This window comes from Vigna umbellata, chromosome 5, assembly GCF_029865625.1.
Source record: "Vigna umbellata cultivar VRB3 chromosome 5, Vumbellata_1.0, whole genome shotgun sequence".
NCBI lineage: Eukaryota > Viridiplantae > Streptophyta > Magnoliopsida > Fabales > Fabaceae > Vigna > Vigna umbellata.
This window is the reverse complement of record NC_142169.1, coordinates 25,837,213-25,909,301: the sequence shown is the minus strand read 5'-3', so window position 1 is coordinate 25,909,301 and position 72,089 is coordinate 25,837,213. Positions and strand designations below refer to the sequence as shown.

Here is a 72,089-nt window from a genome sequence, read left to right as displayed (position 1 = left end):
CAAACTTTTATACAATTATTTTGACACAATTTAGTGAAAAAAAACCAACATATCTATCCTTATCCAAAAGTTTCACATGTTGGAACAAAGATTTGACATGCTAACAATAGATTTGATTGAACCGCTCTTGCCACTAGTAGTTTGCACAAACTCATTGATGTCAAAAAAAATTTTTGTCATTAGTTATTATTGTCTTGTACATCAACTTTGTTGTTAGCAACTTTCACATCATTGTTTTCAACAACTCACCAATACTCAAGGGGAATCCATCACCAATACCACATCGACCAAGCTAGATCCCATTACACATATCAACAAAGTCATTGCACAAAAAAGGATCAACAACACTAACCTATTTGTAAGAAATGTGACACGTAATGTTGACTCTGCTCAACATATGTCGAACTGTTAATCTTCCTCCTAAGATTAGAATTGCAACTTTGATACAACGATTAAGAATCATGCAATTGAAAATAATCTTTTCAAATGGAAGCACACCTATAAATTAAAAAAAAAACACACACACAAGAAATTTAGCATAGTTCTACACCTCTAGGCTTACATTTACAAATACTCAAAAAAGTATTATCACTCCACATATAATTTTTATAACAAAAACTACCAAATTCCCACCTATACCCAAGATACATATTGATGTGTGGTTATTCATCTCAAATCAAGTCTTCATTTTTATAATAACTTTCTTATGTTCTATTTTTATATTACTAAATGTAAGACTTTTATGAAAATCCACTAAAATGTGAATAAATATGGTTTATAAACATTATAATACAACTTACACATAGATAATCTTTTGAAGTCTGAACAATAAGATTACCTAATGAAAACATAAAAAACCCTATCATCTTATAACCATTCCATTTAAGTTGAATAACATCTCCATGCTTTTATATTACCTTTGTGCAGAAAACACTTCATTGCTTGAACAAGTTATTCATGTCTTGATTCTATAAGACTTCATTATTATTTTGTAGGCAAAGTGTTGATTGTTTATCATATAAATTATTATCAAACTTGATATAGAGTTAGGTTCAGTTGATGTATTATATATCTTGATTTTGTTTCTAATGAAATCAAGTTCAGTTTAATCTCAATTATCATTTAAGTTTTAGTTTTATCGTTAATGTAGTAAAATTTGATACAATATTCATTACCAACATAACTTTATAGTAAAAATGATTTCCATTAATACATATATAGGACATTTGATCCAATACCACACTATCCCTTATATATGTATAATTACAAGATTATATCAAAGTGCAACCATTGTTATAAGTGTTGAGATTATACTAAAATAGTATGATTAACGTGAGATTACAATAAGACACTAAAATTGATTAAATCGATCATAATCGAATGTTGTGATGACATATGAATTTAACATTTATATTTTTATTAATTAAATATCTTTAATTAAAATTCTAGACTTCAATATTTATTAATTTCATTAACTATTTTTGCTTGACCATTCTTATTACAGTTACTTAAATTAGGATTATATAACTAGTTAACATCTATTGTTCATTAAAATTTTAGTTGTAACACTAGTTTATTTAATTGAAATAAATTTTGTAAAAACAAATTTATTTATTATCCTCAATAACATGGGTTGACATTGACATACCCAATATGAAACAGTAAGATTATGTAATGATACAACTGACCAGAAGAGAGCCCTTCCAATAGTAAACGATAAGACTGCCATTAAAGCTTACCGACAGATTATTTATTTGTACTTGCCACGATGACACGCGGTATTTTTCAAAAATCAAGCACCAAATTACGTTTAGTCGCTGAAATTCAAGAATAATTGACAGCCGAAATTCGCTGCAAAATCAGGCCCACGATGCTGGTTGGTGCGACGTCGCATCAACATCAAATACCCCAAAAAAAAAAACAAAAATCTTTTACACACACACACAAATATATTATTATCATATTTTGTAAAAAAAACTTATACTCATATAAGAATTTACAACAAATTGTAATTTTGTTTCATTTTATATGTGATTTTGGTTTATAAAATTTTAATTTTAGTGAAATCTTATATTTTATATTAAAATGTATTTTAATTAATTATTTTTTTATGGCATACTACATTAATATAATATATTTAGAGTTTAATTGAACCAAAATAATTAATTACATGAAAAATATATAGACTAAATATTAAACCGAATTGTGGACTTTTCAAAATCACATGTACAAGAATAAAAGCAAAGTCTATTTAACTAAGAATAGCAAATGATTGTAGATTTTTACAACCTTTTCATGGGTGGATGGTTGAAGTTGATCTACTTTAAAAATAAATAAATAAAAGAGAAGATGATGCTGAATATCCTAGGAAAAAGTTTAAGTTGGGTGAAAAAGATCTTACAATTTGTGGAATCTTTTAACCATTAACATGTTTTAATTATAATTATAAATTAATGGAATGATTTTTTGTCACATATAAAAAAAATATAGTTTGAATTTTTTTCTCAACAAAAGTCAAACAAAATCTTATTTTAAATATCTTAAACTGTATACGAAGATATATAGAAGAGGTGGTACTTCTTATTTAAATATCTTTAATACTTGTATTACATTCGAAAAGAAATCATCAAATAAATAATATGTTAGAATCGTAATATTTTAAAAAGAGAATTTTATGTTTAATTTAATTTTATAAAAATAATTCATAAAATAAAATTTGTACTTATTTAAATAAATTTAATATATAACTTGTATAAGTTTTAAATAATTTTAATATCATCTTAAAAATTATACTTTAAATATAAATAAATTTTTACTAAAATAATTTATAAAATGATATTTATATTTATTTATATATGAAAAAACTAGTTTATCTTTAATTTATGTGAACTTTTTAATTATAAATTTTCTTCATATATATGTATGTATGTATATGTATATGAAGTGTTTGTTTGTAAGTTTTAAGAAACACGTTTGATCGAGAATGAAATCGGTACGAAAGTTATGGTGAAGTACATTGTTCATGCATTTGATCTGAAAACTGGTTGGAATAAGAAATTGTGATTGGACTAATAAGTAGTTATATATTTCACTTAATGTAAAGTGATTTGCAGAGATATTTGATGGTGGTTGTTGTTGATCACCAACTACCGACATGAATGGGTTTGAAGGCTAAGAAAAGTATATATGAATTAGTAATGAAGTTGGGAATTTTTGTAGGTTAATTAATAGAGGTTCATCATTAATGAGTGATTTGACCATGGTCTTTGGAGGTACATATATTATTGTATTAAAATCTTCCTCTCTCTCTCTCTCTCAATTCATGTGGCAATAATGTAGATAGATGAAGGAAGAGCTATGACACAGACTGATACCGATTACAATATCCGTGATCCCTAAGTTAGGAATTACAACTGCTCCACTTTCACGGACATGCATGCAATGCAGTGTCAAAATTTTCCTAAACTGCTATAATATTTTTCCTAATTTTTCAAAATCAATCAATTTTTCAAAATATTAAGCTATGATTCATATCAATACATTAATAAATGGTCACTTGTAATTTTATATAATATATATATTATTTCTCAATTAGATATAAAATTAACAATAAAATATCATACTTGTCAGAATTGAGTATTTAAGATTTTGTCAAACCTATCCCCATTTGTGGTCTATTTTTGTATTTATAAATTATTCTATGGACCTAACAATATCACAGGTCCAAAAAAAACTTACTTTTAAATTCGCTGAGTTACTTATTTATAAATTTCGTATCAATTATCAATATTTTTAATTAATATTTTAACTGTTCTATTATTTGCTTTCAGATATTTGTCAAAATTATTGACTCAATAATGCCTTGAGTGCTGACCCAATTATGACCTAACATTAACAACATAGACCCAACATCAATGTCTTAAGTGTTGGCCTCACGTTTATCTGGCTGACTATCATTGTCGTAGATGATGAACCGAACGGTCTTAACCTCTAACCGTTCGGTTCATGCCCTACACCACACAATACTTGTTGAGTATTATATGAAGAGAAATCTCATATAGATGGAACTTATCTTAAAAAATTTCACATGAAAATTTATTTCGGGACCTATTTTTTTTGTTATAAAATAAGTTCATTATTTGTTTAGGAACACATTTCAAAATATATATTTTTTCTTTCTTTTACTTTAATATTTAAGAGAAAAATTAAAAGAATGCTAATTTTTCATTAAAGTTCCTATATTTGTTTTTACTATTTTTAAGATAGATGTTGTCGTTATTTTCTCTTTAGAACTAAAAAGAAGGATATATAGTTTTTTGCTTTTTTAGTGAAATTCCATTCTTTGCCTGTTATGTTTTGTTTTTTTTATTTTCATCATTTATTTTAGTTGAGTCCTTGTGTTATTATCCTGATAACATAATAAAAAAAGTACACGTGGATATTAATGATGCGGGTGAATATTTTTGATTTATTGTTTTAATACAAAATAAAATCATATAAAATAATTCTTTAACATATAAATTAAGATACAAATTTATTTAAAATATAGTTTAAACAAAATTACATAACAAAATATTAATAAAAATAAATTTAATTTTTTTCAAGAGATAAATTTAAATAAGCAGCGGAATTTAAAAAAAATAATCTTTTTTAGTAAAAATAAATCACCCATAATCATATATATTTTACAATGAATAACATTTAATATAATTATAAATAAATCTAATAAAATTTTAATTGCAAATTTTAGTCTTTCAACATGTTAAAATTAAACACAACACGAAACTTTAGTCGCTATAAGAATACATGATATTAGGGACTAAAAGATACATCGACCTCCACTGCAATGCAATGATGTAAAAAATATATTAGTAATTTTGCCTCGACTAGTTGACACTGGTTTATCCTCATTAGCGTTAACTAAAAGATGCTAACTCGATATTAATTTATAAAAATAAAAATAATATAAAATTATATTAGTAATTTTGCTAGAGTTAGTCGATACTGGTTTATCTCCATTAGCGTCATCAACCATACAAAATTTCAGTTAAAATTAAAAAAAAAAAAATTAAAGTTGTGGTTAACTCACGCGACTTCTCCTCTTACGCCTTTAATATGACTATACTTTGAAATCGTGTGTTATCCAAGCATAATAATTTTAGTAGACAACTTTTTTAAGATATTCTAAGAATTGACTATCTGAAATTAACATTTTATTCATAAATTGAGAAATAATTCAAATTACCTACAATAATGCTAGCATATTCCACTAGTATATCGAAAATTTAGATACTAAATAGTAAAAAAAAATAAAAATCAAAGACTCTTATTTCTTTAATTTTTACTTTATTCGTGAACATTCATAATTTATCTAATGATATTTTATGCACTCGAATTTTGCAACTGACATTTAGTTCTTAATTGGCTACCATTGTGGAATTTTTTATTTAATTATTGCCAATAAATTATTATATATGGGGAAATTTCGGTTAAAATTATTCCTCGAGACATACAAAAGTTCGTGAATATTCCCCAATATAGCAATTTGTTAGTAATGTTGTCACAGCATAATTACTTACAATTTTGCTGGTAATGACCATCTGTAGACAAACTTTTCATGTTATATATATATGGGCGAGTTTTAATTATCAGTAAAATTATTTTTACAGTAAGAAAATTTTAAATAATAATTAATTTTAAATATAAAAATAATTAGTCATTATAATGACAAATTTAGATATTAATTTATAAATTAAAAATATTACTATTTAAAATACTTTCTATTACAGTATCTAAAATAGTTTTTTTTATATAATTATAAAAGATAATAGTTAAGATTAAAAATGGTCAAATTAATAAAAAAATGATTAAATTTAAATAAATAGTCGCTTAAAAAGATAAAATATTGAAAAAAATAATCATTTTAATTTTGAAAAAAAAATATTCAAAGAGTAAAATTGAAAAACAAATGTGAAAAAAAATCCTTTTATATGTAGATATATCTTTATTGTAAAAAACAATAATAATAATTAATTTTTAAATTAGATTCTAAATATTAATTATCAAGACTTTAACTTTCAATTGATTGTTTGTGAACTATAATTGAAGTCTTTATTTTAATAATAGTTTGGGAGTTTTACAATTTAACCTTAAAAAGCATCTTGGTAAATTAAAAAATTATGAATTATTCATTTTAAAGTATCTTGAAAGGAAATAGACATTGAATTATGGTTGAAATAGAAAAAATGAAAATTAACTAGAGTTGGGGAAGAAAGCAAGATGGTGTTGGGAAGGAAGACAGCATCAGCTTACCAACCAGTGGGAGTGTTGCTATGATTGACTCGTATCCATTTCTCATTGGCTATCAACACTTTTTCACAAACACCTTATAGTCAATAATCATCACTATCAATCAATTAGAGCTTAATATTATGAAGCCTCCACAATTATTTGATAGATACTCAACTAAAACAAAACCCTATTTCGTATACATGCCATGGATATATTCATTTCTAAACTTCTGCTGCTCAATCACCAACTGCATGCATGGATTATTACACTTTTATATATGTAAGTCTCTTTAGTCTCTTTATTTAAAACTAAAAAAACATATATGTTCAATGATAAAAAAAAATAATGAAATTATAATTATAAAAATATATATAAATAACTTTTTTTAAAAAAAAATTTATAAAAAATGATTAAATAGAAAAATGATTAAATTTAAAAAGAAAAAGTTACTTGAAGGATAATATTGAATAAAATATGTAATATATATATATAATGATAATAATAATAATAATAATGATATATAATAATAATAATAATAATAATAATGATGATGATAATGGTATAGGTGAGACATTATATCCATCTTCGACTCAAAGGAGGAAGCGAATTAGTTAAAATATGTACAAATTGGCTTGAACACAGTGAAAAAAAGCATAATTTAAGAATAAAATTTTGATATAAATTCATATATAATTTTGAAGATATTAAAATTCATATACTTTATCTCTAATCGAACTTTATTATTTTCGAACAAAAGTAATGTATTAAAGTTAAATTTTAAGTGCATACGATTATATTATTTTAATTTAATGTTAAAAGTAAATTATTTTATTAAAAATAAGAATAATATTAAAAAACATAATCTATTAAAAATAAATCATAAAATTAGATTATGTCATTACCTTTTTATATAAAATAATGAATTAATCGCTTAGTTAACTAAATTTCGAATCAAAATAATTTAATTATTTTATTTTAAAATATGTTCAATCTAAAATATTTTTTAATATTAATTTTCTTCATTAATATTTTATTTATTGGCCTCATAAAACTTAAAAGAGTTAATGCTGAAGCTTTTCATTTGTTTTGAACTCCAACAAAAGAAATTGGCGTTGCTGGAATACAGCATAGTATAATCTATTAAAGAAATACAAATAGGATGATGATCTCACTCGTTCAATTATTAAGAAACAAATTCTTTTAATTTTTATTTTTAATACATATCAAATCAATTCATTTGCTTTTGTTGGGATATTATTTAAACAAATTCTAGAGTATAAAATCAATGTTGATTTTTTATTTTAATATAAAAGATGAAAATTTTAAAAGCAGGTGAATTGAAGAAAACATCTCTTTAATTTAAAAACAAAAATTATGTAAATTTAGCTAGTGCCATTTAATTTTACATTGGTGGTCTTAAATGTATTTCCATAACTAAATGCACTTAAAAAGTATAAGAAGTAAATACCCTACGCGATGCTAATAAAAATATTTTTCTATCATGATAAAAAAAATGCAGCTAAAAATATTATTCATAGTAACGAGAATATATATAAAATGGATAATAATACTTTGACAATATTTTAACATTATATACATGTTATTTTATAATTGGTCTAAAATTATTTCATAATTAATAATAATTATCATAAATATTAACATAGATTCACATAATAACACGTAAATGATATTAAAATATTATTATAAAATATTACCAGAATATCATTATTCCTGTAAAATTGTGTAGACCAAATGTTTCAAACAGTCGTTAGTGGCTCACGAACAAAAGTAACAGTAGAAGTAAGTCATTAGTGGCTCACGAACAAAAGTAACAGTAGAAGTAAGTTAAGATGGCTTAAACAGGTGTTATAGCCTCAACAACAACATAAAGTGTGTTACAACTATTATCCATATATACATTCATGCCACCGATAGCTACACCTAAATTTGTCCTCTATGGGAAGACAAAGGTCACATCAATGATCTTTCCAGCACATTGCTTTAGGAATTTTGTATTATCAATTAATTAAATTTTTTATTTCATCCTTTAATATTAGTCGTATTTTAGTTATTGTTTTTTCTAATTTAATTTTTTACTTTTCAAAACATCAAATTTACTTTTTTATTTTTATTTTTTAAAGACATCCAATTTGGTTTTTTTATCTCGGTAGTCTTTTAATTTTTAACCAATCATGTTTGATTTCTCTTCTTAATTTACTACTATAATTTCATTACGAAATTATCAAAATGAAATCATTTAAAAAAAATTGAGGTTGAGCGAATTCTGCCAAGTTAACATGATTTCATAACGAAAAAGTTGTGTTATGCGGGAGCAATTTCACTTTAAGTTAAAAGAAATTGTGTTTATTCAAGATGATTTTCCTTAAAATGTTGAAGTCATTATAGTTTAAAATAATTTTTATTAAGCATAATAATAATTTTATGAACAAAAAGCAATGCTTATCATGTTGACATGGTTTTTATTTTTTAATGAAATATACTTAAGTCGCGGGACAATTTTTGTGTTTAACATAATGTTTAGAAATTGTATAATGTCGTGATAACTTCATTATTATAAAATATATTGAAATAATAGACAAATTGTGTGTTTTATTGAGTGTACTAAAGTCATATGGCGACTTTTGTATTGTTCAAATCGTGTTTAACATGACTTTATTGTGTTTCACTTAATGTAATTGTTTTATACTTCGTATTTTGTTAGTTTATATAAAATACAATTGAGAAAATAAAAATATTTTTTATTATGTAATTAAATTGATATAATGAAATAAGAAATAAATATTAAATAGAGGAAAAAATAATAATTTTTTAATTTAATAAATATTATTAATTAGGAATTAGTGCACTTTATTTACTTTACTTTGAAAAGTGTATTGTATATGATTGTTAATCTTTCAATCACACCAATATTCATGACCGAGTATATGTCGGACTACTAAGTCAATCCGTACTTGACTCATTCTTATTCGGTCATCACAACATTACATTACATAAGACACTTAATCTTAATGGCCCATGGTTAACTGCGATTAGTCAGAAGCTGACAGATATTTGGAAAACACATTTGACATGTCAAAAATATTGAACGAAATTGAGTTAAAAATACTTTATCCATTCATTTTTAAACTTTGAAAACCAAATGTATCAAAGTTTAGGACACAGTGTTATGATATTGACAACGGTATCAAATTGCACAATTAATAAAGTAAAATTGTAGATATTTTCTTTCTAAGAGACTTATGTAACACTCGACAACTCTCTCTTTTCACAACTAAATTAGACAATTAAATTCATAAAAGTACATAGAATTTGTTTTTTTTTATCAAACAGTTGGTGCACAACATAAATTTAGCATAGAGTATTTACAATTGTCAAGACTATATTTCATTCACTCCATTCTCATGCATTTACAAACATTTCAATTTCAATTTCATTTTAAAATCAACTCACAAATATCCTTAAAGACTTTGAGCCTATGATAACACATCAAAGTATAATCCTTTGGATAATGAACCAATGAAATTATACATTAAATTTCAAAGTCTTAAGATTACTAAGAAAAAAAAATTTATCTTTAGATAGAATTTCCGTTAGGTACTTACTTTTACTTCTAGGTTAAAAAAACATTTTGCAACACACAAACACGACAATCAAGCCATGAGTTCAATCCACAACAAACATTCATTAATAAGTTTAAGAGTTTTAAGATTATTAAGAGAGAAAAAAATGTTATCTTTAGATAGTATAAGGCTTCTACACCAGTCGTTTTAAAAATTATGCTTCAATTTTTTAATCGATGTATATTCAAACAAGATAAAAAAATACATAACTTTAGGCTTTGGTTCGTAACCAAAGTCTATATTTATTACTTTATGTTTTAGTTTTTTTTTAATCGAAACCTATATATATATATATATATATATATATATATATATTTTTTTTTTTTTCCTGAAATGAATCTCACATTGATTCATAAAATGAGGATTTTTATTCAGTAATATACTTTTTTAAGTTTATTTTTTATTAATGAGAGATTATATACTTTTTTATGGAAATATGAAGTTATAGAAGGTGAGAGAAGTTTGAGTTTACCATTAAAGAGTTATAAGAACGGTTTAGTTTAAAAAAAAGTAAAATCTTTTGAATAAAATTGTATATAAAACTGATTTTAAACAAATATTATTATGTGACTGCATTTTCTTTTTGGAACTATGGTTAGTTTTGAATAAGGTGGCGGCTTGGTTCTCGTTGTCAAACTAGTTGCTTAGCAAATGATTAACATCCTTAACCTTTTCCTGTGGTTCCAAAATTTTAATTGATTAAGTAAGATGAGATGTATTAATACAAGCGTAAATTGTTATTATTGTATAATAATATCTGTACGATTATACAGTTTCCTTCAAGAAATATGATGGCTATGGTGTTTCTTAATTATACTTATGGTCGTACGTGATTGACGATGCTTATGCTTGTAGAAATCAATTTCCTACGTTTTCAAGCTATCACAAGAATCTTTCGATGTGCTTTCCTTTTATTTTATTTTTTCCCTTCTATAATTATTTTTTATCATATACCAAATTATTAAACAGAAAATGACATAAAGTCTTAAAAAGTGGGACACGAATCATTTATCCATTTCAGAGAGCTATCAATATCCCATGCTCAAATAATCGGTTTTTGTTTTGTAGGCGCATTCGTGAATTTCACATGAAAATGATAAATTTCCTCAAAATCTTGTTAAAAAACTAATAAACGACACGCTACATTACCTTTGTTGACAAACAAGAATACCTACAGATTCGCACCCTTTTGTAGATCATACTATTAAAGATTAAATCACACCATCACAATGATTAAATTCATATGCTTATGAGTAAAATTAATCAATTTTATATTAATCACAATGTTTTAAAGATTTAACTTATATTATTTATTGTGGAACCGATAAAAGATACTTTAACACACTTTCTACAATTAGCTTAAATGAAGAGAAATTTTGTTTCTGATTCATGAAATTGCTTGTGGAAAGATGAAACTGCAATCTGCTATTTTTCATGGATAGTTTTCTTCTAAAAGAAAGCAAGTTACTTTCAGAAGATAAAGTAAGGTAAAAGTAATGGCGAGTCATGAATTCTCGATCAAATCAGGAAAAAATACCAAGATTTTCAAAAAGCGTCAAATGTAAAGTGAACACCAACATATTTCTCTTTTTAAAAGTGGGTTTTGGAATTGGAGTGCCAAAAATCCCATTTTTATGCTTAAAGTTGTCGTTCCAGGCTATCTCTTTAATGCACGCATTCAACTCTAACTCATCCATAGTTTTTCTTTTCCCTACTTTTTTTAGGATAAGTTATTGCTTCATACTTAAATTTGTAAATTGTTTATTATCCAAATTTATTCTAATAATATAAAGACTAACGAGTGTTAACGATGGCACGAAAATTCATACAGACACAAGCATATCTAGTCTTTTTGTCATTGTGTATGATTCAATTTTTTTATAGAAGCTAGATTCCAACTGTTCACATTCATTTCCTTATCCCTTCTCCCATTCTTCATTCTAAAACTTACTATGTATAAACTCCACTTTTATATATATATCATATACTCCAATTTCGGATTTAGTTGCCAAAAAAAAATCTCTTTCTCAATTGGGATCTTTCTTCTAATATGAAGCTGATCTGAGAATCATTCAGTGTAAAAATATAGCTTCAACGGAATATTCGATCTATATAATGTTGATTTTCAACATTTGAATACGATTTTTGAGAAATAAAAAAAAAAGTAGAAGAGAATCGTAGAGAGAGGAAGGGGATTTTTGAGCTATGCCTCCATTAAACTTTTATTAATCATACAAGAAACTAGAAAAGATGAAACAGTAATAAACCAACATTATTTTGTTTTATCACACGAATCTTTGGAAAAAGTAATTTAGATGTTAAAATAGGCTGCAAAAAACATAACACTGTTTAAGAAGTGACCATGAAAACGATATCCCACATGAAAGAAAATAGTAGGGCATTGAAAATGGAAGAACGCCACGTGGGCTCATGCTTACTTGGCATGAATGGATTGATTATTAATTGTTTGTGAGGTAGACAAAAAAAAAACCCTAAACTTAACAATAATACTAATACTAATACTGATACTAATAATACTAATAATAATAATCATTCATACCCCACATCAAATTGGATTGAGTGAATGATCTAGAAATAATGCAAATTATTAGAAAATGAAAGATGATTTAGTTGAGTTAATATAAGGGCTAGGTGGTTAGATTGTAAGCTTTGTTTAAAGAGTAATTAGCTAGGTAGGTAGATATAAAAGCCTAATGTAATGTAGCTTATGGAAGTGAAATTAACTATATTAGTTAGCTTGTTATGCCAAAAAGACTTAAAACACACACCATGGATGAAATTATTGGTCCTAAAGAGAGGAGAAGGAGGAATATTAAGCCGTCACTCATTCTCCAACATCATCATCCTTAACCCAACAAATGTTCCATCACAAATCCCTAACCTTCACAATCATTCGTATAATCTTTTCCTTTGGCAGAGATACTCATAATTTTATTCTATAAACAATAATCTTCATCACGCCCTCCCAAAATCACGTTTACATTCAATATCAAGCACTCTTATTACATGTGTCTCCAAAACCCGTTGATTTAGGGTTTTCATTTCAAACAAAATATATCATCAACAAAACATACTGTTATAATTTAAATGTTCCCCACCAATACCTCTCCCTTTCATCAGTCATTTTCACTCTGCATTGCACACAAGGATCCAGTGAGACAAAAAAAATCTTGATTTAGCCAAGGTTTATAGATTAATCTACTGTTGCTGCCTATGGGGTATAGTAACACTTATAGACCTTCGTTAGTTTTGTTTAATCAGCGTATTAATTATATTAATTATGCATTAGCCATAACAATTATTTGATGGCCCCAGTGGCGAGTCCCACTTACAAGAATATCACTGTTTCTCCGACAGGGTCATATAAACGAATAATGACCAAGTTCTTATTTCATCAAAAACTGTCTCATCGTCCTTGCCACATATATAACTTCACAACGCGACCACATTGATCAGTTCCCCCTTTCTTGCAATGGCGAAAGAGGCCCCTCATCTGAATGTGCCAAAGTAACCGATTTCACAAGTAATTCTTATATTAATGTAAGATTCTAAGTCCTTTTTCACCACTTTTGTCACACTCATAAACACGAACTTTTTCTTGAATTTAACTTACATAAATAATGACATCGATATAGTTAAAGATACATACATAATTCAAAAATGAAAAAAAGACAAAGGTCTGCACATATTCTAAAGAACATACACAACTTTGACCTGTTTATATATAAACAAAATGTGTAAATAAAAGGGTTTGGTGTGATTAAATGGAATACGTAAATATGAACAGTGATACTCATAATTGTTGTGTGTGGTCAAATAGTGGAAGAAAGATCAGAGGAATCTCGATGATGTCATCGTCATCATCTGTCACGTACGCTTCTAATTATTATATAACTCAGATGATACATGTTTTTGACAAACATTCATTTTGTCCTCATCTACATTATTATTATCATTAACTAATAAAAAAACTAACGTTTTAAAAATATATAAAAATAATCACTTTTTGATAGTAGAAGGTAATTATTTATTTATGTTATATTTATTGATTTGCCCAAATCTTTTTTACACAAAAAATATACTTTTATTATTTAATACACTTATTTTTGTATTCTAACATGTAAAACATATATACATATTTGTTTAGTTACTTCAGAAATGTTATGCTATCTGATTATGATTAAATTCAGCATGTCAGTAATTTGTTTATTGGTACATTCTTCAAATGTTAATTTATACACGAGTAGTACAATTTTTTAATCATATATTTCATTTAGAGTTGATATCTTATTTTAATAAAAAAAATATCATTTTAGATTGACAACAATTAAAATTTCACTTTTTAACCTAAACATATCTTTAAAAAAAAATAATCCAAACATAACATTAAAAACAGTTAAAATAACCTTGAGTCCTTGACCCATATGTAAGTGAAAATACACAATTATTCTTATATTAATTATATAATATACTTATTTTTTTAATTAAATATTCTAATTATATTTATTTGTAGATATATTTATTAAAATTTGTAAGGAAATACTTATACAAATTCATGCATATCGACAATAATTAATATATAAATAAAAGAATAAATCATTAGGATGTTTCAATTTATGTACAAAAACATCAATAAATCTTTAAATATTATATCTCATTTCCAAAACACAGGAAACATAAAATTAAAGTCACCCCTAATACACAAAAGTTAAAAAGTAAAGTAATTTATGACTTCTGTTGATCCAAATTAATAAAAAAAATCTATTTATAAATATATTTTGCACCACGAGTTACTCCTACACAAATTAATACAAACAAACTTATTTACACGTTGATTAGATTTGACAAATTATAAGTAATACGCAATAACATATTTATACTACAATAGTCTGAGGTGTAATTTTTTTCTTTAAAGCATCACTTCTAATAAAGTGAATAAAAGATAATTTCGTTTTCAATATTACTTCTTCAATAAATACAAAAATACAATCACTTTCATTATAAAGAGATTGTCTAAAGAATTTAACAACAAAATAACAAATGTAAAAAGATCATTTACTGTCATATAATACACTTTAGTTTAAAGAAAAACAAAGTCATTCAAAATGCAATAACATTTTTGAAATTATTTGCACAACTATAGATTTTATTTATTTAAAGAACTAAAACTTATTCTTTTGCATAAGAATAAATTTTTAAAAAAGTTATTTTCTTGTCACAACAATGGTTGTAGTCTCCGTTACAATTGAAAAAAATTTACACTCTCTTTTCTCTATTGTTGATCTCCTCTCAACACAACTTTTCTCCTAGTGAAGCATCTTGTTCTCCTCTCCTCTCCATTTTAATTTTTGGTCGTCATAAATCATCTCTTGTTGTTTGGAGGTTCGTTTTCCTTTTTCTTGTATTTATTTTGCTTTGTTTTAATGTTTGTTGTTGGAAGTCCCACATCGACTAGAGATAAGACCAATTCATACTTTATAAGTGGGTGCAAACCTCATCCTACAAGCTGGTTTTGTGGGGTTGAGTTAAGCTTAAACTCACTTTCTGTTTGAAATGAAGAGACACACATTTTGATTTCGTAAAAGCTTCGTCAAGGTCTTGTCTTGATCTATTACTCATATCTTTTCCTTTGATTATTTAGGAATTGTTTATTATGCATTCAATGGTTTGAAACACTATTATTTTAATATTTAAATTGTTTTAAATTTTTTTATATCACATATAAACTTTGGTTAAGAACCAAAGCCTAAATCCTTCATTTTTTTGTCTCAGCTTAATATATTTTGGTTATAGAGCCAAAATAAAACCCTAAAAATAATTGGTCTCAATTTTTTTTTATGTACTAGTGTTAATAAAGGGTGTCAAATACATCTTCATTAAGGATATTTTTTTGGTATATGCTCATTAAATATAAATTTCACCTTGCAAATATGAAATCCATTTGAGATATGTGTACAAAGCACACTAACGTTACAAGGCTTAATTATAATTAAGAATTGGGTCCTCCTTGACAAGGGTAGGGGACCCCAGCTAAAAGACAATTAATGAGGTTACACCACACACACTCGCATCATTCCAAACTATCATTCTGTGATCCAAAACAGAACAGATGGGACTTAAAACTTCATCATTGGCATTAATTTCTACATCCAGCTACATCAATTATTTCCTCCGTTTTATATATAGAGTTGTCCATTTTAAACTGCACCCAGAAATTTATCAAATGCTCACGTGTGCTCCCCTGTTCAATCTTCGGACTTCCATTAATTTAATGCAAAGCAATCTCATATCTGGATATTTCTAAATTAATAAACTACCTCCCAGCTCTCTCATTGCCACTACTGTGGAGCTTTTCATTTGTTTCCTAACCTACCATGGGGAACAAACACGAGTAAAATCAAAAAGTGCATCACAGAGAAGGACTTGGCACAGGCATAAAAGAGTGCATGAAATTGGAAAAAAAGACCAAAAACGTGATGTTAGGACCATCTACAAGAAATAACCTAGATTCATTGTATGTACCTTAAAAAACTCTACTATTTCATTTGTTAAGATGCCCATGCCTCATCTAAAAGCCAAAGTCATCAAAGTGTTGGACTAGTTCCAACCAGGTTGAGATTTTCCCAAAAACACCTCAAAACTTAAACTTAAAGTCTATCCAACTAGAAACAAACAAATGTTGAGATTAAACAACCTCGTTAAAGAAGGGAGAAAGTTATTGAAAAAGTTTTGGATAGATATAGATCATGAAAACGTTAGACGTAGCAAGGTACACCTTTTCACAGGTACAAAATCTTTAAAAAAACTGTATGCTAATAAGGATAATGTTAAGAATAAAGGTTAAGAAACAGATTTTGAGTCTAAATAAAAATAATAAATCTCTTTAAATTTGATTTGTTTTATAAAATTATTTTATAAAGTGAAGTTTGTATTTAGATATATATTTTTTAAATTAATTTTATTTATAATCGATTTTCATCATAAAAGTTAATAAATATGTAAAAAAGATATACAAAGTAAACCAGTAACCTGAGATAGGGTAAGAAAGTTAACAGGATTTTCTATACGAAACGCAAGTGTCGTCCAAAAGTTACTACTAGTTAGTTATTACTATAGAGTAATAGGTTTTCCTGGAATTAAGGAAAGATAAAGGAGACACAAAATTTTCAAGAATATCAATTAAAAAAAAATATGCTTTTTGGATGGTGTCTATTACTCGTATTATTGTTCTACCCTTATTTGTCAAGGTTTCTTGTAACTTTGGTTTTTCTTGAAACTTCCTACTATAACTAACCACTTACACAAGCATGCCCCTGCTATGGAATATGAATAAAGAAATTCTGATTAAACGGCAAAGCATGATATCTTTCTAACTATATATATATAGGCGACACCAACCTTTGTGCCTCTATACCTTAATATTTCAAATACTCAGAGGAAGTAATCTCTCCAATCTTCAATTATATACATTATCCACATTCCTAGCTTTATCCATATCCACTGAATACTCATTAGATTTCCCTCTCTCTTCCTCTACATAACTGTGTCACATCTTAGATCTCCTTCACAAATGGGTCTCAGAGACATTGGTGCTTCACTGCCTCCTGGCTTTCGCTTTTATCCCAGTGACGAGGAATTGGTCTGCCATTACCTCTACAAAAAGATCGCAAATGAGGAACTTCTCAAGGGTACCTTGGTGGAAATCGACCTCCATATATGTGAACCGTGGCAACTTCCAGGTACATAATCATTCCAGTTCGTGTTCATTCGTTTCGAAAATTTCTGAAAAACCTATGTTTATATATGTTCCGTACACGGTTTCCCATTTGTTGTGTTTGTCTTTCTGTTCGTGTTTGTTTTGCGAAAACAGAAATTAATTACTTCACATTCACTGGTCCTTTTCTGCTCATAAACATGTGTTCTCTGTTGCTTTTGTGTTCATAAACTTGCTTATACAAAGTACATGTCCAGCATCTGTTGTCAAATTAATATGAGAAGCGACAAACACGCTTGTTTGATTCCTGAAGAGACTAGAGAGAGAGAAAGAGAGATGAGAATGCACGAAACTGAAAGGGTTAAGGTAGGAGGAGAGGGTTCTGATATTATGATGTTATCCCATTCGCAGACACGACAGTGCATTCAGTTCTTCAATCATTAACGCAATGCCAACTTGGTGATGAATAGTTTAATAGTGTGTTTCTGTCAATAAATTAAATAAAACAACATCCAGTATTTCTATATAATATTAATTTATTTCTTTATATAATTAACGTATGTTCCACTCGATATTTGTAAGGGTTTTTGTCTTTTTGCATATGTTGTTGGATCATTTAATTTTCGTTCCATGTTGGCACTTACCAAACTTTTTTTTTTCCTTTGGTCTGTATATTTTATGACTATGGTTTATATGCTACTTTATAGAATAAAATTCCCAATAGAAATAAGGAAATAAATTAATTAGATACTTTAAAAAACTTGGAACTAAAATTTAGTAGTTTTTAATTGCTTTACAAGCTCTATTCTATATTTTCTTCAACTGAAAATTAGTAAAACTTTCATACATGTAAATTATGAATCAGATACTTAATTTTCTTCAACCTTCTCCTGAACTAAATATTAGTCCAAAGAACTAGGTGATAGTCTCCTTATTCTCTCTCTGTTTTTTCTAGGCAAGATAAATTTTATTTGGATAAAATTCTCTTTAATTACTTATAAGAAAAGAAAATAAGAAATTGAAAGAAACTGAGTTTAACACATCTAATTAAAAATCAATGTATACACTTCTTCTTCTTCTTTTCAGAATTTATTTTACATTCTTACTCTCTATTTACTCTTTAAAAATATCGAACTAGTAGCATATTCTTTTATCTGTTTTTCATTTATTAAATCCATTCCCTTCCTATGTTCCTGCTTATTTCTTATTTTCAAATATAGACTCCACACATACAAAAAGCACATGAACTCTGCTGTACGTAGAACTATTCATTTCATGGTTTAATTATTATGTTTTTTCATTTGGTTGTAGAAATTAACTCTTGTAAGAAAATCAATACAGTGGGGATTGTGTATATGGCTTGGAGTAACTCAAGTGTTCCTATTGAAATACATATTTATATGATAAAAAAATTATATTTTTCATCATATCTGAGAAAAGTTCAAGAGTATCATCATATATTTTTTCTAAGAATATGCATTTTACATAGCTGGATTGGTCTGGGAGTGACCACGAGTTTTCCTCTTTATGAAATAAAGGAAGCAACCCCTAACAGTAATTTAGAGGGTGGCCAAAAATATAACTCTGGAGATTGAAGTAGCTTGTTTGATTCATGCACAGAATCGGGTCCTTTAATTTATTTATGATTTCTTAGGTCACAATGTCCCTTTAATTTCACGCTTATGGGATAGATACACACATACTTAGTAACTATTTTTTATTATAACAAAGTTGAAAAAGCAATACTTTTTCACCAAGCAACAAACACTGATGATGTTAATATAAACTGACGCACACAACACATACGTGTTCATATATGCACCTCCATTCATTACCTTTCTTGGACATGACTCGCTATCGATCTAGCTCTATGATTTTTACTCGTTAGCAATTATTAACTATATTTTCCTTAGTGAAATACACGAAAAGCTATTTTTTTATGCATGAAAGGACATGCATGATCTTTCTTGATTAGATTATAGAGTCCTCTTTTCATGCACAATATTATGAAAAGAGGGAGTAAAAAACCAGACCACGAAATCACATTTATAGCAAACAGACAAATACGTTGAAACTTCTAAGTGGCAATTAGTGTCATCAAATTGCTGTCATGTTTGTCTGGTAGGACTGGAAACTTGAAAACTTCGTGTCATTAATGAACTAGCCGACATGTGATGGTGATTCTACATTACACCTAATTATTTATTATTCGGGGACACAATTGATTGCACCTAATTTAACCTTAGCTTAGTCATGTGTTGTCTGGTTGCTGGTACAAGAAATTGATGAGTCATATGCATGTGTTGATATGAATGGTCACAGAGGTGGCGAAGCTGAATGCGAACGAGTGGTACTTCTTCAGCTTCCGGGACCGCAAATACGCGACGGGGTTTCGAACAAACCGGGCAACAACTTCAGGGTATTGGAAAGCAACAGGAAAAGATCGAACGGTGGTAGATCCGACCACGCAAGAGGTTGTAGGGATGAGGAAAACGTTGGTGTTCTACAGGAACAGAGCTCCAAATGGCATCAAAACTGGGTGGATCATGCATGAGTTCCGCTTGGAGACCCCACACATGCCTCCAAAGGTTCGTTTCTCTACTTTCTACTCATCGTGGCTTTTGCTCGTGGGGTGCAACTTTCTTTTGTTTTTAACTATTCACTATAACTTTAATTTTCTGAAAGTGCAATTTGTATAAACATGTTTATGTTATTGAAAAAAATAAACTACTATTTTAAGGTATTGTTTAAAAGTAAAAGATGTTCTTTACCAATTATTTCACTTCTCTTAATATTGGTTGCTCCCATGAAAATTGTCCTTTACTAAAACTTTTTGTTTTTGGAATGATCTTTATTATATAGCTTTTGGACATAAATTGGTTTCTTGTGTGTTGTGCTTGGACTGATTGATATAACTAATTAAGGTCAAATCTAGGAGGTGATTTCTGGCTAAAGCTAGGAAAAGATTTTTTGTCGTTGGTTTGCTTTATTAGGGTGTATATTTCCAAAGCGGTTTTGCTATGATATGAGATATTTGAGAATACATGATTACATGCTATGTAACTATTAGGTTTCTCACAAAAAAATATTAATACTAATAACATTAAGATGAACTTTACTATTTTACTAGTAGATAATGTCATAAGATGTATCTAGATAGTCAGAATTTTTTTAATTAAAGTAATGAGAATAAATCTTAGTCCTACAACTATAAGTATTAGGATTAAAAAAATAGTATCATATACTCATTTGAAAATGTGAATTATGTGTTTGAAATTTTATCATTTTTAATTGTCAATATTTTTTTAAAAAAATTCACATAAAAAGATTATCACTTGCATCAAATGGTAGTAGATATCTTATGGATATACACAGTAATTTGGTTTTGAGTTGATAAAGACTGTATATTAATATGTAAGGTTAACATTTTTTCTGCAATAACACATCTTTTTTGTGATTTGAGCATAAAATAAATGTTTTCAAACATTACTAAGACATCGTTAACACTAAATTGAATTGCAACATCTTAAAGTTTTTAATAATTTTTTTTATAATTAATATTTGATCACTTGTTGTAAAGGTTTATGATATAGGATGTTGATGTAATATGAAAATTTTACACTTTTATAGCCAAATTGTTATTATTCGTGGTAGAACTTTTATAAGCCTAAACTGGCCATTGAGTAGGATGTGTTTGATATCGATAACTTTATTTGAAGCTATCAAAACTTTAAACATAGAAAAATGCGTTAAAAGATCAAGATTTTACACAAAATATTACATTTTATGAAAATTAAAATTAAAATCACATCAATGGTTTCAGAAAAAGATAATCAAAAGTTTTAAAACACTAGTTTGTTTGTCTATATATATGAAAAAGAGAAAAATAAATAATTTTGATTGCATATCTATATAGACATGAATAATTAATATCAATTTTTAACACTTAGAAAAAATCACTCTATTAACTAGTAGTATGTTTTATTCTTGATCATTCATCACAAATTTGGAGTCAATATTTTTTCTTACACAAAAGGTCATCTTATTTGATATGTCACACACTGACGTAATCATTTATTATGGTAAAAGAAAATAAGTTAATATTTTCCTTTCAGTCTTATATAAAAGTATATTTTTATTTGATATAACACACAATACATACCTATAATATTATATATTTTAATTATAATGTGAGACTATAGGAGTTTTTAATAAAATGTTCTAAACTAACTATAAATATATTGTAATGGATGCTTAAATATTATACCTTAGTTTTGAGATATACTTGACATGCTTTGTTAAAGTTGTTGACTGAACAAGTGGGAATAGATTCTCCCTGAAGGGACCAGAAAAATTTTTCAAATCTGTTTCTTCCCTGTGTACTTTAATTAGCAACAGAGGAGGAGAGAAAACATTTATTCTCTAAAATATATTTTATACAAAAACGTTACCTTTTTTTTAATTTGATTTATTCATCAATAATGTGATTTGTCCAGATACACAATTCCAGAACAAATGATGATAATATATATATATATATATATATATATATATATATATATATATATATATATATATATATATATATATATATATATATATATATATATATATATATATATATATATACCTAAATTAATATTGTTTTCTAAATCAAAGACTCTAGGTTTACTTATTCAGTTTATGTATAGATTCTCTATAAGTTGTTTATTTTTTAAATTATGTCTTAACCTGAGAAATTAATTAAAGGCATATATAATAAAGTCGACTAAATAAAATTAAAAACATTTGTTTCAGGAGGACTGGGTGCTGTGTAGAGTCTTCCACAAAAGCAAAGAAGATAACAGTTCGAAACTCATGTACGATTATGATACAACACCTCAATCCCTAACCATGGCGTCGTCATCTCCCACCATGAACAGATTTTCCACCTCTTTCCCTTCCTCCATGCCATTGCCAGCCAACCACCACCATCATCACCATTTCAACACAAGCCAAAACTCTTCTTTCATGGATCTTCTTCACTTCTCTCGAGACACCAACACCAACAACACCATCGTTACTCAAATTACTTCCAAAGGTGATGATGGATATGGTTTCTTATGGGACATGGATTTGGAAGAAAATAGCTTACAAGATGGCGTGGCTTCAAACTTGGATGCAATAACCTTCGAGGTTGATAATAATAATAGCAATGAAAACAATATGGTATTCCTATAGTTAAGGATGAGTCATATCGTGTGTACATATATGTGGTTCATATGTCGGAAACTGTCAAGATTCGTTTATTTGTGATGTATTTATGGTGTTTCGGTCTGAGGAACAAGTCACATGATAGATTGGGTGGGATTAGTTGTTACAACAGGGTTTGTGGTATATTGTTCAAGTAGTAGGGTATAATACTGTGGTCCATTAGGTTCTTTTCCTATTATTATTTACTTTTATTACTTTAGGAACTATTAATGATATGTATACAGCTTGTAATGTAATTAGCATTGGTTATATATATTTTACCTTCTTTTAATTATAATTTCTTTTATTGTTGTCACTGAATGCTTTTCGATCAGACTGAAAGTTCATATGTTTCAAAAACCATCGAAATCTTTATTTAGTACTTCAAAGAATGGTTCATTTGTCGTACTTAAGATATCCTTTTTTGTGAATTGAAAAGAAATGTCAGATTGAATTAGATGAGTGAAAAGCAACAATAATACTTCATACTTTTAGAGTTTATATTAGACATTTTTTTCGTAATAAGTTATATATGAGATTCAATTAATAATGACGAATTTTATGTGGTTTACATTATAAATATCAGATACTGTACATTGAATAGTATGAGGAAGCATGATGTAAAGTGATTGATTTGTCTCTAACATTTTGTAAAAATGATACATTAATACTCACTTTTATATGATTTTTCTTAACCATAAATTAATTTAGGTAATAAAATTATTCTTTTGTCTGACATGAAAAAAATACTATATTGAATATTGAAAGATTCAAATGAAGACAAATTAGTACCTAACACAAACATTATTATTTTCATTCTTAAAAATTTAAAAGTTCTAAACAATTTAGTCCTAGATTAAATTGATGTAAAAGTCAAACTAAATTATTTACTTTTTCTTATCTTTCCTAAATGAAATTGATAATATTATCTTTTAAGTCATAACTTGATCTTTCATTATATTTTTTTTTGTTTTATCAGTAAATAATAGAATATATTTAACAGAATATTTGGGATTTTTTTATTTTATTTTATCAGTAAATAATAGAATATGTTTAATAGAATATTTGGGATGTCCAAACTCTTTACACTTTACATACAAACATTGTTTACGTTGCTGATTGTAGATAAAACATGTATGAACTTTCAAAATTGTCTTACACGCCAAGTGACTTACCAATCTATCCATCAACATTATGTTATTCAAGTTCAACCAGCATTCTTTAATAAAAGATTGTGTAATTTAAAAAAAAAAAAAAAAACACTACAACTACCTCGTTGTCATAAAACTCCTTGTGGTGTAATTGTGTTAGTGTTTCTGCTTTGATTTCCTTCCCAGCCCAATGGAGTGGACATGTGGTATTATGTGTTAGTATGTCCATATCTTTTGTTGTTATGGTTGTAACAGCTCCCCAGACCATGCTTTCTTCTCTGCATAATTCTAGAAAAAATAAGATTCCAGTGTGGCCTCAAGCTTCTTGCAATTTATTCTTACAAACCCTAAACAAACACTCATAATTATCTCAAATGCTTTGTTGGCTAACAAGAGTCAAGATGGTTGTCCCTTTTACAAAATATTTAAGCGGACATTAATACCAATCCAAATATAAGAAATTAGCATTAGTTTGTTTATGATTAATCTGTAGTCATGCATTCAAATGTCTTATACAAAAGATTTCTTCTATATTTTTCCTTTTTTAAATATCACATTGTTTCTATAATCCTAAACTGTCCAAACTATTGCTACACATATTGCCTTCCAAATTTTGTTCTGTTTCCCATTAAGTTACACGAAAGTGTTAGAAATGAGTTTCAGGTTGTTCTCAACCACAAAAAGCTTTATTAGCCATATGTTATTTTCCACGGAATTTTTTTCACGAATTTTTTTATGGATAAAAAGGTTATTTCTCATGGAATAACTTCCATAGTTTTTTTTTTGGTAAAAAGGTTGTTTTTTTCATGTATTTTCTTTTTTATAGATTTTCGGTTATGGATAAAGTGAAAATTTTCCATGTCTTTTTTCAACAAAATTTTTTCCGTGGATAAAAAGGATATTTTCTAGGTTCCCTTTTCCAAATATATGTGTTCATGGGTAAAGTCAATCTACCCATAAATTAAAACAATTTTATCAAATATTTCTTATATTGTAATATTTAATATTAAAAAATTATCTCAATCATAGCCAAATTCTTTATATCTCGTCAGATTGCTCGTTATAGAGTCCTCGTGCCATTAAGACTCTTGTTGTCCAATCCTCTTGCAATCAAACACTTTCATAGTTTCACACACACTCTTTCTTTGTTTTACCACTTTAGGTATTTTTTAACACTTCAAATTTAGGGATTAAAACCCCAATTTTGATTCATATTTGGGGCTTCTCGCTTCTACATCTCAAGGAACACTAGATCTATTTACTTGAACTTTTTCTCATCTATTACATTTAGAGATTATAATATAATCATTTTGGGTTCAACTATCAAAGTTTTTCTAGTGGACATAATCAGTGTAGTGGATCCTGCTCAAATTGTTCATTTGATTCATCTATTTTTCCTGTTGTAACTTTTTGACAGTTATCTTAGTCTATTCCTTGCAATCGTTGAGGTTGAACTTCCCCTTCTTGAGGCATGCCTCCTTGTCTTTATTTGACACCAAAACTGTTTTTCCATTATCCTTGTTGCTATGAACACTATGTCTCTTACAAATCCTTATATAGTACATAGACACTGGAGTCTCATCTTATTGAACGACATCATAATGTAATCTCACATTTTATTCTAATTTGAGTTATTTGAATTATACACTAATTATACATAGTGGTCAAGGTATTTCGATTTAAAATTTTGGTCACACAATCCTTTTTACATATAATCACGATAAACCTCTTAACCTTAAATCTCAAATTTCTCCGATATCTCACCAATAAAAAAATATCATAGTTGTGGATAAGATAGAATATTAGGGCTCTAATTAAGTTTTCATAAACAACTATGCAGAAGACATAACGTGTAAATCGACCATAGGAAGGAGAAATGTTTTCGTCAAACAACTTTGAAAAGAAGTACATTTGATTTATGTTTTAACCATGTGAAAAAAGCTTGACAAATGAAACGGAATCTTCCATCTTTTCATGTTTAAAGACGCAAATTGGACACCTTATTAGACTTTTTCTCTATGCTAATTCTATTAATTAATATGTGATCAACATCTAATGAAAGTGCATCATCGCATGACAAATCAAAACACTAAGAAAAAAGTGCACGTGGTTGATGCAAACATACATAACTTTTGGACGACATTATTAAAGTAAAATAAAGGGGCAGAGATCAAGGCACACACAGAGCTTCAGTTCAGATCTTACTTTGTCTCTCCAATTTTACTTTATTTCTGTAATTAGTCACTTCAACATTAATGAGTGAAGGATTAGTCATATGATTCTTTCATTATTTCTAACGTATTTCACTGTGTGTTAGTTATTTGTCGGTACTATAATTGATTGACATTGAAATGTCTGGCTATAAACCTATTACCATAGGCCCAGATAAAAGAAGATTCTTTCATTCACCATCGCAGATATGGTTTGCTTTGTTTTCCTTTTTTGTTTCTCACTTCATAAGGCTTTCATTTCTTGAATGTTACATTGAGACTGCTTAATCCACGTACCATGCTTTCAGATGATAAAGACTAATCAAATGGCCAAAAGAAACTTAAATAATTGAGGCTATGAGGTCCATAATTGAGAGATGATATGAATATAATAAGATCTTTTTTTAATAATTTCTAAGATAATCTCTCCAAGGAAATTAACTTTTGAAAAAAAAAAATCTGGTGTGATCGAGAAGTTATGCAAGTTATGAGTTATATTGGTCCATTAGGTAACACTAAAAAGGGGAACAAGAAATTATACGACACTTATAACAGTAGCAATACATACAATGATGGTGGTTCTTGTTGCAATTAGCATTACTTGAGGATGCCAAAATTGAATCATTACAATGAATTTATATCGATTTTGAATCCTCAGCATCCTCTTTTGTTGTCTTAAAATCTTCTAGATATGTGTGTAGATCTCTACTCAACCCTATCACCTATGTGAAATTAAATTATATTGCAATCATGTGTCATTCTATAAATATATAGGGGATAGTCCACATAGCAGTGATGAATATAATAGGACAAAATCACAGAAATGAGTATGTTTTCACTTATTCAATTTTTCGTGATTAGTTTGTCTAGTTGCCAATGATTTTGTTTTCTTTTTGTCAGGTTAATGTTTCAATATAGGCTTTGCTCTTTTGAGATAATTTGAGAAGATGATTTGAATGGATTTGAGTGAATTTGAGGATAATATTTTTGTTGTTTTTATTGAGTAGATTTGTGAGTAATTGAGAGTAGATTTGAAAATAAAGTTTGTGAGAATTAGTGTAGGATTTGATTGATGGGATAGATTTAAAAAATTTGTTTAATTAGTAGAAATTGAAAATTACCAAAATGTCCCTAGTAATTAAAGTAATATAAAATGATATTTGTTAATGTTATATTTAATTGTAAAAATGTTTATAATAAGAAAAAAATGGTAATTTAGTAAATTGAATATAAAAAATACATTAAAGTTTATAAATATAATTTTAAAGAAAATTAATAAAATACTTTTTGATAAAAATAATTTTAAATAATAGAATAAAAAAATTAATAAAATAATTAAAAGAATATTCTTTTAAAAAATTATTATTTTTTCTTTAAATATTATTTTTGTTTAAATAGTGGATTTTAAGAATATAATTTAACCGTGGTATAATTATTATTATTATTATTTATTACTAATTAAAACATATTAGTTACGTTTTTGGATTACAGGGTTTTTACAAGAAATAAAATACTTTTAATTTGAAATTGATTGTAGTATAATTACATTTACAATCAAAGTTGGAATTATAAAATTATAGAAGGGTAGAAAGGATATTTCCTATTAAATCCCTTCAAATCTGAACACATAAGCGATGACAAGAAAAATTATGTATCTGGCAAATCAGCTCTTTACATTGCTTCCAAATCCTCATAAACGAACAAGATTTAATCCTCTAATCCATTTGCGCAATTTCTCGTAAACGGGTTCAAGCGAACACAACATTAAAAAATTCATTTGTTGAGTTTTGAAAATCCTAAATATAATACAAGCTTCATATTAAAAAAAAATAAAAAAGTTAAAAGACTATAAATTCATTTGGATTAGAGATTATATCATTCTCTTATGAATTTTTTATTAGATTTGATTAGTATTATATTTCTTCGCATGAATCTTTCTTGGAAAACCTATCACTAAGTTACTGTGGTTAAACTAAATAGAATTTGAGAGATATAATATACACTAAACCAAAAGTTTATAAGTACATGAATTAATGACACCAAATTTGATAAGCTTATCTATAGATTTTAACATGTTTAAAAAATCGTAAATATAAAGAAAAATTATATTAATTTCATTTTAAATTAAAATTAGTTTATGTAAAAGTTAATTTCTAAATGCTATTTTCGTATTATATTTTCAAAAATTTTAATTTTTAACGGTGTATAAATCATTTTTAGTTAATTTTAGGTTAAATCATGCATTTATTTCCATTTTGGTAAAAAAAAATCTAAAATTGATCAGCTTGCTTTTTTTTGTATTTTAATTTGATTTTTATTTTGAAAATTTTGAGGATTAGACCATTTTCACTAGTATTATACTAACAAAGTTAAAGAGATATAATATGTCAGTTTGTGATTTTTTTAATTTTTTATTTATTTAAAAAAAATTGTCACGACTGAATGTGATGTCATGTCCGGTGTTATTATCTTATAGTCTCAATTAGTTTACTCTATTTTTATTGTCTTAATACAATCCCACTTTTTTTAATTAAACAATTTTGTCTCTCATAGATTGAAATAAAATTTAATTGTTATATAAATATTATACAAACATTTTTATTAAAATTTATAATTTCATTAAGTATTTTTAATAAGATTAAGTTTATTTAAATTTAAATTGTACATTAAATTTTATTAAAATTATTTTAAAGTTGGTAATAAAAAGTAATGTTAATGGTTGTTTATCAATAGTATTTCATAAAATAAAATAAATTTATTAACTTTTTCAATTCTTTTAAATAATTGTATATTTTTAAAATGTTTAAAATCCAATAATTTCTATTAAAATGTTTGAGTTAGTTTAAAAATAAAAATTTTTATAAATTCAAATGTAAAATTTTAAAATAATTTTATAAAAATTAAAAAAAAGTTAAAATTTAAAAGCAATTTTAAATAAAGCTTAATGTAAAATATAAATATAAATAAACTTAATCTTGTTAAAAATATTTAACATTTAATAAAATTCTCAATTTTAATAAAATATATTTGTATAACATTTATACAAAAATTAAATTTTTGATTTGAAAATGGATAAAATTGCTTCGTTTTGAAAAAAATTACGACTAAATTAAGACAAAATATAAAATCAAATTGAGATTAAGGTAATGATACATGAGAGAGTGACACATGACATTATTATTGTTACATCACATTATTAATCCTACTTGGCACAACATCAACATGACACATGGTAACTATTTTAATAATTAAAAATATAAAAATAAAAAACCTAAACTGACATGTGACACATCTTTAATGTTGTTAGTATAATACTGAAAAGGATTTGATTACATCAAATTTTTTAAAATAAGAATGAAAATTGAGAAGTATAAAAATTAAACTAATTTAATATTTTTCTATAAAAATATAAACGAATGACATCACTACTTTCGATTTCTTTTTGTCCTTTTTATAAATATTTAGCCTAAGCTTCTTCAAACAAACACTAGTGTAAAAATAACGTATAACATATCCTGCGTTCAACGTCCAACCACTGAATAATCAACGTTAAAAATGATCGGTAACATTTTTGTAAATAAATACAATTATTATACATCGTTTAGAATTGTAATTCGATATCAATTTGTTATATTGGGTAAATTTTGCGAAAATGTTTAGCGCGAAGCTGAAAATGTATTTACCTATGATGTCAAATTCGACGTCAAAAGGAGATTGAAAATTCATTCACTTTATCTTAGCACGCAATATCCTCTTTTCTGCTCAAACTTTTCTAGAATGGATTTGACGACCATCACATGTAATATTTCTTTCATGTGTTACAAATTCATGTTAATTAACTACTTTAGGTATGATTTTCGTTTGTTTTGACCGATTATTTTCGTGTTCTTGTTCTTCATAGGCACATTTTTTTTTCTCTTTCACTGGTGGCAATATTTTATTTCAGACGAACCCACTTTTGAAGGTTCGTTTTTGTTTTGAAGAACTTATTTGTTGAACTTGTTTGTTTTTTTTTTAACTTGTTTGTTGTTTTTGTTTAGTTGAACATGTTTGTTGTTGTTGTTTGATTGAACTTGTTTGTTGTTTGTTATTGTTTGTTGTTGATACTACACTACTACACGTTCATAGTTCATGCTTTATAAAATATCAAAAACTAAAATTTGTTTTTCTCCTGCTTTTCAGATCTCGTAAAGTTGTAAAAAAGATCACAATTAATTAAAAAAAATAAAAAAAATTATTAACGTCGAATATTGACAAAATTCAACGTTAATTTGATTAACGTCGAATTGTTCTATGTTCGACATCAATTTAACGTCTTCCGGTATAACGTCGATCTCAAATTCGTGAAAAATCGAAAAACAATGACGTTATACGGTATTTTTGTACCAGTGAAGTTTCTTAATCATTAAGGTTAAATCCATTAACATTATTAATAATGATAAGAAGAAAAGGGCTTGAACACTGAAGACAATACTACAAAATGTGTTTAATTATTCGAAAAAACTTAAAACTGTTACCAAATAATCTATATAAGATTTGGAAAATGTGCATGTACACATAGGCTAGAACCAATTTGATCTTGCCCAACAAAAGAGGGTTTTACAATCCAGTAACAGTCAATAAAGTTCACGGTCAATCACTTTTTGCACCCTCGTGTTTTCTTTCTGCATCTTCATGAGGTGTTGGAAAGCTCTAAAATATCCATATTTCATATAGGGTATTGTAAAATTGAGAAATATGTCTCGTCTTATTCAATCTTATTTATAGATCTGAAAAATTTTGGATTCTATAATATGAAATATATTTTTGGATTATGTAATTTAGAGTGTATGTCAAAATTTTGGTATAACACAACAAACTCTTTCACAACAAGAGTTTATGATAATTTATAAGTAAAATTCTATAATTAGATATAACCTTCATTAATATTTTATATGAATCCTAGATCATAAAAAATATTTTCCAATTCTTAATAAATTAAATATTAAGTAATGGATAATAAAACCATAACAAATATTAAATATAAACACAAAAATATTACCATTGAATGAAAATATATAAATAAGTACAAACAATTTCATAAATTTCTTGACACTGTCACGAGCCAATATCCAATTACTTATATAAGAATTTAAAAAGAGACTAATTGAGTTAAAATTAAAGAAAAATTTGATTTTATTAATATAAAATAACTAATCATTATGGTAAAAATTAGGTTTAATCACTCGGTAGGTCCCTATTTTCGGCGTGAATATCAAATAGGTCCCTTTTTTTTTCGGCGTCTCAATTGAGTCTTTTTTTTTGTAAAATTGTATCAATTAGAGGTCTGCGTCAAATTGGACAAACTAACGTTTAAGTTTGGGTTACGTGGCACGATCAGTGTATTCATTAATCTCACGTGACATTAAAAACGAGTCTTCTATTAAAAATTTGAATTGTTCATATGTGAAATCAAATTTAGAGAAGGGTAAAATGGGCAAAATCTAAAAATTTAAGTGCAGCCCCTACAATTCAGAAATGCAAATGAGATTGGGAAAAAAAATTGAGATTAGGGTTAGTGTTCTTTCTTCGATTTTCAAAGAGCAGGGTTCTTGGGTGAAAAACATGAAATGCAGAAGTCGCAGGGAAGTTATATATATATATATATATATATATATATATATATGTTTTCTGAAATTTAACCATGAAAAAAGGCAAAAATGAAAATTGGTCCAAAACTTTGCTTCGATAGCAAAAGTTATGTACAGTAGCAATTGTGTGTGTGGGTCCAGTGTCATAGATCTATGGGGAAATGCCCAAGTTGACAATTCATCAATCTTTTGCTCCAGACGACGAAATCAAAACTCGCCGGAGAGGACTCGCCGCTACCTCCCAACCGCTTCGTCGAAATCCAACTCTAGCAACAGATCAGGGCGCTAGGGGTAGGTAAACCACCGCAATAGCAGTAAAATGGAGAACGAACCTGTAAAATTAAATTGAAAAAAAAAATCAAAGATCCTGGGCCTTGTTCATGACAAAGAGACGGCTGGGCCTGGGCTCGAAGGTCGCTCTCCTCCTTTGCTGATGAGAACTAGGTCAAATAAGCGCGGTTAGGGCACGTTTCACCCACTCACCCTCCACGCCTCCGATCCTCACAAGTGAGTTATTCATCACGGGTCTGAGCATATTGAGGTGATTGGAGGGGTAGGAATCTGCGTGGTGGTTGTTGCTGGCAGTGTTCTTGTGTAGGCTGCATCGGAAGGAGCCGAGATGTGTAGTAGGGGAACACATGCAGGTTTTTCGTTATCCATCGCTTCTAACCCAATGTTCTTCACCCATTAACCCTGTACTTCGAATCGAATAAAAGAAAGAACGCAGGTTTTTCCCAATCTCATTTGCATTTCTGAACTAAAGGAGCTACACTTAAAATTTTAGATTTTGCCCACTTTGCCCTTTCCTAAATCTGAATCCAATATGTACAATCCAAATTTTTAATACAAAATTCATTTTCAATACCACCTAACCCAAACTTAAACGGCCGTTTGTCCAATTTGACGGTAGACCTTTAATTGCTACAATTTTACAAAAAAAAAATCCAATTGAGACGCCGAAAAGAAAAGAGACCTATTTAAGATTCACGCAAAAAATAGGGACCCACCTAGATATTAAACTTAAAAATTAATATTACAAGTTGTTTTGTCTATAAATTTATTATAATTAATAATACATTGTTTGTTCATGTTTTATTATAAATAGTTATATCTTTTTCCTTTTTTTATATGTATTTGATATGCATTTTGAATATATATTAAATAGAATTGAAAAAATATGTAGTATGTAATTGCATTTTTATATTTTAGATAAAATTATGTTTGTTAAGATGTTCCACAACTAATTGATTTGATCAATTAGTCAATTGAATTTGAGTACTAAAAATGTGGAAGATCCATTCTTCATATTTTATAGGTTTTAGTGCCTATGCTAAAAATTAAATTAGTTTAATGTTAATTTCCCTACTTAACTAAAATATTCAAAGCATCTCTAAATACAATTATTTTTTAATGAGAAAGAAACGAAGTTACATGTAAATATATTTAAATTTAGATAAGCATGGGTCAAAATATTATATTCTCAGCTAATCACATTCGGTTGTAAATCTTCTTTAGTGAGTAAGCTAGTAACCTACTTTTAAACAAAAGGAGTGTTTAACGTCTATTTTAGTTGCTTAATTTTTTCTGTTAAGTGAAGATAAAATTAATCAAATCTATTAAAAATGAATAACAAGAGTTGGCTTATTTGGTTTATTATGTGAAAATAGTGTTTTGAAACTCAAACCAATTGATAACTTGTTTTGAAGACTAATATAATAATAACAATAATAATAATTAAATATTATAAGAATTTATTGGAACATAATAATTAATTGTAGAAAATTGTGGGTCCAAAAAATGGAGAAAAGTTACTTAAAAACTGGGATCCTCTCCATGTTCACATCAGTGCATTGATTCATAGTGATTACTTTTAAGATAATGATATGTTTAACATCATTCTAACAACATCATTTCTGTGTCATCCAAAATTACTTCATAAAGATTAATATAATCACACATGATAATATTAAAATGTTGTGAAAAAAATGTTTTCAAATTATTCTTACTTTTAATTTTACAGTCACTTCTTCTTGTGTTACCTGCAATAATAATGAACATACTGTTTATGAACAGAAGAACTTACCAAAGCAATTCTTTTGGGTAGGTCACATGAAACCCATGGACAATGTGTGTTCCTAACTGCTATTCACTCTTTTCATTTTCCGATTTGCGAATCCTTTGTTAACAACTTACTGTATTCATTTAAAAGAAACATTTTAATGTTTAGTTTTAGGGTTTGATAATCCGCAGTCTTTGGGTTCGGGCAAGATAGGAAGAAAAGACTCCATTTCCTATCAATTTTTAATTTTCAATCTCTAGTTCACAAATCATTAATCATTCAAGCAATTCCTCTCGGTAACTTCGCCTTTCTCAATTCATTTTTTTTTATAATCTTCTGGTTGCATGTTATTTTAGTCTCTTCAGTTTTGTTGTAGGGTCTGGTTTTGGGGCAATCTCTGTATTTCGACATTCTGGGTACTTAAAAAATTACAATCTTTCTCTTTTGTACATTGTTTGAATGTTTCTTAGTTGTAAGCTTTTACTTCAGTTTTTCGTGTTTTTCATTTTGTGTTTCTACGCCAGTGTTTTATGCCATTTATCGCCATTGAGGGTTGTTCTCTTTGAAATCCATGTTCATGACTATTTATGTAAGGATTATTGGAAGTAGTCAGAAACAAATATGACTCTGATTCTTTATGTTTCATTCTGTGTATGTCATAGAGGGGTAGAATTAAAAAAAGGTGGAGAGGGGCTGAAAATGATGGGTTTTGACTTTCTCATCTTGGATATTCATTGAGACAGTAAAATATGGAGAGGATTGGAAATCATTATACTTTCTTCGTAGTTGGTAGGGGGGGGGGGGGGGGGGGGGGGGGGGGGGCGGGGGGGGGGGGGGGTTCGACATTACCTTGGGAAATTCATAATTAGAATAACCCGCCCCTAATTTTCAGCTCAATTTCATTCACACTATAAAGGAGTGGTGTAAATTTGTTAGCCTGAGTGAGAATGAGCGGGCTTGCACTATCAGTTGGTTCCACACTTTCCTTTTTTTCCAAGCAAGTGATTTCCAAACCCTTCCAATTGTAACCCTTACACTAAGAGAAAATAGAAAAACACTTCTATTAGTTGTGATTGCATGTTCAACCTCTCAAGCCTTTTCCCACATTGCTGGATGAAAATCCATCGTGACCAGAGCTTCTGTCACATTCGGAGTTCTTCTCAGCCACATTTGAGTTCGTCTCTGTTTAAGCCAGTTCTGTTCTGTTCTTATGCAACTCTGTATGTCTGGTTCTGTTTTGCTTTGTCCATGAGCAATTTGTTTGCTTCTGTTTGTCTAGTTGGGCTGTAGGTTGTGTTCATATTTTCATGTCTTTCATTTATGACTTTATTTATGAACATTCTTAAACTTGTGAATCTATGATTATGAATTTACAATTAATTAAGTATTTGATTTGTGTTATAAAGGCTTTTTTTCTTCTCTTATTTATGCTGTTATATGCAAATATAGGAATTTTATGAATCTTGAAGGATATGATTCCATAATTTATTGTTCTCTGTTTCCCCTTCCAGAGTCTTGAGTAACATCCTGAGTTTGACACCTTGCTATTTTCTGGACTTCTTCTCTTATCCTACTTACTGTAAGGTTGGGTGTTTTAAAGAGCCGTTGTACTGGTTTGAAGTTCAGTCTGTTAAATGATAAAAAATTCTATCGGGATAGCAAATTGTTTGCAATGCATATTATCCTAATATTTCATTTTCTATTCAAAGAATTATTGGTGCAAGAATGGTTTTCTAGAAAATGTTGTTTGGCTTTTTTCTGCAGTGATAATGGAAGAAGCAGGTTATGATTGCCCCAAATTTCAGGAGAACGAAAATCTTGCAGTGCCCCCTGGTTTTGTATCCCTCACATCTTTCATTTTGAGAAAGAGTGGAAATGTTAAGAAAAATGATAACTCTACAGCCTTTCCAGTTGCATCTGAACAAGAGCCAAACTGTATGAAGACTGAACTTGAGACGAATGACATTGATGCTTATAGGCAGGGTCTTATACGTCGGCCATGGATAAACATGGACCCGAGCAACAACCACAAGCCTAAGGAATCTCACACAAAGCATCTTCCTATGGTTAAGTTGGGAATCTTGCATTTTTTTGGTTAGTGGTTAGAATGCTAATAAAATCAAACCAGAAAGGCATAGTCCTAGACTAGGTTATTAAATTGAGATTCAAATTAGGAACTACTAAGCTGATTTTGGAATTGTAATCATAGTTTGTTTTCAATTGTAATATTTGAAGTTAATGAAAAGTAACTTTAAATATATCGACATGATGTATGGTTTAAGTGTTTAATGTAATAAGTCTGAGAACAAATTACTAGTTTTATCTAAGTTTCTGAAGTCTCTATTTTAAAAGAATGGAAATGAATCAATGAAACAACAAAATAGAGTGCATGCATTGGCTGAGTGAGTGAGAAATGAAGTAATGAAATAATCAAATAGGATAAGTTTAGAAGCCTTCTTTCAAGTTCTTTTGATTTAAAAATTTAAACTTATATGATTTTTCATTTTCTTTTTGTGAAAATTGGTGAAAGAAAAGTAAATGCAAAAATATTTGTTTTTTAAGTGATTCACATCAATGATACAAAATGAAGTTTATCCATTGATTGGGAGATTCAAATTCATTTGAGATTCATTTAATGATTGAATGGTATGATTCAAATTGTTTAACAATGAATACTAGAATCAAGATACCTCATATGTCCTTAGGTGGTTGGTAACCTGCAACAATTAGAGCATAATCTTTCTGATTTTATCTTCTTTGAGTTCTACATAGTTATTAGGATTCATTTAGAGACAGATAGTGTATTTAAACGTCTAAGTTCTTGTGTGAAGTTTGTGTTGGTTTGGCTCTGGATTGCAGGACTTGATAATTTTTCATTTGCTTTTTGTGAGCACAATCTTATTGTGACTGGTTTCTCTTCTATTTTCTAACCATAAAGAAATTTAATGATATTTGTTTTCCTTTTTTCATTTTTAGAACCTACCTATAAATCCTAGTCGTCCAAAGGGGACCATACGGGGATGTCCTAGTTGCAATGATTGTGTGAAGGTATGTATCCTCACTTTACCTATCCACATTGATCCTTTATTTTTGTTTGTTTATCAAAGTCTTGAATCAGGTAACAGCAAGGTGGCATCCTAAGGATGCAATAAGAGAAGATTTGGAAGAAGCTCCTATCTTCCACCCAACAGAAGAGGTACCAACCACCTAGGTCAAGTTGTCTGCTTTCGTTGTGTCACCTTGTGTACATCTTGATTTATGTTGTCAAATGTGGATTCTTGTGATTTTTGAATAAAATATCTGTGTAATTGTGTACGTTATGAAGGAATTCAAAGACACGCTTACATATATTGCAAGTGTACGTTCCAAAGCAGAAACTTATGGAATTTGCCGAATTGTTCCTCCTACTTGCTGGAAACCACCATGCTTTCTTCAGAGAGAACACATATGGGAAAAGTCTGAATTTGTTGCTCAGATTCAGCGAATTGATGGACACCAAGTTCGGCGAATTGATGGACATCAAGAAATTATGGCCAGTGCTTGTGAAAATACAAAAACCAAGAGAAAAAGAGATGTAGAAGTAGCTTTGGGCTCTCAGCTTTGTAAAAGAAACACTAGCAACCCAAATAACCATAATGTTGAAGAATGTGATTGTGAGTCTGAACCAGGTCCTAAATTCAGTCTCAAAACATTTAAGGAATATGCAGATGTGTTTAAGAACCAGTACTTTAATTACAATGATAAGAAGAAATTCATAGGTTCCAGTATAAAATTAGCTATACCTGAGCAGTCGGAACCATCTGTGGAGAATATTGAGGGTGAATATGGTCGAATTGTTCAAAATCCATCTGAAGAAATTGAGGTATATTGATGAATAAATTCAATATGCATTGCCTTTTCCATCTTCAGTTTTTTATACGTTCTGAAAATTCTAATTGATCACATGCTAGGTGCTTTGTTGTAATAAATTGGAGGCTGGAGTTTTTAGCAGTGGATTTCCTACAGTTTCTGATTCTGTGGGGGCAAACGCTTACCCTGAATATTTGAAATCTGGATGGAACTTGAATAATATTCTTTCTGGTTCCCTTCTTTCGTTTGAAAGCCCTGATGTTTTATGTAACCTAGACCCCAATGTTAGTGTGGGAATGTGCTTCTCTGCTGTCAACTGGGTAATACTATCGCTTTATTACCTTATATTTTCATGCATATCACATCTTTATTTTCAATATCTCTATCCTAATAGTTTTCTGGTGGAAACTTCCAGACTGATTTTCAAATTTGATTAATGAATCCTCTTTCTTTACTTCTCTATCTAATCACTTGACATAAACAGAAAGTTGAAGAACACCACTTATACTCATTATCGTACATACATCTGGGTGAACCAAAAGTGTGGTATAGCGTCCCAGGAAGATTTGCTGTTAACTTTGAAACAATTTGGAAAAAGTATCTACCAGATTTGCATGCAGGAAAGCATCATATGCATGATACTATGGTGAGAATATTATTGCTTGTTATGAACAATTGTGTTTCTTTAAAAAGTAACTGCGATGCACACCTAACATCCTTTTATTTCTCATGTGACTTCTGTTAACCCTTTCAATATGAATCCATGCATGCTTTTCTGATAAACATCATATTGCTGGTCAAGTGGATTTTGATTCTGCGGGATTATTTGTATACTAATTTCACTCATTTCCTGTCGATATCTCCCATCTATTGCCATTTATGAACATGTTTCTCCATCCCACATGTTTATTGTCATATTTCCTCTCTTTATATCATCTAGTGAATGTCAAAAGTTTCATTGACAATACAAAGTATCAGTCTTTTGTAGTAGCTGATTCCTAGGTTTCAAGGAAGAATAATTGTATGTTCATTTGTTTTGTCAGCTGATATTCAATAGGCCAACGGGCACTTAGAGAAGAAAGCAAAGACTTCACTTATAGGATCTATGTTTTCCCTTGCTTAAGTATAGCTTACATTATTGTAATCAGCATGGTATTGGAATACCAAATGTTCTATGCAATGTCCTTGAGTCGTGGGTTTTCATTTTACCTTGAAAAATGTGAAGAACACTTTCTGCTAAATGTTCAACCTCAGCAGCTCAACCTTTTGTTGAAACTGTTGTCATTCACAATCCTTTTTTTTCAGAAGAAAGCCCAATCTCATCTAGGCTCCAAGTTTGCCAAAGCTTGTTTTTGCTGCTTGCAGTAATATTTCTTTGGCTTTGTTGAAACTTTATTAATTGTTGCTATCAATTTATGATAGAGAAAGTAGTAGTGTAAAATTTTATTCTTCAACTAGTTTTATTCAGAATCGATAAATTCCTGTCACCTCAAATATTAGGTATATATTGTTGTTTCCAAAGGAAACACTTTTTTTGTATGTGAAACTGAGGTGGGTCTTTATGCTAATTTTTGTTACTAGGAGATGCAATTATCATGCTCCATATTGAAGGCAGAGGGTATACCTGTCTATCGTTGTGTTCAGTATCCTCGTGAATTTGTTCTCGTCTTCCCTGGGGCATATCATTCAGGATTTGATTGTGGTTTCAACTGTTCTGAATCAGTAAGTTTTGCTCCTCTTGAGTGGCTGCTTCATGGACAGAACGTTGTAGAGCTTTATCGTGAACAGAGGAAGAAGACATTATTTTCATATGACAAGCTTTTATTAGGAGCTGCAAATGAAGCTGTCAGGGCCCAGTGGGAAACTGGTCTATGCATGAAGAGCACATCCTCCGACAGCTTAACATATAAAGGTGCCTATATAAAAAATGAGTTCTTAAGAAAAGCTTTCAACGTAAGTCATTCAGCTCGAAATCCTAGTTTTTCTAAAGTTGTTTATTATCAACTTCAAATCTCATTAATCATCAACAATTCTTCAATCATTTATCTTGATAAACTGAAATAACGGGAGAGGCACACATTTTTCGTATTAATAATATTAGAGAATTCTGAAGGTCTTCTATCCATCCTTCCTTCATTTTATTTTTCTTGTTAAAATTGGGCTACGTATTTTGCTTCATTCAGGTTGCATTCATACCTTATTATATTTGTTTCCTTTGTGTAGTTTCGCATTCAGAGTGAAATTTTGAAGAGGAAATTTCTTACGAGTTCATTACTATCACAAAGAATGGATGAAAAATTTTATGCCACCTGTAGGAGGGAATGCAGTATTTGCCTGTGTGATTTACACCTATCTGCTGTTGGGTGTTCATGTTCAAATGACAAGTTTGCATGTCTTGATCATGCAAAACATTTTTGTTCTTGCACTTGGAGCAACAAAATTTTCTTCTACCGTTATGAAATCAGTGAGTTAAATGTTCTTCGTCAAGCTTTGGAGGGGAAATTAAGTGCAGTCTTTAAATGGTCCAAAGAGTATCTCGGATTAACTCTGAACTCTGCTGCCTCCAAGAGATCAAAAGCACGCTCAGAAAATGTTAGTGGTTCAACCTTCCCTTCCCAAGACTTGCATACGAAAAAATCTATATCCCAGACAGCAGCAAATGAATCAAAAGAGAAACTACGTCAATTGCAGGAAATATTGAATGCATCAAAGAAAAAACAAAATGAAGAGGTTTCCCAGGTCTCGCAGACTTATGGTGGCACTCACAGTTCATATGACACTCATTCGAAAACGAAGACAGATTTGCCTCAGTCAAGCTGTGCAAGTGGTGCGAAAGGAATCAGTTCTGCTGGCACCAAAATTGATACGGAGATGGTTGGGAGCAAGGTAACAATTTCAAAGAAAGGAGATCCAAAAGCATCGAAAGTCTCTTCAGTTACAAACTTACGGTACTTGTCTTTTCTACAAGAACATGTGTTACTTGATGTTTCATCTGATAGTACGAGTACCTCTTCATCGGACTCTGAAGTTGCATAAATAGCTAATGGCTAACTTGTACAACCGGAAAAGATAGTAGTAGTTCTTCGTAGATTTATCATTGTAGGAATTTATCTTAGTGTACTCTAGATATAATTACAAAAAAGTTATTCAACTGTTGACAAGAACCAACACTATTTGGCTACTAAACAGAACGGCAGGTCCATTGGTTCATTCTGTATCCTGAGTTTTTGTAACGTCATTCTTGTCTCTTTCTCGTAAATTTGGTGTTTCTTCCTTTTTTCTGCACCCTTAGCCGAAGTTGCTTTTCTTCTATAGATTGGCTATGGTTGAATTTTAAATTGCTAAACTTGATTAGGCTGTTGTTCTGCTTGTACGAGTTATATATGTTTCTGTTCAACAGGAGTTGTGCACAACCATTTTTGCAGTACTTGAAGAGTACTTGAAGGGTGCTTAATGAGTAAAACCCAAAGCACGAAGTATCTTAGAGTCATCAGACATCAGAAATGGCAACATAATATATAGTACTAGTATATTATGTATATAGTGGCCACGGGCTCTTTTTCAAGTCCTTTAAACTACCTCATAGCATCCTTGAGAACTAGATATTGAGCTCCGATGTCTCAAGAATGTCAGATATATGCTTCGTATTTTTTTAATTTTTCAGAATTAGTTGTAATGTCTGAGTCTCCTTCAATAGGGTCACTTTATGTTTAGCGACAAATAAGAATTCATTCCTTACGTTGGTTTTTTGCACGTTCTTCTTCGAGTAACGTTACTTTCAACTAAGGACCAAAGACCCTCGGGCACTCGGACAGAAGCGAATCAACAGTTTAAAACTTGCACTCATAATTTGTAAACATCAATTATGCTGTCACTTCATAATTTGTCTGTTACCCTATCCACCACCCCATTTGTTTTGAGAAGAAAATAAAAAATATTAAAGGTGAAACTAGTTACATCAATAATTCCAGCACGAAAACAAGTAATATAAACATGCCCGCAATGTCGGCAGGTGCGACATACCAAAAATAATCAAAGTCCTAACGGAGAAAAAGAAAGGGTAATACAAATGGTTCTGAATATCCTATTAGAGATTATACAGTACACAAGAAAACCCACTTGAAATTGAGTGGGATTCAATGCAAATCGAAGTAAACACTAAAAAGAATGAAGCAATTATATATCTATTAATACAAAACACCACAATTCACAGCCCAGCAGAAACCAATCCATGCAAGGTCACAATCCCAATTAAAATATTCTCATCGTTTATCACAGGCAAAAACTGAACAGGCGACGGAGGTGCTTCCATTTTCTTCATCGCCTCCACCGCCATAGCCTCCGGGCCAATAATTCTTGGATTCCTAACATCAACAAAAAAACATCACTGTTACATACTCGTCTCCTCAACCAGCGTCAAACATAACTTGAATCAGAATATGTATTATTGACACCATTCTCTGATTAAAATTAGAGTTTGCTCTTTACCTATTTCTAATGATTGACATTAACTGTGAACTTCTGTTCTGATTCTGAGTTTTCTAGGTAGGATGTACGCATGTAATGATATGATGATGATTGTTACCTGTTGCACATCCTCCCCACAGTTAGTTGGAAAATGGCTTCCCCGCTGGCTCGGAGAGTGCGACGAAGATCACCGTCGGTGAACGTTCCGATAAGACGGTACCGGTCATCGATCACAAGGAGGCATCCGCATCCTTTGCTCGTCAGTTCCACAAGCTGATCCATAATCAAATCCGATTCTCTGCAAATCGGAAGGTCGTCCTGTTTCCTCATCACATCCTTTACCTGCAATTCAAATTCGAATCAGACAACAAATTAGGGGAAAACAAATGCAGATGCAAAGGAACAGAAAGAGGAGGACCTTGAAGATGAGACTCTTCCCGATCTTTCCGGCGGGATGGTTCGCGGCGTATTCCTCCTTGGTGAGATTCCTCGCCTCCATGAGCGCGATGGCCACAGTGTCCCCGAAAACCATCTGAATGGCGGTGGATGTGACCGGCGCAAGGTTGAAAGGACAGAGCTCTCTCTGGAGAGGCAAATGCACGGACATGTCGCACGCCGCGGCCAGCGCGTTACCTTCGACGGAGGTGAGCGCAATGAGGAGTGCGCCCTTCGCCCTCGCGCAAGGCACCAGGCGGAGGAGCTCCTCGGTGGCGCCTGACTTGCTGAGGAGGACGAGAACGTCACGGTCGGTGAGGATCCCGATGTCACCGTGGAGCGCGTCGACCGGCGACAGAAAGGCGGAGCGGATGCCGAGCGAGACGAGCGTCTGCGAGATCTTGTGGGCGACGAAGCCGGACTTGCCGACGCCAGTGAAGAAGACGGTGCCTGCGGCGTTAAGGAGGGCGCGCGTGAAGGCTAGGGTTTGGGAGTGGTCTATGTGTTCGAAGAAGAAGTTGAGGTGGCTCTGCTGGGACTTGAACAGCGTCGTGAGGGCGCTCTCGTCAATGTGGCTGCTCTCGTCAAGGCCATGTTTCGCCGCCGCGGCTGGGAATGCCGGCAAAGGAAGAGAACCCATCGCGACGATCTTGTGACGAAGGACTATTGCTTTTCCTTCAGATCACAAGAAAGGAACATCAAATAAAAAACAGGTTTTTTTTCTCTTCCCCTTTTTCTCTGATTCATATAATAGCATTGATGGAAGCTGATGCCTTTGATTTACGCGGTAACAAAACGAGCGTTGGTTGTGCCGTTAAACTAAAATTAAAATTAAAATTATTTTTATTTACAAATGGACCATGTAATAAGGCCCATCCTCTATCCCAAGGCCCGCCTAATTACATATAGTACTTTTCATGCGGCCCACTCAATAAATTTGGGATATTGTTTTTTATTTTATTTTTAATAAATATTTCTAAATGATCTTTCCATTATCGTTTCAAGTTGTTTTAATGTCTCAATAGGTCCTTATTTTCACCAAGAATTTCAAATAGGTCCCTTTTTTTTCCGACATCTCAATTGAGTCCTTATTTTTGTAAAATTGAATCAAATAGGACCTTTCCGTCAAATTGAAATAACGCCGTTAAGAAGGGTATGCTGACACTGCCAACATACCTTGCCAACATACCCTTCTTAACGGCGTCATTTCAATTTGATGGAAAGGTCCTATTTGATTCAATTTTATAAAAATAAGGACTCAATTGAGATGTCGAAAAAGAAAATGACCTATTTGAAATTTTGGATGAAAATAGAGACCTATTGAGGCATTAAACCTTTCAAGTTTTACTAAAATTCTATTGTAAAAGCCAAATAGACCTTAGTGTGTTTCTGGTCAAAATCTTTCCTACTTTTGGACAACAAGTGATAATGGAGAAAGGCCTGTATGGCAAAAGTGATCAACTTGCATGAGGAGTTATTCTATTTAAAGGGTACAAAGTCATATTCGTTTTCTTTGGGCTAAGTAACTGTATAAATTTTCCATCTCACACATTAAAAGTATGTATAAGATTATGTTATGGTAACATTTCTCTACTCTCAATATTTCTCCTTTTTTTTAGAGAAATTCTTTAAAATTAATAAAATTCTCAACCTCCCTAAAATAGTAACCCTAAGTTGTCCAACATATTTGAAAAAATCTTCCATGCTCAATTTTCTTAGGGCAGTTTAACACATTGCTTGTGTTTTCTGTCAAACATTACCGGTGGTAAAAAAGATAATTTTGTTATCTGTTTATCATATTTGTTATTTATTTTTTAAAAATATAAATCTCCTTCACTTCAAATATAAGTTCTAGATTTATATTTTCATAGCAGCAAAAGAAAAAATGAAATCCAGGTGCAAATTTTGTTGTGTACTTGCATCTTAAGTTTTGAAAAAGAAAGTGAAAAGAGTGTTAAGAAAAGAGAGAGAGAGAGAGAGGCCCACATTGGATAGGACCGTTCAAAGTCAGTCCAAAAGCAGAAGCCCCACGTGCACACCTGTCATCTTTGTCTGCTACACTGACAGGACACTTCCGGGTGGATCCCATATCACATAAGTAAAAAGTTTGTATAAATATCTTTAACTAAAATTAGGATGCTTGTATTTTCAGTTCAAGTAATTCAAATTTTTCAAGAAAACAAAACATAACTATAATATATAAAAGTCTACATGTATACTGAATAGTGCAATCAAATTATATGTATTAAATTAAATTATTCTAATTTAAATATTATGCTTTTTATTATAATGGGTGAACATGATAATATTGCAATAGTCTATGCAATTAATTACTTTGAGGCATTATTAATGGATTGCTTTTTAATTTCGATTCATAATACAAAATGATTTTTCCTATTTTACTTGCCTACTTAGAGTGTTTGTGTAATATAGTTTACTATTTAGGTTAGAAAGAGACGGTACATAAGAACATTTATGAATTGCAACAATATCTAATAATGGTGTACTAACATGATTTCTCAAACAAAAATTGAGAATTTAATTGAATATAAGATGGTTAACGAGTTAAATGGGACTTGCGAGTTGAATTAGATAAGATTTAGCAAAATTTATTATCCAATTCATTAAAACAATTGGAATGAGTTGGGTTTGTTTAAATGTTAAACTCAATCAAATCCAACTATTTAGATTTTAAATATTTTTTTATTAAAAATTGCAATTAACTTAATTAAAATATAACATAATAGTTATAAAAACTAATTTAAGGTTTTAAGTAAATTAATAAGTTATGTTTGTCTAAATTAATTTAAGGTTTTAACCAAGGTTGTAGCCTTTAACAAATTTTGAAATTCATTGAAAGCCTTGACAAATTTTGAAATTCGTTGAAGGGCTTGACAAATTACAAGATACATCGAGGCCTCGACAAATTTCGAAAACCGTTGAAGGTCTCAACAATTTTTGGAATTCGTTAATCTTGGCGTATTTTGCCTCCTTCAATGGTTTTCTAGTTTCAAACAAACAACCAACAATCATTCTACGTATGCACGATCCATCCATGGAGGAATATAAAAGAAAACCAAACATGTGTTGTAACAAGGGAATAAAGAAGTGAGGGATGCGTAGAGAGGAAAGGAAAGATATCTTGTGAAAAATAAATGAAGAACAAAACCAACACATTAAAAAAAATAACAACAAACAGATGATGATGAAGAAGAAAGGAATGAAGAAGTCTGCGATGAAGATGAAGAATAAACAAATCAAGAAGAAGTCTAGGAGAAGAAGAAAGGGGTGCAAAGTGGCGGTTAGGCTTTCAGTGTGTGTTCTGCTGGTGTGTGAATTTATTAAGAGGATTAAAGGATAAAAAGTTACCTATAATTAAAAAAATCACCAAGGGTTAGTTGTGACATTTTTAAAAAAATTAAAGATGTAAGAAGAACCTCGTGAAGGTCCAGGGAGAAACACCCTAGATTAAATTAGATCAAATTGAGTTATGAGATAACCCAACTTAAAAATATTCCAATTTAGATGAAATATATAACTGAAAATTAATGAATCCTAAAATTAATGATTGATCGTGATCTATCTAATTATAAACAATTATAATAAAATGCTAATGTAGTTTCTAGTAGAGAAAATTGTTGGCACAAAAATACAATAAATTTATCCTTCTAAGGTGGTTGGTGCCAAAGATGGGAATAAATACTCTCTTCAGTTTTAAAGCTTGTAGACGGTTGCAGAGCCTATTATGGAGCTTGCTTTGGAATCTACTTTGGAGCTTGTTGTGGTGATGTACGGTTGAGTCTATGGTTAATTCTATTGTGGATCTTGTGTGCAATGGTGGACCCTTTAGTGGGTCTTGCGGGGAATGATGGTAGTGTTGTGTGAGTGGGTTTTGATTCTTTGGCTGATATGCCTTCTTTGAATGATGTTACTCCCATTGTTAATAGTTGAAGTGTTTACAACATTTAGATTCACCTTGTTTCGGTTTGTGGAGTTGAGGTTAAGACTTCTTAACAAATTTTCTTTTGACTCCAAGCTTAGGTCATGGTATGATCCTTAACTTTCCTTGCACCGTTCGGTCCTATCGGATGTCACTTACATTTTGATGCTCAAATAAGTGTTTGTTTGTGCAATTTGACAATAAATGCATAGTAAAGTCATCAACTACCTTAATATCAAAATTATATTTATAAACTTTTATGATGGACTCTGATTAGGGTTGGCCCAATTGTGGCCCATACACCAATACTTAGGGTTAACCTATATGGATAACTAATCTTGTTTGTGGTCCGACTAATTAATTCACTAATTGTTTCATTGCTGGATGGTCGACTGCTTAGCCCATGACTGATCAGGCGATCATACAGTACACACCTCATTATAGTTTTAAAGCAATTTCTAAGTTTTTGATGTTGGCTCGTTTTTGGAAGAATAAAAAATAAACTAATATGCTTAATAAGAAAAAAAATTATAGTTTTGAGGAGTATTATGATAATTTAAACTATAAGAAAATATGTTCGGATATAACAAAGAAAGTTAATACTAAAACTTAAAATTAAAGAAATTTTTTTAACATAATATTAATGAGTTTTAAAATTCTTTTGTAGATCATATCTCTTAATATGATTAAGAAATTTAATTATTAAGTTTTAGTTTCCTACTAATGTAACATTAATTTACTTTTTTTTTTCATCTATATAATTATTTACTTTTTTTACAGTAGATATTTTTACCTGTTTGTACTATATATTTTTATCACGATGTAATTCCTCTATTTTTTTTTTAGTTTTTTAAATAAAATCTTTACATTATAACAATAATACCTAACATTGGTACTTATTTAGAAATAAAAGAAAATATACTTTATCCTTTAATATGCTTTATCTTTCATACTGAATCCCATTTTATTACTATTCTTTAAAATATAAAGAAGATAAATCTAACCATTCAAAGTTAAAAACTCTTATTTTGAACTTATTCATTATGTAAATAATTCTATACCTTTAGGTTTTATTCCAAATGACATTTTATTTTAAAAAAATTAATTTTAAATTTTGTTTATGTTTTCTAAATAATCTGTTTCATGACTTTAATATTACCTTTATAAGTATTTTCTTATTCAATTTCTCCATAATTGTTTTTAGTTTTTTTTTTCTACCCATTACATGAAACCCTGCTCGATCCATTCACTCTCCGAGATCGGTCTCATAATTCTAGAAACACTAAGAAAATAGTTTGAAGTTAAAAAAATATTTATAAACTAATTATTATTAAATTAAAATATCTAGTCTCAAAAATTCTAATAATGATGCAAATCCAAAACGTGTAACAAATAATTTATCCTATTTGTTATTAGATTATAAACAAGTGTTTTGGTGAAAAAATATATCAAAATTATGCTGAAAGTTAAAAACTTCTGCACGAATCAGCAAAAAAATGTGTACAAAAAGCTGTGACAGTTGATAGTGTAATTAGAAAAAGAAAATGCACCAAAAAGAAATTCAATAATTATATGATACAACACAGTAGATGGTATAACTTGAATTTCATTTTATATATAATTTGGTTCATATTCAATTATGAGAATCAAAATACATGGTGACCCTTTGCTTTTACAATTTTATTTTATATTTTTATAATAATTACTAATAGTGATTAACAATAAAATTAATAATAATAATTGTCATTTAAAAAATTAAAATTAAATTATTTATTTATTTTTCTTCTGTATTTTTAAAATCAACAATATTTAAATTTACATTATGCATATTTTATTTCTCATCTTATACTTTCTTACCTATATATTTCTTCCATTCTATCTTCTTTCTTTTTAAGTAAATAAAACTTGAAATAAAACAGGACTTTAGTAATGGGCCATCTCACGAGAGAAAAACATTTTGTGACCAAAAAGCATTGAAATTGTCCAACTTCTGGCAAAAGGGCTCTATCACAAAAAAATCTCCAAAACAAAACTAATAGTTAATAAAGGTGCATGCATTGTACGGTTAGAAGTAAGATTTTTTTTACAGTTTCATTATTAAATAATATATATTTAATAGAAATAAAGACAATTGAAGTGCAAGTTGCATGTTGCTTCATGTACTTTTGATATACTTAATACTTTGGCCAAGGACAAATAGTTGAAGTCGTAGGGGCTGTTCTTCTTTACATATATATACACAAGAGATATTGAAAAAGTCTTCTCCAAAACACACGCGTTCGATAAAAGTTACCCTTTTTTGTACGAAAACAAAAATAACAATCTGCAGGCATTTCTTTATTTTGTAACGTCATTTTCAAACCCCATTATTCAAACAACAATGAAACTATTACTAACAAGCAAGAATAGGGCTTATAGCTTGGTCCCCTCATGCATCATTTACAACTTACAAGTTAATTTCAATGCTTGTTTTCTTCATTTATTTTTCATGTTGTACCAAAGTAATACCATTAAATCTTATACTAAGGGAAAATCAAATGAGGTTGTTGATTTTGCAAAACATTGGACAAAGGGTCCAATGATGTTATGTCTGTAAACTAGATTTTGATTGAGGATGTCCAGGCCCAAAACAACTGTTGTTTAGGGCATTTAAGTTCAGAAAGAAAGAAGCTGAATTTTCTGTGTTTGAAGTAGACGACAATTCAGTAATCGGGCAAACATGTCGGAAGAAATGTGACCAGTTAAGTTTATTTTAAAGTGTTTCAAACTCGAGTTGTGTCATAAGAATAAATGTAGAAATAAATCGATTCAGTTACTCTTGGAAATTTGACCACCTAGTTCAGCCTTCAACACGTGTTCTAATAGTTCTATAGTTCTTTTTTATCGTTATAGTGATAAAGTCAAGTATAACAATTGCACGCGTGTAAATATCTGATAGAGTATGTTTCTTCCCGTATCTATGTTTGTATGTTAGTGAATGAATCTTTTTTACCTTTGTGAATATGGTCAAATATGTCTGCAAATTTATTACATTCAAAAGATCAAATAGTTTTTTTTATACACATTTTATTGCGATGCCTGGGTTAGAAGTCATATGGAGATCTGTCCCTAATGCAGAAGATAAATAAAAAAATAATAAAATGAAAAGAAAAAAATATTTAATTTAAATAAATTAAGATAGTTTTTTAATATTTACTTATTTCTTATATTATTTATATTATATTATTGTTTATTTGCAGTCCTAACATTAATATTGATGGTAGTTATACATATACGTAAATAAGTAAACCATTAGAAGATCTAGTAATTGGAATCATACATAGATTACACTAATTAATATATATAAGTTGTGAAATGAATAATATGTTAGTTTAGGAATGTACAATACTTCCATTATTATCTCCTCTTTATAAGAGGAGAAGGTTTTTTCAACAATAATTAAAGATAAGTTACTATGAACCAATTCAACTTTATAATTTTCATCTTTTTAGTTTTACAACATTCTTGAGGGCTCACTTTGACAGTGTTGATATACATTTTAGATTTTATTGTTCTTGCAAGTTTAAATATCTGTGCAAAAAGCCTCCATAAAATGGTTTTCTTTTTCTCTTTGAAATGATCGAGTATATAAACATTGATGATCTTAAAATATCATTCCAAAAGGATCATCTATGTAACATCTGTTTTTGCAGTATACAAAAAATGAATCTGTATTTATGCTCTTCAACTCCAAAACAGTCACATCTAAATAACATAAATTTGAAATTTCCTAAAAATTATACATTTTATTTTAGTATTCAATAGTAGTTGACTTTGTATTGGAGTTTCATTTCTTGAAATTGCAAAGCTCTCAATCATCAACAAGTGTCACACCTCTTTTTTGAGTTTTACAATGCACATTTCTTGAACTGCTCAACACAGTTTTGAGTCTTTGTTTTGTTTAGCCTCGTTCTTTCGTGTCATTTCACTATCATGTCCCTACAATCAAAAAAAATATATTGATTTGTAAAATGATTCCTTCATTTATACAAAAATTCGTGTGCTGCAATACCTCCTTTGTTGGCATTCTCGTGTTGCAGTTTGTGAGTTGTTCAAAGAAGTCAATATACAAATCTTTCAAAGATTGAGAAACACCAAAAGATTAGTGTTGCAGTAAAAGTAAATTATTGTAATCAATAATTAAAGGATCAAAGAAGAGACTAATGTTATGTTTTCCATTCTCTGTCAATTGTTTTAATTATTTGATATTCATCAAATTGACAAAAGTATTAAAGGTATTTTTTATATCATCATAACTGATATATATATATATATATATATTGTTCAACAAATGTATTGTACTTCCAAAATACAAATCTCTGATAAATCGCTTTTAAAATATATATTTGATTATTTTTATTCCTTTTTAATATTTTATTTTATTTTATTTTATAAGAATGCCTGAGTATGAATTTTGAATGCTCACACGTAAAACCTTATATGGCTCCATTGTAATCCTGAATAAAATCATTATGTAAAGCAGCTTTCTTTTTACTCTACGGAGATTAATGTTGCAATAAAAGTAAAATATTATAATCAATTATTAAAAAGGAACTTAATGCTTTGTCTCTCTGTGGGAAGACACAATTTGTGAGGGTAATTACTGACATTATCTGCCAAGACAATTAGGAAAGATCGAACATAATCATGTACAATTTGCATGTCTAAGTAATAAAGACAGATAATGTCCAGATAACTTAAATCTCCTAAATTTTTTTTTTTTTGGTTTGGTGCAACAAAAAAATTCATATTCATTAAAATAAATTATAACTTATATACAGTTAGAAAAACTTCACACGATGGTAAATAATTTGTATCGCTATTGTAGTTAGAAAAACTTGATTTTCATCACATCTTCGTGTCATAAAGATATGTTTTTCATTAGAAAAACAAATAAGAATTTACAGTGTGACGACACACACGGTAGAAAATGATTTAGAAAAATGAAATAAAATATCTCAAACAGTACGTTGGATAGAAAAAGTAGAAAGTAAAATACACAAAAGTAGGTGAAACATGCAAGAAATATATAATGAAAAATTCAAAAAACCATCACAAAATAGATAGTTACTTTGACTCTCTTAAAATTTATTTTTCCCATTAAACATTGTATTTACTCTTTCATCCTGAAAGAAATAAAAGCAAAGCAACACTCTGTCTGTGTGATTCATTGGAGGTAATTAATATATTATGAAAGAGAGTGCGTGTGTGAGAGAGAGAGAGAGCATTGTGGACCCAAGTAATAAAACTGTGTGCAAAAATATTAAAGGAAATCGCAGTCCATTAATAAGGTCAGAAAATCCTTACCCTTGTTTTTATGGTCCTGGAGGGGCCAAAACGTCATTCCTCTGTGTGAAAGAATAACTTATTCTGATACATTAATGATGATCGAAGTTTGATTAGTGAGGGGATTATAGGAGGAGAGAGGAGAGAGAGAGAGAGAGAGAGAGAGAGAGAGGGTAAGTAAGTGTAGGTTTTAAAGACATAAGTGTTTAATGTGTAGTGGGGTAATTAATGAATGGTTGGTGATATTTGAATAGAAGAATGCTACCTGGTATAGATACAGAGGTTGGAAGTATGTTGACGATGATGATGTTGACGATGAAATGGAAGGGAGAAGAGCAGTTGAAATTGTGGGGCAATAATTGTGTGAGCAGAGAGAGTGTGCACTTGGATCTGTGAAATACTGTACATAACGTGAGAGGTGGTCAGAGATCAGAAGGGTTCAGTGGCTAGTCCCTTGGATTGGAGCAAGTCTTTGGTTTGGTTCATCAGAAATAGCAGTCACTAGCTTAAATCACGCAGTTATGGGGAAGGTAAACTTTGGACACCTTTTCTACACATTTCTTATCTCTTTTCTTCTACCCTCTGCATGCTTCTCTCCTTTAACTAACAACCAATACGTAAAAACTTTACACACCCCATTTTCTTCTTTTTCTCTTTCCCTCCTTACTTTTCAATTTTCTTTTTTTTTAAATTATTATTTTCTTCCTCCATTCAAAATAACTCACGGATTCACTCATTCTCTACTTTCTTAATTTACACCACCTAGCAAACGATACAATTATTATATGGACTCTATTTCATAGACACACAAGTTATGCCTTACATAGATTATAAATATGATCAAATTATAATCTTTAAGCAACATTTTTTGCATGATTGGAATGCTTACCTTCATAAGAAAACATCATTAATATAAATTACAAGTTTACTTTTTTTAAAAAAAATATGGAGTTTAGAATGTGAATCTACCTTGTTATTTGGCTAAATAATAATTAATAAAAAAGGTAAAATTGTATATGATAGAATTTAAAATACGCTTTTCTTTTGAAATAAAACATAGCATAAAATTAAAAGTGTGAATGAAAGTAAAAACTGATAAATAATATAAAGAAATGTTATTGAGTTCAAGCTTTTGAAAATCTAAAATTTGTTCCGTCGATGATAGAAAAAGAGAACATTATTTTATGTACTAAACAAATTTAATTGATTATTTTATGCACTGAACCTTTCATTGCGAGGAAATAAATAAAAAGAGGGAAACAAAATGAAACATAACTATATGAGAAATTGATGAAAAAAAAATCTAATTAAAGTAAAATAATGTTGAAAAGGAATAATAAAAGAAAATTATTAACATGTTTGAAAGTATACATACCCAGCCTAAAGAGAGACTTTAATGCATCCTTAAGATAGATGAAATTTTAATCCAATCCAATCTATTTTGTTTTTCATTTCAAAGAAAATGGTTGATTATTTTTTTCATAACCTCATGTTAAGCATCATCATCATAATTTCAAAAATTTTATTAAAAAAAGCAAACATGAAAACATAAAGACCATACCAAACTCATGATAAAAATCCATTACACACCTGTGGATCGATAATGAGGTTTTAAGACAAACCTTTTGTCCTATAAGTCATTTATTGGAGATGACCAATCATTCTTCTTAGATCTTGACTGGAAGTTTACGTTCTTATCACTTTAAATGCTCTTTCATCCTTCCACTTGTTAGTATTATGGAGCTTAATTTAGTCTCACATCACTTAATACTGTGAGATGTTTTTTATTTAGCTATATAAGCAACCCTTTGTAAAGCTTAAAAAATACAGTATAGTCATGAATATAGGAATTTGAAGTCATGATTAAAAGATTTAGCAAAACAATTGTAGCACCACAAATGTATTCTATTTCATTATACTACTTGTTGTTGACTGATGCTGGTGAGTTAGAGCATTTTGCTGAGGCTGTGTAGGAAGATGAATATGTTAAGTGGGAGTTAGAAATGAAAGATGAGATAAAGTCTCTTTAGAAGAATAAAACATGGTCATTAACCAAGCTACCAAAAGGAAAAAAGGTTTTGCGAAATAGGTGTGTCTATAGGTTAAAAGAAGAATCAGACGGTAATAGAAGATATAAGGTTAAATGGTAGTGAAAGGGTTCCACAAAAACAAGGATTTGACTTCATAGAAATTTTCTCTCATGTTGTCAAGATGACAACCATCAAAGTTATCTTGAGTATAATATATAGCTACATAAATCTTCATCTAGAACAATTAGATGTCAAAATTGCAATCCTACATGAGGATCTTGAGAAGGAAATCTTTATAGCACAACCAAATTATTTTAAAGCAGACATCTAAGATGATTTAGTATGAAAGTTTAATATAAAAGCCTGTATGTTAAAACAAACATTAAGACAATGGTACAAGAATTTTAATGAGTTTATGACAAACTCAGGTTTTCACATACGTGAAGAAGATCATTGTTGTTACGTAAACAAAATATGTTGACAACTATATCATCCTTATTTTGTATGTTGATGATATGTTAATTGGAGGAGCTAATATTGCAAAAACTAACAACTTGAACAAACAATTGTAAGAAAACCTTGAAATTAAGGATTTTAGCCCAGCCAAACAAATTCTTGGAATGTGAGAATCTCTTGGGATAGATCTGAAGGTATTTTGAACTTATCTTAAGAGAAATATATACAAAAATTGCTTAGTAGATTCAATGTTGGAAATGCTAAAACTAGAAATACACATTTGGAAACTCACTTAAAGTTTTCAAAAGAACAATCTTCTCAAATAGAAGAAGAAGAATTTTATATGTTTAAAGTGTCATATGAATTTGTAGTAGGGAGCTTGATGTATGCTATGGTTTGCACCAGACATAACATAATACATGTAGTGAGAGTTATGAGTAGGTTCCTATCAAATCCCAAAAAGGAGCATCAGGAAGGTGTGAAGTGGATATTGAGATATCTAAAGGGCACTTTCAAAGATGAATTTGTCTTTTAGAAGAAACAATCTCACTCTACAAGGATTCTCTTATGCAGACTTGAGAGGAGATTTGGATGGTAGAAAGAGCACAACATGTTACATTTTTAAGTTGGGTGGTACAACTATCAGTTGAAAGTCTAAACTTCAAGGAAGAGTCACTCTTACTGAAGTTGAGTATACATCTCAGAAGCAGCGAAAGAGATGATATGGTTGAAGAACCTTCTAAAAGAATTAGGGAAAGAACAAGATGACCCTCTATTGTTCAGTGATACTAAAAGTGCTATATATCTTGCTAAAAATACAATTCTTCATTCTAGATGCAAGCACATTGAATTAAATTATCATTTTATCTTAAATTTGATAAATGATGGAGACTTGTCTTTGTCCAAGATTCTAAGTGTAGAGAATCCAACTAATATGTTAACCAAGACTGTCACAACAAATAAGTCGAGACTTTGTATTACCTCAACTGGCCTTCAAGAGTAATTGATGATGAAGGAAACTACATTAAGTGATAATGTAAATCAAGCTCCAAGCGGAAGAATTGTTAGTATTGTGGAGTTTAATTTAGTCTCACATCACTTAATACTGTAAGATGTTGTTCTTTATTCAGCTATATAAGCAACCCTTTGTAAAACTTGAAAGATACACCAAATAATTAATATACTTCCTAGTGTAGTCGTGGACGTAGGTATTTATATGTTGAATCACGTTAAATTCTTATTTTATTTATTTATCTCTTTCCTCTTTTATTGTGTTGTTCTTAGCACCACAATCCAAAATGGACAATACCTTGAATGAGGAGTAATTGACTTTTATGATGTCACTCGACAAACTTAGGATCAAAACATTGGCACCCATATGTGAGACTCATAACGAGGTTCTAAGACGAATCATTGACCCCTTAAGCCCTCCATTGGGTAAGCATAATCATTCCTCTTATACCTCAACTGAGGGGCTTGTATTCCTTTCGCCTTCCACCCTTCAAGATGTTTTTTAAGAGCAAAACCATGACAAAGTTTTACGCTCCAAAGCAGACAATACCTGGAATGCATGATGATTGACTCTAACAATGTCACTCGACAAATTTGGACTACACACTCCTAGTTTTGTAATTCTCTTTTTTATATCTTTGACTACACACTCTCTTAATTGTTTGGTTTGTTCTTCAAGGTTTAATCAAATCTTCAAAGTACTTTTCTTTTTGTTATCACAATTTTATAACACATTTTTCCTTCATGTGTGGTTATGTTCAAATAAGAGTTCTCAATTTCATTTTATGGAATAACTTTTCTGTTACACATTTGATTATCTTTACTTTTGTATAATATTTTTATTTATTATTCATTTTTTTTTCATGATAATGTTTGATTCTGAACTTCAAGTATTTAATAACATAAACTTTTAATCTTCAAGATGTTATAGTATATAAGTGGGTACAAACCTCACCTTACAAGTCAATTTTGTGGGCTTGAGTTAGACTTAAAGTCCACTCCTTAACACAAAATACCCTTTCTCTTATCACAATTTTAATTACATATTTTTTTGGGTTACAATTTGAATATTCTCAATTTCATGGAATTAAATTTGTGTTACACATTTGATTTTCTTCACCTCTTTATAATATATTTATTTATTTATTTTAATTTTATGTAAATATTTGACTTTCAATTTTAAATGTTCAATTGCATAAATCCTTAATTTAATTCAAACTTAATATATGAAGAATCTATGTTAAAATTTAAATTATTATTAATTTAATTTTGTTATTTGTGTGATTTTGTGATATATTATAAATTTTTAATAGTATAAAAAAGACATCTAATTAGATATTTATGTAACTGTAATATTTTTCTTAATATTTGATTTTTTGTAGAAAAAAATATGTTATTTTAATATTGAATATTTTGATATTATCATGATTTATTTGGTGTGATTTTTTTATAAAAATAATTTAATTGATATTTGGAACAATAAGGAAATAGATATGGGTTTGGATATACATATATATTTGTTACTCACTGGAAATAAGAATAATATAAAAGTTGTGTATCTACTGTATTTGGAAATGAGAAAGGAGATAAATTTTGATGGTAAGATAAAATAATCAAATACTTTGTTGTCATCCCTATTTAATAAGTAAAAGAAATTAATATAATTAAATTAAAATTACTAAATCAATTATTTTTAAAATTTAAATATCAAAATATATCCAAATGTTTTATTTAAAAAAATCTTATTTTTGTATCAAATTCATATAATGAAATCATACTTTAACCCTTTATTAAAGTATTAAAATGTCCAACCTAACTCCAGTTGGATAAATAAAATTTAACTGCCTAATACTAAAATTACATTATAACATTCTCATAACGTAATAAAAATATAAATAATATATTATCGTATCAAAACCACTACAATCCAAAATCAATATTATATATAAAAGTATTTCAATGTTAAGAAGAATTCAAAATAAATGATAAGGAAGGAAAGAGAATGGTATACACAAACATAAACGTTGTTGTATTCGGTTGGCTATAAAGATCGAATACACAATTACCGAAGAACTTCCAACGTGTTTATATCTGTGACAAAACGACAAAGGAATAAATCAAGAGACAGATGGTTTTAATATGGAGATTCTTTGTACTTTCTTTTTATAATCACAATTATTTAAAATGTTAGTAAGGTTATCCATTCATCATTTTTTACATGATGCATATTTAATCAATTCTGAATTTTGTAATATTAATCCAATTTTGAAATAATATAAAAAAATTTATACTAAATAAATAAAAGTATGAAATTCAATAATTAGATTAAAATAAATCTGTTAATGTAATAAGTTATTGAAAATATAATTTAATTATATTTTATTTAGATTAACATTTGATTAACAGTTAACTGAATGTTACATTCTAAAAGTATGTGTAATAAGATAAAATAGTAAAAATACTTAGAGACAAATCATAAATATTTTTTAGTTCTCCATATATTTTAAATAATCAATAATATTTATGGCAATTTATTGAGAATTAATTAAGAGAATTAGGAATTAAATGAGCCACACACCCCAAAGATATTAACAACTATTTAGAAAAAAAATTAGAAAAAGTATAATTTGTTTGTTTTAGACATACAAATGAAACAATTTCAAGGATTGAAGTCATTTGACAAAGGAAAATTTATCAAGTAATTTAATATCATTTTAAGATCTATAGTTATTATAAATAAAAATATTCTAAAAAAGTTAAGGCATGATAAAATTAATTTGACAATAAAGTATTCTAAAATTTTGTCTACATTTTTATTTAAGAAATACCTTTTTCATCTAATAATTATAAAAATAGAAAAATAACATAAAAAGAATGCAAAATTCAAAACTATTATTTAATTATATTTAATAGTGCAAATATAATCAATTATGTACTAGTATATTTTGATTATATAATTATTTTTTCTTCATATTTTTGTTTGTGTTGTTATTTGTTATGAGTATGTTTGTGTTAAGAAAACTTATTTGATAAAAAAAAAATTTAAAGTACTTCTATTCAAACAGAAAATGATATATACTCATTAACTATAATATTAATTAAAATAGAAAAGTCTTAACACATGTATATGTTTTCCATGTCTGGCTTTCTCATTACACTAATTTCAAGTTCTTTCCAAAAATATGTAGAGAAGTGTTTTTATTTTTTGTATTTTTTTGTGTATTAGTTCCTTCCATATATTTTTTGTATTTTAAAATAAGTTCCTTAAAAAAATTAAAATAATATCTTGTATGTTCTTTATTTAAATTTTTTATTTATTATTTATTTTATTGTAATTTCTTTTTAACTTTTAGCTTAAGCCATTATTATTTATTTGAGAGAACAGTTCACTTAATTGCTTACTTTCACTCTAATATTAGAGTAAATCATATAAAAATGACTAAATCACTTTCAACTTAATCTTAAGATTAAGTATATATGTTTTACTTTTTTCATTTATCATCCAACTTTTTGTTTTTATTTAATATTAAATATTTAAGTAATAAAACTTTCACCAACTATGTGAAATAAATTTTATCAATGAATAACAAAACTTAACTTCATCTTTCCAATTCTCTCATTAGAAAAAAATTAAAAGGGTTAAATTTGTTGTATGAAAAAGTAAGTCACTATATATTTTTTTCCCGATAATCAGTATTATAGCAATGATTCACTTACATTAGATCAAAGATAAATTTTTATGCACTCTGTCTTGTATGATCTTTTGGTTCGTGAAATTTTTTCTACTTATAGTGTCGAATACAGTACCAATTTAATTTTTCAAATGAAGATTTAATACAAATGATGTCATAATGATTGGTTAATGTAAGACTTGATATCATTACATGTGAGTAATTTTTCTTTATTATAGCAATAACTAATACACAAATAAAAGAATAAGGAGTGAGGGATCATATACAAAAATATCAATAGAGAAGCTAGGTCACACATTAAGAAAGCTGGTTTGAAAAATGTAAACAGGGACAATGAGATTGAAACATTTTTTAATTTCAAAAAGAAATAGTCTTTATAAACTTGCTTCGAACGTTGTTAAGAACAATTTGTTGATACTTATATCAAGTTTGTTCGTGAATTTAAAAGGATATTTAGATTAGAATTTATAAATTTTGTATATAGAGCACTACAAGTGTTTTTTTTATTAATATATTTTTTACCGTTGAAACAAAATCAATAAATACATGTAAGAGATGTAAGCATAAAACTTTTAAATACTAAATCCCCTTTAAGAGAAAAGATCACACAAATAAAACAACACTACAAACAAAGACTGAAAAGTGATGTATCTTTTTACTATGCTGAAAAGTAAAATTTCTCTTTTATATATTATTCAACTTTTTTGTTTTACTTAATGTTAAATTTTCAAACCACATTTCAATTTTTAACAATTTTTCCACTAACTTAGTGAAATAAATTTTATTAATAAAATAATAAAATTCAAGCTAAGTTCATATTTCATAAGAATAAATTCCAGTTTTGTGACATTCAGAAAGGTCGAAAGAGCTTAATTTGTTGAGAAGAAAAAGTAGATCGCTAGAATTTTTTTTTGTCTTATAATTATAGTTATAGCAATGATTCACTCTCATTATATCAAAGGGAAATTTTAGTTGCACTCGATTTTGTATGACCATGAAATTTTTCTACCAAAAAATTATATGTTGTCTATTACAAATTTAATTTTTCATGAAGACTTAATGGAAGTAAGTAATAATATAATCATTCTTATATATCTTTAACTTGACTTAGAAGAGCCTATTAAAAATTACCTATGCTTAGTTATATGCATGCATTTCATTACTCTTTAATTATTTTTTTCAAACACCAAAATCTGATAGGCACTCACATGCAATCATAAAAACACATAATATCACTCTACATTAAATGCATGGAACTTTTTCTTTAACACAGATCTAATTAAGCAGAAGTTAATAATCAAAAGCACTATGATATCTATGATCTCATTATAATGAGTCTTGTGCTTTTCTGTTTTGATAAACTGAGACTCTCTGCTGATTTGCTGCTGGACTGTAGAGATGTTTGGTTTGACTTTTGTGCTTGATAAGGTTATTATTTATGCAATTCTTATTGCAAGTATTTAGAGCATTATCTTCAACATCTTGGGCTGTGTTCCGAAAATAAATAAAATGAAAAAGGACAAAATTTGCATGGCAAAAAGTAGTGGATGGAAGTTGCTTGGGACCTTGTGGCTTCTGATCATAATGAAGTTTGTTCCATTTGGGAATTGATGAAAGAAACCTTGTGATTTTATAGCTGTAGTGATTCAAGTTGGTAAGCTACTATCGGTTAATTACTGTAATTAGACGTTTCTCCTGTCTTTTCTATCTTTAATATAAACAACTTTATTATCTGATTCATTCCAGTATTATTTATATTTTATCAATATATTTCTCCTTTAATTATTTAATATCATCAACTCCTCATATTTTCATTATATATTTTTAACTCTTTAACTACTAATTTAGGATATTAATTTGGCAACACAAAAAACAGTAATAAAATATATTAAAATTATTTTTAAAAAAAACAATATGAATTGTCAAATTTGTAATCAGTTTTCTAATATAAGTAACTGAAATTTACTACTAATTAAATTTTTGTATTATCAGAAAAATAAATTTTCAAAGAAGTGTAAAAAATTTATCTTCTCATGCTTAAAAGAACTATTTTGAATGAGAGAGTTGTTATTTAAAGAAAGCAATGATCCGTTTGAAATAATTGTTATTTGAAAATTTTCTCATCATCTTATACCTCTTTGTTTAATCTGTGTTATCTTTCCTTTTAAGTAGAATTTCGATATTTTTAAAAGGTATGAATGATTAAAAATAATTTTTAAAGTCTTAATGATCTTAAATTAAACGGACAAAAGAAAGTTAACCAAATTGGAGACGGAAACTAACGGAACTATTTTTCTCTCACTCCAACAAAAGAAAACAATGCAGTGTATTTTTTACAATGCTTTTCAAATGTTTAGTATTATTACATGATAAAATATTTTATGAATAAAAGTCCTTTGCAGTTCAAAAAACTAATAATAAAACATGAAATGTTTAGTTAATTTAGTACGATGTTAACTGCATTATGCAGTGGTTATTAAAAAAAAATTGGATGATAAAGGTAAAAATTGCTTTAATTGTATGGCCCTCATATACAGGCGAAAGTACTTATGAAATTTATACCTAAATCATTATATGAAAGAATAGATCCTCTATGTCTGAAGTGGTAGTCTCATATATGCCCCACTAGAATCACTTCAAAAAGGAAAATAAGAAGCTTAGCTTATCTTTCCACCATATACCCACTGTCTTATTGGTATTTGCTTGTGCAAATGGTTCTATAATATAGGTGCCTCTTCGTCATCAGAGGGATTGCGCAAATTTCTTCCTTTTCAACAAATAATTGCATAATACAAAAAAAAAATTACACAGATTTGTCGGCCAAATTCGTTATCAAGTTCTTTTTCTTTTTTACTGATTCTATTTCTGCGTTTCGTTTGAACAACTTGCAGTATAATTTATACATATTTCAATATTCTCCCAAAAATACTGTCTCGTCAACCATAAAACCAGTTCCTTTCAAAATACATAAATTTCCAAAGTAACTTTCTTCTCCTTTTCTTTTGATGACCTATTTGTAGTCTTTTAACTTGAAATATAAGTTTGCATAATTTAGTCTTCTACTATAAGAACCTAGTTCCACCATTTTGTGTCACCATTCAAATTCAAGACTTTTTAGAAAATGTTATTTCTTTTCAATGTAGCTCTCACTTCGCCATTTGACAGACATAACCAAATTCAAATGAAAACATGTGAATTAATGACATGCATCCTTTGAGCATTATATAAGGTATAAGGTATAAGGTACTGTATGTATAAAAGAAAGCATATACAAGTTTTTTGTTACATTGTCTGCCATTAATTTTGCTTGGCTTTTATAATTTCACTTCATTCGAAATGACAGCACTACAGCATATAATATGAATCAGTATCATCAATCAACTTGATCTATTTAACAGCAGCCGTTAGAAGGGATTGAGAGGGAATAAATCTTGTCAGTTTGAAACAGAAGTTGCTATTGCTATGATTAAGTTTTAGAGAGGCACTATCATTGTTTTTTCACACAAAAATATGTTCGGGGGAGACAGTAAAGCATATATATATAAGTGGCAAGTGTGAGGAAAAAAGGAGGTCGAGAAAGAACACTCATTTGTAGATATGAGAAAATGATGATCATCAATGTCCCAAATGTAAAAAAATGTTATCCAACATCACCACGTATGGAAGTGACTTCCTACCTGTAGTTTTCTGGTTCAAAAACAATCATCTATTTGTGGAATGAAATTGTTAGCAACTTTGTATGTAGGAAAATCGAATCCTTGGAAAATAGAAAATTGAAATAATATATATTTATTCCAAAAGCTAAGCATGATAAAATTAAGACGCATAATTAATAAACAAGTCTAAGCTTGACAACATCGAAAAGTACAAATATGTAGAACTATGAATAATAATACCATACTTTTGGTTTCTCATCACAAGGATCATGGCTTCCATGTATATCCATTCACTCTCACAGTCTCACTTCCACTTTTCAGTACTTCCCACGCACTATCAGTCTACTACCAGTACCGCACTGTCTGCTTTTTAAGCAGAGATGCATGATATCCCAGAATTTAATTTTAAACTTTTTCTTCTCCCTGAACAAACAGGATCCAAAGACAAACAGTCTATATAGACCAGATATAGCAGCTTTCACAAAAAAAAAATGACAAAGAAGAAAAGAAAAAAAAAACCCTAAATGTTGTGATACTAAATTAGACCATAACTCTAATAGCTTATTGGATTAAAAGAAGAGACCCCAGTTGAGGAGGAAGAAGTTTTGACAGGGAGAAAAAGAGTAGAATTTGGCATGGAGTGAGAATTGAATTCCTCTAATGAGTTGCACTTGCACCTGGAGGAGGGAGAGAATGATGAGGCAGTGGCATGGGTTGTTGCTGAGGTGGTGGACGCTTCCTTTTCTTCTTCTCGTAGCTAATTCCTCTTGCTTTGGATTGCAGATCACGAACCTCGCGAAGGTAGAGTCTCACAGCTCGAGCTCCAAAAGGGTTTGCCTCGGGCTTTCCTCCATTTTCCTCAAAAGCTGCACGCAACCGTCCAATCAGAGCGTCAAGGCTCCCCCAAGCTTGCCTGAGAGGACATGGACAAGGTGCCGGAGGGTTCGGGTGCCCGTAAAAGGGGCAGATCGGTGTGTGCACTTTCGTCTTCCCAAATTGATCCAGGTACCTACACTCACAGCAGTAATTACCAAAAAAAAAAAAGTTTGTATTCATAACAAACAGGCGCATGTATAATGGAAGGAAAACAATCTTGGTATAACTCAGATGAAAACTATCTGGTTCTAGCAAGATTGATTCTCAGGGAAGATACATATGCTCTTCTTCATCCGAAAAAAAAAAGAGAAAGAAGAGGTGCATGGTGTGTAAAACTAGTTAAAAGGGTGTGTATTGTATGTGGGTACCTTAGGAATTCAAGGACGTGTGCACCGCTACACCTTGAGAGGGAGAGAGGGGGTCGGTGATTCTTGAGGTATTGACCGAAGGTGTTCCAGTCACGGCGTTTCTGGTTCTCGTAGCGGCTGCTGCTGGCGATGGAGTTGGAAGCAGCGGAGGAAGAGGAAGCAGTTGTGGTTAAGTTGGTGGTGGTGGTATTGGTGATGAGGTTGCAGGTGTTGTCGGAGTTACATGTGTCTATAAAGTCTTGAATATTTGAATCCATGGCCCCTCGTGGTCGCTTTGCAGATCCAAGGTTAATTGTTTCGATTTTCTGTGTGTGTGTGTCTGGGAATAGTGTATCTGGGTTGCTGTTCTAGGGTTCCCAAGACAGTGACCAGAGTGAGGAGTGTGAGAGAGATGAAGGTTAATTGAGATAAACAATTACTATACTTATAGTTTGGATAACAGTTGAGGAAATGTCCTTTTGTTTGAATAATTTCTTTTTTAATGTTTTTTTCCTTTTAGAAGTTACTGTAAATGAAAACAACAACCTTAAAGGGGAAAATTATTAAAAAAGAAAAGAAAAAAAAAGGAAAGGGAACAAAGTCTGATTAATTGTTGATTGGTGTTACAGACTTGATGGGGTTTTTTGTATTTCTTTATTCGATGGGTGAGAAAGAGAAGAGAAGAGAGAGAGAGAGAGAGAGAGAGGTGACAGACATGTACCTGCAAATGGTGAAGCAAAAGAAGATTTATTGACGTTGAGAATGTGATGAGATTGATGGGAGTGAGTGGCCCGTTGTTGTGAGTGTGTGTTGAGCAATACTAGAAAGGTCACAAGGGTAGGTGTTTGTGGTTTTTTTAGTAGCTTTGATTTCTGATATTGCTGAGGGATTGGGTTTTTTTCCTTTAAAGGGTGGAGCAAACTCAAATTTTCATCGTTTCTTGTTAATGGTTTTATTAATATTCTTTCTTGTGTTGTGTGTTAGGTAGAGAGAGAGAGAAAGAAAGAATAAGATGATGAAGAAGACGATGAAGGAGAAGAGAGTTATTAGGGCTTTGGAGGAAATAGGAAAGAAAGTTTGGACAGTAGGTTTGGATGGAGACAGGAAAAAGTTTGAAGGGGTAAAAATTAGGGAATAACATGATTCTGTTTCTTGACCCTGTAGCCTTGAATGACAGTTCCTTCTCATTTTACCTAAATACCCCTACCCGTTTACCCCTTTTAACCTTTTCTTTCTCTCTACAAAGATCATACTTTAATTTCTGACACCACCTTTGTCCACTTCTCACCTCATTTTCTATAAATTTTAAAACACAAACCAAATTCAAAGCCTTTTTTATATAAAATTATAAATCTTTTTAATTTACTCTCTCGTTATTTTACATGTGAATCAAACAAATCCTACTTGTCTCACACAAAAATTAAGTCCTACTTTTAAAATATCATTCTTATATGATTTACATGATATTGGAGGTATAAATCTTAACCATAGGAAATGTTCAATGAAGTCATCTAGCTTAAGAGAAAAAAAAATCACATTTTTGAAGATTTATCCATTGATATACAAAGTAAAATTGGATACTGTGTGGTGGTTGAGTTTCATATATATACTTGATGAAATACTTAAAGCAGCTTACTATATACAGTTACTACAAAATTATAAATATGAGAACTCGATCTATATAATGTTTGAGAAAATATAGTGGTAAGTCAACTCAGTAATTTCTATAATGTTTTAGGTTGAATTTTTTTTTTTGTCATTTATGTAAGAAAATGTCCCAGTTAACAATAAAAGAAAATGTATTACTCATTTTAAGATTTAATGTATTTAATGGTTCTATTTTGTTTTCTTATTTAGACATATATAAAACCCTTGATTTTAGATAACTTTAATGTCAATAATAAAATAAATTCCAACTTTTAGTTTGTTAGCTGGGTAAAGAACATAAGTAAACATGTACTTATCATATAATACACATGCCTATATTTAAATTAAAATAATTGAAACTTTTAATAATTATTTCTATGCTATCACGTTTCCATAAGTAAATAGGAGTGAAAATATGGGGTTTGCTAACGAGTACGCCTGCTTTTCAGTTGGTACATTTTAGCAATGTGTACCGGATTTTAATAGACAAAAATACCCTTATATATCATGGATTTTAAGTTTTAAGGTTAAGGGTATTTTAATAATTTTCATTCTCAAAACTTTAAAAAAAAAAAAAGAAACCCCCCAAACCCTTATTCACCTCTCTTATTCATCTCAATCCTTTCTCTTTCATATCTCTCACTCCAACCTTTTATCTTTCATCCCTATGGTAGCCCCAATTGAAAAAATCAGAAACACTTGCCTTTAAAAAATTTGCCTTTGTAAAGAATTGAGTTATTGACATATTCACCTTCAGGCAAATGTTCATTCAAGATCTCTTCAATTTCACCATCTTCACTAACCTCTCTAATTTCATCATCTGCTTATGTTGAATCATCATTTCTAAAAAAACCCTTGAGGCCAATTACCAATTCTTTCGGATGTCGATTATGCTTGTGAAAATTAGATAAAATTATATACGACAAAAATTATAAAATAAAAACTCATTATAAAGTCACTTTTTGGAAGAAATTGTTTAACAACGAGTATTTATGATTTTTTTCCAGGCCAATTACCAATTCCTTCGATTTGATGTCATTATGCTTGTGAAAATTAGACAAAAATTAGATAAAATTCCTTCGATTTGATTTTTTTTTCAATTGAGGCTACAGTAGGAATGGGATGACAGAGAAAAGATTGGAGTGAAGATTGGAGTGAGAAACAGGAAAGAGAAAGGGTTCAGAGGAATGAGAGAGGTGAGTAAGGGTTTTGGGGGTTTCTTTTTTTTTAGTGTTGAGAATGAAAATTATTAAAATACTCTTAACCCTTAAAACTTAGAATCCATGATATATAAGGATATTTTTGTCTACTAAAACCCGGTACACATTGCTAAAATGTACCAACTGAAAAACAAACGTATAACAAACCCATATATATATATATATATATATATATATATATATATATATATATATATATATATATATATATATATATATATTAATGGTGTAATTTTTGTGTCTTTAAAATATAAAAACAATTTCCATATTTGCCTTTTGTTGTTTTAGATTTTATTTTATTTTAACTTAATTGATCAAGTCTCTGAATAACTAATAAGGACTTTGGAAAGAATATAGAAGAAAAAGGTTATTCATATGATATTTGTTGGTACAATAAATGCTAGATTTAGTTAGTCATCCTATAATTGCGAGAACTATACCCCCTCATTCAAAATGGGCCTTGATGGGTTTCGCTTGAAAAATTCAAACAAAAAATTCTGACATAAATTAAAGTAAAATATTTTATAGTCTAGCTTATTTAATTTGTTATATTAATGAACTTAAACATACTTGTTTTATGGGTTTATAAATAGAATTAATTTATAAAAATAAAAAAAATATTATATATATATATATATATATATATATATATATATATATATATATATATATATATATAAACCTTTTGAAAATGAAACTGCATTGTATAGCTCTACATTGTATATTTATTTTCTTTATAACTAATTTTAATTCATCCAAATATTTTTCTTTAAATGACATTATTTTTATTATTGTCTTAAATTTGTTTTTATTATTTATTATTATTATCATTACTTCTTCATAACTATTATTTTTTATTACCAAAAAATTCACTATCACAATTATTATCAAGTGACACTCAGTATTAATTAACCAGTTCTATTTCATCATACATACTAGTAATAATAAAAGTTGAGGAAACATGGATCCATCTAGCATAAGTTTATAACCTATAGAGGTTAAAGTGTGAACATATCCATCCTTCTGCAAAAGTAACTTTTTTTTTCTATTTTATTGTATGTAATATAATAATTAAGCATGTTGAATATAATTAAATATTATTATTTATTATTTTATTAATAATATATATTTATTAGTAGAGCTGTTAAAACGGATAACCCGCCCGACCCAACCCGACCCACCACGGGTTGGTCACTTAGTGAGCCAACCCAACTCGGCTCATTTACTATTGAACCGAAAAAATTTGAACCCGATCCGACTGACCACAGGTTGGTGGGTTAAACGGGTTGACTGATTGGCTCACTTAACTTTTTTCACCCTGTTCTTCCGAGATTTTTATAACATGTTACTTTGATCCATCAAATTGAAACAATAATAATTGGACCAATTGATATAAAAGAAAATGAAACAAAAGAACTCTATTGTTATATATTCTAAGCTATCAAGCATAAAATTTTGCTAATTTAGTTTAATGAAACATACAGAATCGTTTGACCAAGAAACTACATATAACCGTTAACAAAAATATATAACAGAGGGGAACTTTTGGTTAGACAACCGCACAACGCATCACGAAAAGCTCTACTGCGAAGTAAGTGCGTTTTGAATAATTAATTTAATTAATTTGATTTAAAAAAAAAATAGGTGGATTGGGTTCACCACGGATTCAACCCGGATGAGCCGGGTTCTTAGCGAGCCGGGTCAAAATTGACTCGCATCAAAACTTTCACATTTTTTTCCAACCTAATCCGGCTCAAACTCGTGATGAATCGGGTTAGGTCACGAGTTTCAACCTATTTTAACTACATTATTTATTAGCATAAATATAAACATAGTTTTGATTTTTTAAATTGCACATATATATTTCGGTTTTCAAGAAAACAAAGCATATAAATATGCTGAATTTATAGGTTATGATTTCAAAGGAAAGGAAGTGATAGTGTTGCTTCAGTTTCCCAACCACTGAGACTGAAAAGTACATGACATTTTTTAAATTTTAGCTTATATTTTTAATTTTTTTTTAGCAGAAGATTTTAAATGATATATATGTTTTCACATATTCTCAATTAACTTGTGAAAGCATACATCATCAACTACTTTAAATGAACGAAACAAATATTTAGAATGAACACCTATGTTAGGTTTCGATTATAACCATAGTTTAAACATAAAGGAGTACTATGTTTTAGTTACGATGATAACTAAAGCTTATAACATCTTTCTATTTAAAAATATTATTTTATTTTAATAGTATTTAACTTTAATTCCGAATAAAAACCTAATATCCTTTCTGATGTAAATTATTATTTAATTTTAAAAGTATGAGACATCGACTTTTATAAGAACTATTGCCTAATATTTTTAAAATTAAATATTTTTTAAATAAGAAAGAACTTAGGCTTCAATTACTATTTAAATTGAAGCTTAATCCCACTTTTTTATTTTTTATTATTTATGTATAATTTCATGTTTTATTTTTTTAAGGATCAAAACATAAGAATGACTTTTATACTTAAATTGATAATCAAAATTATAAATATTAGGATAGACTTTAACCTGGCTTTGATACCATACTAGAAGGTGAGTTTTTAAATTTAACTCAACCCTACAAAACCAGCTTGTAAGATGAGGTTTGCACTTCACTTTTATATTATAAATTGACTTTATCTCTAGTCGATGTGGGACTTCCAACAAACTACAATCTCAAAATTATGTCAACTAATCCATAATTATTATACAAAACCAAATTAATAGATAAAGCAATGAAAAAAAATCTAAATTTGAAACTAAATAAAAATATCAGGTTAAGGAATACGTTTACCCTTAATAGTATTTAAAAATTATAATTTTTTATTAAAAAAATTAATAAAATAGTTTAAGAAAGCTATTTTAAAATTATTATTATTTAACTAAATATGCAAACTACTTTCAATTTATTTTTTTTATTACTACGGAAAAAAACTATGTTAATTCAGATATTAACAAATGTTAGCTTTTAAATATCAGTTGAACTAAATGTATTACTCTTAGAAAAACAAACATTACTATTCTTGTCTACCATTTAATGCAATGCAATAAAAATGTTTCTAGGTTGATTTTTTTTAGTTAGCTAAATGTATTTTTAAAAATTCATATTTAGCCATGTTTTCATAGAAACCAAAAAAAGAAAGATCAAATGACACTATTAAAGCTTTTAAGTGTTAACAATAACTAAATAGATCACAAGAACCAAATGTCACTACCATTAGCATTCGTTATTTATTATTATTATTATTAGATATACTTGTTTAAAAATAAACAATAAAAAGTGATAAATAAGTTTACCTCAAAAAGACAAGCTTTAGTGAGCATGACACAAACAATAGGTCAAAACTTTTCATGTTTCTCAAAAGGTATCTTTCAAAATAAAATTAAATAAAGCTCCAGCAGCGATTCACCCCAGGACCTATATTTACCCCTCTATGCATGTTTTTGGTCTCCTCTTGTACAAAGAAAGGTGAGGATGTATGGGATTATCTTATCAATCTGAGACATTTTAGGAAGAAAGAAGAAGAGATTATTAAAAGAAAATAGATATATTATAACAACATATTAATGATAGCTGAATCAATGTAATAAAAAAATGCAGTAATAATTTTATAAAATTGGAAAATGGTAACAGAGAGAGTCGGTATAATATCTATATATTAAATCGGTTAAATTGATAATCGATATAACGTATTTAATGTGTAAAATCCTTTTCATTTTCTATAAATGTTTTTTTTTTAAATCTTTCACTATAAGTGAATTTTAAATCTAACTCAATAGCACAAAACTGACTTATAAAATAAAATTTATATCCACTTATATATTATAAAATGTCATTTTTTCTAAATTGAGACGAGATTTCTAACCATAAAAGTGGTTTAAGCTACTCCGTTATCTTTTTAAGATATTCAATACCAAAAATATTTCTATCATGATCAAATGACATGTTTAATTCTGATTTCTTACCAAGACAAAAGTTTATTTTAAATTTTGAAATAAGAAAAGGAGTTCTAAGTTTTTCATCAAATATTTTAATGGTATACACGACACCTTAAAAGAAACAATTATAGTTCAATATACAACTTTGTCTTTTCATGATTTTCAATCCCAAACAAGCTGTTTTCTCTTTAAATAAATTCTCCTATTTCCTTCTTTTTCTTCTATTATTTTTCAAGAGTGTTCACATATCTCATTTATATAACAAAATTAAGCGTGGACACATACTTTACCTTTAAAAGTGGAAGTTACACGATGAAGTCACATCCTAAAAGTGATAGTTGTTGAGGTTTAAAGTAAGTCATAATTGGACTTGTAATGATACTAGTTTTATCAGACTACAAGTTTTTACGAATATAAATCACAGATTTATAGACTAAAGAAAATAGCTTATTGTTTAAGAACTATATTTTACAAATTAAAACTACTATTCCAAACACAACTTATTATTTGAGTTATTACAGACATGCTCTAACCATGAAGAAGATAAAATTAATGATTTTTTTTCTTTTTTATGTGTTGAAATTAAATTAGAATAAAATGGGATTTGATAATTATATTAAATAAAATTTTCAGTGATACTTTTGTCTAAGAACTCTTCACTTAATTAAGGAAGGTTGTGCGTTCTTTTTTCAAATGTAGGTACGTAAATAAATAATATAAGTGTCTTATATTGAAACTCTATTCTTTGTTATCTTTAAGTTTGTGATTGATTTATCAAATTTAGATTTTAGACATCGTTAACCACTATGGCTAACAATGTGCTGTGCGTGAGGATTTTATATAGAAGATGTCTACCTAAGGATATGAGAATCCGTGTGTACCTTATTATTATATATTCTTCACTTTTACTTAATTAATTTAAAAAATATATATAATGTAAACAACATTTTACTGCAATAATTTTCTGAAAAAAAAATATCATATACTTTCTGGAAAGAGTATTTTATATGTTAAAAATTCAACCATCCTTGACAAATTGATTTGTTATTTAAAAGGAAACAGAAAAGGTTGAACTAACAAGCCAGTACATAGTGTATTGAATTATCCTTGCTATGAGCTCGAACTGTTGCTGTTACAGATTTATATTCATTACCTTGCTTACTGTTTGTTCAATCACCGTCACCTCTCTTACTATTCAGTCAATACCCTAAACTTGTAATAAT

General features: G+C 28.9%; 4 protein-coding genes across 11 annotated transcripts; 2 read left to right on the top strand and 2 right to left on the bottom strand.

Annotated features, from left to right (window-relative positions):
• Positions 1-17,306: 17,306 nt before the first annotated feature.
• Positions 17,307-23,191, top strand: LOC124836145 (NAC domain-containing protein 21/22-like). The gene is made up of 3 exons (XM_047311238.2): positions 17,307-17,692; positions 19,990-20,255; positions 22,465-23,191. The coding sequence occupies exons 1-3, from the start codon at positions 17,524-17,526 to the stop codon at positions 22,885-22,887; spliced, it is 858 nt and encodes a 285-aa protein (XP_047167194.1). The 5' UTR covers positions 17,307-17,523; the 3' UTR covers positions 22,888-23,191.
• Positions 23,192-33,970: 10,779 nt separating this feature from the next.
• LOC124836129 (putative lysine-specific demethylase JMJ16) lies at positions 33,971-41,083 on the top strand. 7 transcript variants are annotated; one of them, XM_088115552.1, is made up of 11 exons: positions 33,971-34,245; positions 34,326-34,365; positions 35,461-35,533; positions 35,714-36,015; positions 36,926-36,997; positions 37,068-37,145; positions 37,275-37,811; positions 37,900-38,118; positions 38,283-38,444; positions 39,380-39,751; positions 40,022-41,083. In XM_088115552.1, the coding sequence occupies exons 4-11, from the start codon at positions 35,719-35,721 to the stop codon at positions 40,832-40,834; spliced, it is 2,550 nt and encodes an 849-aa protein (XP_087971678.1). In that variant the 5' UTR covers positions 33,971-34,245; positions 34,326-34,365; positions 35,461-35,533; positions 35,714-35,718; the 3' UTR covers positions 40,835-41,083. The 7 variants fall into 7 exon arrangements, with proteins under 7 accessions (XP_087971678.1, XP_087971680.1, XP_047167170.1 ...); XM_088115554.1 differs by lacking the exon at positions 34,326-34,365; XM_047311214.2 differs by lacking the exon at positions 35,461-35,533 and having other exon boundaries at positions 33,972-34,245.
• A 680-nt stretch (positions 41,084-41,763) lies between these two features.
• On the bottom strand, positions 41,764-43,779 carry LOC124836130 (putative arabinose 5-phosphate isomerase). 2 transcript variants are annotated; one of them, XM_047311219.2, is made up of 3 exons: positions 42,684-43,770; positions 42,384-42,607; positions 41,764-42,162 (listed from the first exon to the last, which is right to left on the bottom strand). In XM_047311219.2, the coding sequence occupies exons 1-3, from the start codon at positions 43,338-43,340 to the stop codon at positions 42,006-42,008; spliced, it is 1,038 nt and encodes a 345-aa protein (XP_047167175.1). In that variant the 5' UTR covers positions 43,341-43,770; the 3' UTR covers positions 41,764-42,005. The 2 variants fall into 2 exon arrangements, 1 of the variants encoding a protein (XP_047167175.1); XR_015786746.1 differs by having other exon boundaries at positions 41,951-42,162; positions 42,287-42,607; positions 42,684-43,779.
• A 19,141-nt stretch (positions 43,780-62,920) lies between these two features.
• On the bottom strand, positions 62,921-64,540 carry LOC148198003 (protein LIGHT-DEPENDENT SHORT HYPOCOTYLS 4-like). The gene is made up of 2 exons (XM_088091463.1): positions 64,055-64,540; positions 62,921-63,819 (listed from the first exon to the last, which is right to left on the bottom strand). Exons 1-2 carry the CDS (start codon positions 64,309-64,311, stop codon positions 63,468-63,470), a joined length of 609 nt encoding a protein of 202 aa, XP_087947589.1. The 5' UTR covers positions 64,312-64,540; the 3' UTR covers positions 62,921-63,467.
• Between the last annotated feature and the right edge of the window lie 7,549 nt (positions 64,541-72,089).

Excerpts from the sequence above, each read along its gene's own strand:
- LOC124836145 (XM_047311238.2), top strand. The coding sequence starts at position 17,524 with ATGGGTCTCAGAGACATTGGTGCTTCACTGCCTCCTGGCTTTCGCTTT. Across the intron at positions 17,693-19,989 it reads TGAACCGTGGCAACTTCCAG|AGGTGGCGAAGCTGAATGCG; the intron begins GTACATAATCAT and ends GAATGGTCACAG. Across the intron at positions 20,256-22,464 it reads CCCCACACATGCCTCCAAAG|GAGGACTGGGTGCTGTGTAG; the intron begins GTTCGTTTCTCT and ends CATTTGTTTCAG.
- LOC124836129 (XM_088115556.1), top strand. Across the intron at positions 38,445-39,379 it reads ATCATATGCATGATACTATG|GAGATGCAATTATCATGCTC; the intron begins GTGAGAATATTA and ends TTTTGTTACTAG. Across the intron at positions 39,752-40,021 it reads TCTTAAGAAAAGCTTTCAAC|TTTCGCATTCAGAGTGAAAT; the intron begins GTAAGTCATTCA and ends TCCTTTGTGTAG.
- LOC124836130 (XM_047311219.2), bottom strand. The coding sequence starts at position 43,340 with ATGGGTTCTCTTCCTTTGCCGGCATTCCCAGCCGCGGCGGCGAAACAT. Across the intron at positions 42,608-42,683 it reads GGAAGAGTCTCATCTTCAAG|GTAAAGGATGTGATGAGGAA; the intron begins GTCCTCCTCTTT and ends TTTGAATTGCAG. Across the intron at positions 42,163-42,383 it reads GTGGGGAGGATGTGCAACAG|GAATCCAAGAATTATTGGCC; the intron begins GTAACAATCATC and ends TGTTGATGTTAG.
- LOC148198003 (XM_088091463.1), bottom strand. The coding sequence starts at position 64,311 with ATGGATTCAAATATTCAAGACTTTATAGACACATGTAACTCCGACAAC. Across the intron at positions 63,820-64,054 it reads CACGTCCTTGAATTCCTAAG|GTACCTGGATCAATTTGGGA; the intron begins GTACCCACATAC and ends CTGTGAGTGTAG.